The sequence below is a fragment of the Homarus americanus genome, unplaced genomic scaffold, assembly GCF_018991925.1.
Source record: "Homarus americanus isolate GMGI-L3 unplaced genomic scaffold, GMGI_Hamer_2.0 scaffold39745, whole genome shotgun sequence".
In the NCBI taxonomy this organism is placed as follows: domain Eukaryota; kingdom Metazoa; phylum Arthropoda; class Malacostraca; order Decapoda; family Nephropidae; genus Homarus; species Homarus americanus.
Window position 1 is genome coordinate 441,288 of NW_024714068.1, and position 72,089 is coordinate 513,376.

The 72,089-nt window shown below is 38.5% G+C and overlaps 1 protein-coding gene across 1 annotated transcript; it reads right to left on the bottom strand.

Moving 5' to 3' along the window:
* Positions 1-6,725: 6,725 nt before the first annotated feature.
* On the bottom strand, positions 6,726-55,026 carry LOC121875542 (protein sidekick-like). The gene is made up of 36 exons (XM_042380126.1): positions 54,928-55,026; positions 52,221-52,397; positions 51,748-51,967; positions 50,807-50,986; positions 49,560-49,768; positions 49,232-49,382; positions 48,816-48,943; positions 47,653-47,721; positions 45,790-45,909; positions 45,436-45,591; positions 44,463-44,692; positions 43,554-43,749; positions 43,018-43,203; positions 42,246-42,424; positions 38,867-39,125; positions 38,258-38,449; positions 37,842-38,038; positions 37,114-37,323; positions 36,207-36,461; positions 35,506-35,737; positions 30,919-31,047; positions 29,421-29,591; positions 28,935-29,115; positions 26,772-26,987; positions 26,122-26,347; positions 25,734-25,928; positions 24,699-24,863; positions 24,165-24,534; positions 23,853-23,971; positions 22,748-22,907; positions 21,994-22,017; positions 20,365-20,522; positions 15,114-15,276; positions 14,354-14,380; positions 13,376-13,665; positions 6,726-10,393 (listed from the first exon to the last, which is right to left on the bottom strand). Exons 2-36 carry the CDS (start codon positions 52,369-52,371, stop codon positions 10,148-10,150), a joined length of 6,360 nt encoding a protein of 2,119 aa, XP_042236060.1. The 5' UTR covers positions 52,372-52,397; positions 54,928-55,026; the 3' UTR covers positions 6,726-10,147.
* Positions 55,027-72,089: the final 17,063 nt, after the last annotated feature.

The following is a 72,089-nucleotide window of genomic DNA, read 5'->3' on the forward strand; positions in this document are numbered from 1 at the left end:
ATTATTCATAGGTCTCGGTTGTGTTTCTCACTTTTTATCTTTTTTTCATTCTTGTATTTCTTTATTATTATTATTATTACCTGTATTATTATTATTATTATTATTATTATTATTATTATTTTATTTTGGTGTATTTTTTTATTGAAATTTTTATTTACTATGAACACTGGGCTGCATTTGAAAAAAAATTCATGAGGTGCGGGGTTTCTTAGCTGATTCTTTATGTATTTTGCGTGCTGATTCCAAAAATGCCATTCATTTTGCCCAATCAGGTCAGATTTTTATGCTATGGGAATTAGGAAAAAATCGAAATTCTTAAATATGATGTCAAAATTTTTATGCAAAATATATCATAAGAAATGTAACCACAACACATAGGACCAAAATATGTTAACTTCATAGATGCCTTTACAGTTAGACATGTATAAATGGCTGTCGCAGAGAATTTCTTTGGTGGTTGGTGTCTGGGGCGTCCCGTTTCAGACACCAACAGTAGTCGGCGAGCATGTTGATATCCCAGCGACCCTGGTACCGCTCCTCCATTACACGGATATCTTGATGGAAGCGTTCTCCTTGTTCCTCACTCACATCACCACAGTTCTCTGGAAAGTAGTCCAAGTGGGAGCTGAGGAAGTGCATCTTGATGGACATGCGTGCACCAAGAACTTTGTAGCTCAGAAGTAGGTCCTCAACAACTCGTTCATGCTCTGGACTTCTGTAGTTGCCAAGAAAATTGGAGACAATAGACTTAAAGGCATGCCAGGCTTTCTTCTCATTTACATCCATGCTGCAATCAAACTTGGGATCTTTGAAAAGCTCTCTGATCTGAGGGCCATCAAAAATTCCTGCATTCAGCTTTGCCTCACTGACTTTTAGAAATTTTTCTTTCAGAAAATTGAAAGCCTGGCTTTTTTTGTCCAGTGCCTTTACAAAGTTTTTGAACAGACCGAGCTTGATGTGCAGTGGCGGAAGAAGAATGTTCTGCGGATTCACCAGAGCATGGGCAACAACATTGTGAGAACCTGGAGTAAGTCCACTTCTTGCAGGCCAGTTACATTGCATGTAGTGCTGCTTGTCTGCTCGACTATCCCACAGACAGAGGAAACATGCCATGTACCACCAGATGAAAAAGAAATTTAATTGTGAAAAAATATATGTAAAAAAACACGGACATATACTCTTTTCCTTTGCATCACGGCGGACATTTAAATGGCCGGCGAGCACGTGGGTGTATTTAAATGCATCGTAAGGGCATTAAAACTGACCGAAATCTTTTCTGTGAGGCTTGCCAATGTCTCGGATGATTTTTAATGAACGAATATGAGGACCCCATTTTGAGCGAAAAATGCCAATATTTTACCTGAATCTCTGCTTAAAATGCTATAGCACAAAATTCTGACCTGATTGAGCAAAATGGATAACATTTTTGAGATCAGCATGCAAAATACACCCAGAAAAGCTTAATAATACACAAACCTCAAAAACTATGCAGGGCAGTAATCTACTTTCCCGAAAAGTTGAAAATCTATCTACTTTTCGGGAAAGTAGATAACCAACTTTCCCGGAAAGTAGATATTTCCCATTTTTTATGATACAAATTTCCCGTTTTCTATGATAATCTACTTCGCAAAATTAGGTAATATTTCCCCCAAAATTCGAAAATCTACTTCCCCGAAAAGTCGATAATCTACTTTCCCGAAAAGTAGAAAATCTATCTACTTTCCGGGAAAGTAGATAACCAACTTTCCCGGAAAGTAGATATTTCCCGTTTTTTATGATACAAATTTCCCGTTTTCTATGATAATCTACTTCGCAAAATTAGGTAATATTTCCCCCAAAATTCGTAAATCTACTTCCCCGAAAAGTCGATAATCTACTTTCCCGAAAAGTAGAAAATCTATCTACTTTTCGGGAAAGTAGATAACCAACTTTCCCGGAAAGTAGATATTTCCCATTTTTTATGATACAAATTTCCCGTTTTCTATGATAATCTACTTCGCAAAATTAGGTAATATTTCCCCCAAAATTCGAAAATCTACTTCCCCGAAAAGTCGATAATCTACTTTCCCGAAAAGTAGAAAATCTATCTACTTTTCGGGAAAGTAGATAACCAACTTTCCCGGAAAGTAGATATTTCCCATTTTTTATGATACAAATTTCCCGTTTTCTATGATAATCTACTTCGCAAAATTAGGTAATATTTCCCCAAAATTCGAAAATCTACTTCCCCGAAAAGTCGATAATCTACTTTCCCGAAAAGTAGAAAATCTATCTACTTTTCGGGAAAGTAGATAACCAACTTTCCCGGAAAGTAGATATTTCCCTTTTTTATGATACAAATTTCCCGTTTTCTATGATAATCTGCTTCGCAAAATTAGGTAATATTTCCCCAGAATTCGAAAATCTACTTCCCGAAAAAGTCGATAATCTACTTTCGAAAAGTAGAAAATCTATCTACTTTCAGGGAAGTAGATAACCCTTTCGAGTAGATATTTCCACTTTTATGATAAAAATTTCCCGTTTTCTATGATAATCTACTTCGCAAAATTAGGTAATATTTCCCCCCCAAATTCGAAAATCTACTTCCCCGAAAAGTCGATAATCTACTTTCCCGAAAAGTAGAAAATCTATCTACTTTTCGGGAAAATAGATAACCAACTTTCCCGGAAAGTAGATATTTCCCATTTTTTATGATACAAATTTCCCGTTTTCTATGATAATCTACTTCGCAAAATTAGGTAATATTTCCCCCAAAATTCGAAAATCTACTTCCCCGAAAAGTCGATAATCTACTTTCCCGAAAAGTAGAAAATCTATCTACTTTTCGTGAAAGTAGATAACCAACTTTCCCGGAAAGTAGATATTTCCCATTTTTTATGATACAAATTTCCCGTTTTCTATGATAATCTACTTCGCAAAATTAGGTAATATTTCCCCCAAAATTCGAAAATCTACTTCCCCGAAAAGTCGATAATCTACTTTCCCGAAAAGTAGAAAATCTATCTACTTTTCGGGAAAGTAGATAACCAACTTTCCCGGAAAGTAGATATTTCCCATTTTTTATGATACAAATTTCCCGTTTTCTATGATAATCTACTTCGCAAATTTAATTAATATTTCCCCCAAAATTCGAAAATCTACTTCCCCGAAAAGTCGATAATCTACTTTCCCGAAAAGTAGAAAATCTATCTACTTTTCGGGAAAGTAGATAACCAACTTTCCCGGAAAGTAGATATTTCCCATTTTTTATGATACAAATTTCCCGTTTTCTATGATAATCTACTTCGCAAAATTAGGTAATATTTCCCCCAAAATTCGAAAATCTACTTCCCCGAAAAGTCGATAATCTACTTTCCCGAAAAGTAGAAAATCTATCTACTTTTCGGGAAAGTAGATAACCAACTTTCCCGGAAAGTAGATATTTCCCATTTTTTATGATACAAATTTCCCGTTTTCTATGATAATCTACTTCGCAAAATTAGGTAATATTTCCCCCAAAATTCGAAAATCTACTTCCCCGAAAAGTCGATAATCTACTTTCCCGAAAAGTAGAAAATCTATCTACTTTTCGGGAAAGTAGATAACCAACTTTCCCGGAAAGTAGATATTTCCCATTTTTTATGATACAAATTTCCCGTTTTTTATGATTATCTACTTCGCAAAATTAGGTAATATTTCCCCCCAAATTCGAAAATCTACTTCCCCGAAAAGTCGATAATCTACTTTCCCGAAAAGTAGAAAATCTATCTACTTTCCGGGAAAGTAGATAACCAACATTCCCGGAAAGTAGATATTTCCCATTTTTTATGATACAAATTTCCCGTTTTCTATGATAATCTACTTCGCAAAATTACGTAGGCCTAATATTTCCCCAAAATTCAATCTACTCTGAAAATCGATTATAATTATTATTATAATTAGTATTACTATTACAGTTTTCGCCCCCAGGCAGATGTGGGTCAGTGGCCTGTGTGGGCTAATCTGTTTAAAAAAAAAAAAAAGCCCACAAAAAACTTTCGGTTTTCGGATAAAGGTTAACAATATATATATATATATATATATATATATATATATATATATATATATATATATATATATATATATATATATATATATATATTATGAGCCTATATATATATATATATATATATATATATATATATATATATATATATCTATATATATATATATATATATATATATATATATATATATATATATATATATATATATATATATATATATATATATATATATATATATATAATTTTTGCTTTAACAATTTGATTAGTCAATCACAATTACAGTTGTATGATGTTATCTGGTAAATGAATGTTATTAGATGGAGCCTTTAGTTTGTAAATAAATGTACGTACACCATTTCCATCATTGTTATCTTGTTCAAGTCATGGTTGATAATGTAATAAGAAAAACTATTTCAATAAGTGACTTCATTTAGTCACCTTGCAGATGTATAATTTATTTAACTAGATGCACAAGGTAGCACTGATGGCCTGAAGTATATTATCTGTATGTCATGTTGATGCTGGACTGTTCTTCTTGGGGGTTGAACATCCAAATACAACATGCTATTTTTTTTTTATTATTTTCTCTATACCTTGTAATGAAACTAGTCACTCCCAAGATCACCCATTGTCTGTCACCAAGACTTTCTGGACAAATTCTGCATCTGAATCAGTTTATAACAGTACATCAAGCTTTTCAATTCTTTCATGTGGCATGTCATCATCTAAATGATATCTGGTAGCTGCAACCCACTGTCCCTAATTTTAATACTCCACCAGTTTCATTATACAGTATAGTGTTCTTAATCATCAAGTCAACTAACAATTTGAACGGGTGATACCTGGATGTATCATTTTATTTTACCTTTTATTAGCTCTTTGGACATCTTACAGTGATGAGGACTGTCAAATGAGGGTGGTGGTGGTGTTTTTTTTGCAGTACTAAATGTAAGTTCATTATTAAACTGCATTTTCTTTGCCAGAACATGGATTCATTCATAATGATGCAAACTTTTCATTTAAATTTTTTCATTGTTATTAATTCACTCCTATCTGTTGTCAATAGACCTTACACAACTAGATTCTCTCATAAACCTTGGTAAATTTCAGGAATATGAAAATAAGGGTGAGGAAGCCTATGCTCTCAAAACTACTAGTTTTGTACAAAGGAAAGCAAAAGAACTTTTTTTGTTTTCAGACTACAGTAGGCTCTCATATTTGGACACCTATTTAGACTAAAAACTTCGCAAAATTCAAATCGTCCAAATTTAAATACAACTTCCTGTGGAGAAAATTAATTTGAGTCTGGTACTTAAGATGTTTGGCTAAATTTTGCCTTTTTTACCCTACTTTTTTGGCGAAATACTACCTGTAATAAAGCAACATCCTAATAAACCAACAAAAATAACACAAAGTTTAAATAAAAACAACACAGAAAAAGTTTTTATGTTCTACAGCTTCAGCTAGAGTTGAACCTGAAGACTTGGCAACTTTGTCATCCGAGTAAAAACACACATAACAACATTCACTGTCCTTGTGTTTTCAACTTTACCACCACTGGTGGGTAATATTCTTGTTTTAAATTCAGAAACATTAATTAAAATATATATAAACAGTAAATAAGTGTTGCTCTAATATTCTTATGTAGAGTAATGACGATATGTTTTCACATGTGCGCACTTACATGCGCAAACTCACTCTTTTTTTTCTTTACCATTAATGGTTAACTACTTTTATTGTTCCATTTATTAACATTTTTTTAACGTTGCTTAAATCAACCATATTAATTTTTTTACATTAATTTTACTACAGCTACAACCAGGGTCTTATTTTCTTCAGTTTTATATGTAGAACCAATCAGTCACTGGTTTTGTAAACATTAACGAAAACAATGGCTCGTCTCCTCGCGTATTTTAATATTCTACGTATTACTAATGAATTGTATTGTTCATTTTGCACGCAAAACATTAATTCAATCAAAGACATTTAGTAATAAACAATAATAAATCTTTTGTACATAACAGAAATGACGCCGTTTACACGAATGTGCACGTCTGAACGTTGGCAGGCCGCTCAAACCCATCGAAATTCAAGTTTCCGTCGTCGAAATTTGAAATTGTGTAGTGGGTTTTTTTTCCAAATAAAAAAACGTTGAATTAAAAACTCGTGAAATTTGAGAACCTACTGTATAGTCACTCTTCAAAGGCCTTCCTTCCAACTACTAACACTTTCTTTTCTTGATTCCCTTCATGTTGCTGCCACTTGGTAGCACATTGAATTGCTTCTCTAACGTTTGTTTGTTAGTTTTCATTCTCTAACGTTTGTTTGTTAGTTTTCATTCTCTAACATTTGTTTGTTAGTTTTCATTCACTGATGTCTGTGAGAAAAGTTCAAGAAAGCCAAGGTAACAGATCTCGGGTCATCTTCTAAGTGACTGTCTTCACAAAATAAAGATTCCAGATGTCAAAGCAGGTTTTTTCCAGAGTTATTTTTTGTTAGAACATTTCATAAACCTGCAAGCTTATTATTAATTGGAGACAATTTACTGTTGTGAGATAAGTAGGTTACTCATGTGTAGGATGTCATTGAAATTTATACAAATACAATATATATTAATGTGAAGAGATATATAATATAGCTGCTATATTTTCCTTGCTTTTGTTTCTTTTCTCCACTCAAGATATTGAAGAAAAGTATTCAATAGGTCATACATTTATTAGAAAAATCTTATGAATATATTTACAAAATGCATTGTACTGAAAAAAAAATTACAGGACATTATTACAGTACTTAACTACTATAGATTACCAACAGTATAGAACTTTTTCCCCTACTCCCTTGTGCATCTCCTCCTGCTCACTTCTTTAAATCCCACCTGATTGGTTAAGGTAAGTACATTACAAAAAGTTCTTAAGTACATTATTTTTTTAAGTAAAAGAACAATTATTAGACCTTTCATGAAATTGAACATTTTAAGGTGATTCAACTGTCGAGGTTAATCTAAAAACAAAAATTATCAAGCCATATATTTTTGATAACATGAAATACTAACCCCATATAGTAAAGAGGGCATTAGTGTATCATCAGACCATATGCAAAAGTTATCTTTAATCCAGATACATTAAAGGGCATCTCAGTCACAAAACTTGACACTATATATAATTGGCTACTTGCAAATGGCTTTAAGTTAGTGGCTAGATTTTCACCATATGGAATGTGATTCCTTTTTAAGGTGGGTGAGCACCTTAGCAGTTCTCACTGCACTCACAAAGTACTCCCCTTAGGCACTTCTATATTTAATGCCTTCTAATGTACACAGATTTACTTGAAGCCTCTCTGAAGACTTGGCCAAGAATTTTCAACCCTCTACTGGAGAAGTTTTCCCCAAGAGTCTAAAATACTGTACACATCTTGCATGGATCTGTATTTATTTATGCAATCACCACTGAACACATACAATTTATGAGGCACACACCAAAGTCTAATTATACCAATTCGAAAATTCGTCCTTCACCGAGCATGACGTCATCTGGGCGGCAATCCGGGGTGGAAGCTCAGTTACCAGTTGGCTGTCATGGTGCGAAGGTATACTCGTATAACAGTGCCTGATAAATCCTCCATATTTGGATGCATATCATACAGACTACATGATAAAAGTTTGAGATTTCATCGAATTACAAAGGATGCAAAACAGAAAAAAGTGGATTTGATTGTGCATGCAGCAAATATATAGGGTGCAAAACAAGGAAGGGTAATACTTAAGAGCCATTGGCAGGTTTAATTTTAAATTCCCTAAAGTCTAACTTTCGGTCAGGAAACCAGATGTGGAGAGACAAATACATATTTGTTGCTTGGAACTGTTGTATAGCCTTGTCATCTGTAATATATCTAGTGGCCATATTGATACAATTAAAACCTCTACACGTATATACAGTACTTGTATTCACTGATTTACTGGGGAGAGAATGATAAAAATTATAATCCTGGAATTTTTTAGGCCCAATTTCCATTCCGGCTATTGGAGAGTTCCGAGGATTACGGCTAAAAGAGTTTACTGTATGTACATAATTTGCATAATATTAACCAACTTATTCCAAACCCACAATATGTTGACCCCTGTTACACATTTCATGTACAAAAATGAAAATGAACTTTTAATATTAATTATCCATAAAATCCAGCACTAATTCATATACAGTACACTTTAATATTCTAATCTGCATTTAATTTGCTTATTTTAAGTCTGGAATTTACACCTCTTTGTTTTACCAAGCTGATAATTATCCTGAGAAAAAGTTCTTACTGTACAGACAATCATTTTACTTTCCGTGTGGATAGCACAACTTTAGAAAACTTGTGCAGAAAGATACCATTGTATTGTAAGAATAATTGTGTGCATCAGCACTACAGTATAGCATCAAATGTTTAACACCACATACTGATTCCAGCACCAAATGTTCATGTGTATTATGTGCTGAGTATTGCTACATTAATAACTGCATACACAGCATAAGCAACAGCTAGAACCTTAAAAGATTTTGAGCATCAAAAAATCGTCAACTACGCTAAATAATTTGTTTTGTGTGAAGCGATCTAAATCTTAGAAATGTTAATTTTGTGAACTTTTGGCCCATTACAATTAAATTTATAACACATATATACATATATGCTAATACTGTATTGACAAAGACGGGAACAACAATTTTTACCTAGAAATCAATAATTGGTAATTATGCTATGCGGTAATATGAAAGTTGCACTTCCCAAAAATTTCATTTAAATCTAAGAAAAATTTAAAACTTTGAAAAGCTTTCTTACCCTTAAAAATACAAAGAATAACAATGACAATAATTTTTGCTTGTTCACGGAAGAACCCTAAATTTTAAGAAAAATTTCATGGTATCCAAATCCACATCAACTGCACATGACAACATCATTATACTGTAAGTATACATTCAGTACTTTCATCCCATTCACTCTGATATTAAAATAATGCCTGCTTAAAGTTATGATTGTTTGTTATAGTAATAAGAATTATATATGCAAAATGATTATGGTAATGAAATTATGATAAAAACATAAGACATCAAAATTGATTATCCTGTTAAATGCATGAGAATACTGTTAATTCACATGGTCAAGAGTCCTTATATTAATGAATGCTCCAAGCTTTGGCATAGAATAAACTGAACCACTTAATACCAACCTCTAAGAAAATTATCTGACATGAAAAGTAGTCAATAAAATAATTTAATAAATGAAATCGAAACTAAAATCTGCAACAATCCAATTGAACAAGATTTCTCCTCAAAATACATGTGGTTTCAAGTACAGTATAGGCAGAAGCAAGGAAAGTCTGATGATCACTTTTCTTTTTTTACAAGTACATACATGTACAAGCTATTTGTGGAATTAATGTCGTACATCACTCCGCAATATACTGTAGGTAGTATCAAAAGAATTTTATTCGATTACTGTATTTTTACCCAAGGGTGTCACAAAGAGGGGTAGATTTTTTTTTTTTTTTTACCCAAAAATCTTTGGGGTTAATTGCCAAAAATAAGGTCAATTTGTTAACAGAACCACATGTATTTTTTGTCTAATTTCTCAACTTTTTGCTTTTCATTCTTGTCTTGTTACATCCTTGCATTGGTTCAGTAATCAAAGTAATTCTATTTATGACTTTTAATTACAAAAACTATTTGATTTCATTCAATTACAGAATAATGCTCAGTAAAAAAACTGTCACTTCTAAAGTAAATATTCCTAAAACACATTTACCAGGTCAAATGTACCTCACAACTATTTCAGAAGGTTCGTCAGTCAATAATCACTGAAATTTCTAGAGATTATGAAGATGATTTCTAGAAGCTAAAAATATTTACACTACTGCTGTACATATCACAGACATTGAGGACCAGTGTCCATTTGACACAATCTTTTAAACTTGCTGCAGGTGCTTGATCATCATGGCAGTAACCAATTTGTTCCCTTGGTTTCACCTGAGCCACAGTTCTCACTAATTCAGATCTCCATGAGATCATCATCTCTATATCACATACAAAGTGGACTTAAAGTAGTATGTCTTTTCAAATTGTCTACATTTCTATATAATTTCTCGACTATACAAATGAAGAGAAGCCCGGTAAAGGTGCCCGTGATCCAGCCATGTTATTCATGATAATCTGTCCTCCATTAAGACTCATTACTGCACTACCTTCTGCTTCAGAATCTGTATAACTAGAGTAATTGCGAACTGGTTTTTGTCTTCGCCAAGACTGGCGCAGCGTGTCGTTAACATTGGCATAATGATTGACAAACGAATGAGGTTCAGAGTGATGACTCTCATTTTCACTTTCAGACTCCTGCTGTAAAAGAAAAGAATATAAGTATATGTTACATGAACATTTCACTTACAAATTTTTATTCAATAATTCTCCACATTTACTCATAACACTATATATGTGGGAATAACTGAGGCAAGTGTATATTTCAGTATAGTAAGTGAAACCTAATTTTGGATGTTTGAAACTCTGCTAAATAAATTTATAAGCTCACTTAATAACAAGTGAATAATGGAGCTTTTCATGGTGACTGAAATACTCTACAAATACTAAATATGAATTACTGTGCTTTAAATATGAAAATGGTATTTAATAGAGAAGATTGATATTAATATTTAATAAAAATTTATACCAAGTGGCAATTAAGATATTCACATACACATCAATAGCAAAATATGCAGGCTATCCTGATAAGCAGTGGCTGGCCGCCTGGACATACCCAGACTAGGTACCGAACAGTTAATTTTTAAAATCTGTAAGCCCAGCACTTGCCTGGCAGACAAGTTAATAATCTGAGAGTAAAATCCCCCCTCCCCACCATGAGTGTGTGTGTGTGTGTGTCTGTGTGAGGGAATAGTAATAATAATAGTAATAATTAATAATAATGTCAGATACAGTATTCGCGAGACATAGGTACACAACTCCATCTATTGACTAATACACAAACTAGCCAGTCAGTCGGCACAACCGCAGAGCAAGGCAGTAACCTGTGGGAAAAATTGGTGATGGTATGGTTTGGGTTGTTTACTTGTGCCTATTCAAAGTGTTGGGTTACTCGTTCACTGGGATTCGTTCGAGGTATTATGAACCCGGAAGATAGGTGATTTGCTCTGGGAGAGTGAGTGGGTTGGTCGCAGGACTTCCTTCCCTCAGCCAGAGCGCATTGGTAAGAGAAACCTTCACTTATATTATTGATTTGTCTATGTTATGTTATTTTGTGATTTACTTATGTTTTTATGGTTTATGGTACATTTCTACATTCATTGTTGAGGTGTTATGTTCAATATGTCAGGAGTTGTTAATACTGTAGGAATTTTAGCGAAAAATTATCAATATGTTGATATGTTGTTTAGGAGGAATCTACCCACGTCAAGGGCCAGGTGTGAGAGGGGTCATCATCAGTGTTCGACAGTCCTTGTCCTCTAATGGACAAAACTATATAACCTGACTTGTCCGGTCGTGGAAACTCGTGGAGGCCAGCAGACCAGAGTTTACCGGATCCCAGTTCAGGGGCGACTTCAGTCTAACCTCATCCCTTGAGTATGCTGTTAAGGGGAGCTGGAACTCCTCTGTACTCCAGGTGACCTCTCACTTCCTTACACCACTACTGACAACTCGTTGGCAAAGCTGTGTGTTGTATCTGATGTTCAGGTATCGGCAAATCATGATATTCCCTTAGTAAACTTACTTATTATATTACTTTGTGTGTGTATATTATTGTAAATAAATTTATATTTTTAATGGACAATTTTCCTTAAGCACCTCAGAATAGATTGGTGGAACAGTCTACCATCAAAGATCCTATTTGGCCTTTACAGTGTGTGTGTGTGTGTGTGTGTGTGTGTGTGTGTGCTTGGCCTGATGCCATATCATGATGTCACAACCAAACTGATCCCTCCTATTTCTATTGGTTTATTCTTACAATGACCTGACCTGAAAGTCGGTGTAAAAGTTCCCACCTATTGTTGTGTAAATAGAGTTGTGCTACAAATTGCAGTGAAAACATCAACATGGAAAAGAAGCAAAGAAAACTGACTGGGTGAATGTAAAAGGCATTTAGACAGCCACAACTGATCTGAGTTAATTGATGCAAGACATTTGAATGTTTAGAAATATGTACAGTAGAACATCGATTTAAAACAATTCAATTTAAGATTAGTGATTTAAAGCAACACCCACAATTAAGGACAAAGTTTTAATTTAAAGCGAATCTCCTATTTTGCGCATCATATTTTAAAATTCACGCCTAATGTTTCTCTGGGCACGCTACACTGTCCTAAGGGCAAAGCTGTACTGTACATGTACAGTACTCAAAATAATGTACTGTACTAAATGATTACTAAAATTTTTGTCAAGAATTCCAGCAATGTAAATTATATTCTCCCCAGTCACTTCTGTGACATTTTATAAACAAAAAACAAGAACTCAATCTAAGGGTCATAAATAAACAAATAAATACTTCACCAGACCTTCTGCCCCAACTGTCAAACGTGTCCCTGTCACCCTCCCACCTATCTTCCCAGCCAGGGTTGGGTGGTTATAGGCTTACAGTTTTTATCTTATATAATATCACAGACTAAAGTTAGGAATATAATTTGCATTGTTAGAATCCTTGCAAGACAGCAAATAATTTGAATATAAACGTCATATATTTAACACAAGAGATAAAATTTTAGCCCTTTGTAATAAAATTAATTAGAACATGTCAGTCTAGTGACATTTTATAAGAGAAGAAACTTAGAGTCACTCTTAAGGACAGATAAATAAATAAGCACGAGACCTTGGCATCAACTGTCAAACACATCACCTCCCCCCCCATCAGCTGATTGCTAGTAAACAGACCATTTTACGTCCCATAATTTTAGCTGTGTTGATTTATGAGTGTTTGTTTTAACATAATACTACAAAAAACAATGTTTTGTTTATTCTAGGAGATGGGCTAAGGTGCATCTGGGTAGACTGTCAGTCTTTTTAGTATTTTGTGTTTCTCTCAAGTACCAAACTAAATTATTCCATTGAAACAACACTTCGATTTTGTGGGAATTCAGTTTAAAGCGACCTCTCTTGGAACGTATCTCGTGTTATATCTACGTTTTACTGTACATAACTTTTCCCATCAAATTTCCTCCAAAATTTGTCAAGGCATGTAAGAAAAATATCCAGGCAAGTAAATTCCATAAGTCACTTACTTGGACAAGTAAATGTTCTACATAATCTACACAGCCTGAAAATATGCATCAGCCATCAGGTACTACAAAATCTTCAAATACATCCTTAACAACCAACCTCTGAGGCAGTCGATGATAAATCTGTTGGCTTTTCAGTCAATTCACTTGAATCATCAGGATTCTCATCATAACCCTTCACTGTGTCCTCGTCTGAGTAAGTGATGGATGCTGGAGCCGGTCGTGGCGGAGATTTTGCATTAACGACGGCAGTGGCACCAACAACTGACCTGCGGCCTAAGGTACTTCTTTTGCTTATTGTACCACGCCTTGACTGTCGCATCTCAAAAGTTGAGAATGCTGTCTCATCAGTGTTCAGTGACTCCTCCATGGTCTTGTTTGCTGCTTCTTCTATTATGCAAGGGATCAGTATCAGTTAAATCCATATGATCAATTCATAGATTAAAAATCACAATACTGAAATAAAATTATCTTCCAAGTTATTGAAGTCTACCATGTATTATCATCACATTCAAAGTATAATAACTTAAAATATATTTAATATCTCTGTCATGTTTTAACAGTACCACAATATAAATTATTATCATAATAATCAAGATAAATTATATTACATGGAATGCAATTATTCTGAACAATTTGTGTCATAACTTGACCATAGTTTTTCTAATTAAAATTTATACTTTCTTCAAGAAAATACATGTTCTGAAAGAAGTGACAGACAGCCAAGGCACAGATTAGCAAGCAAAGGCTGCAGATGTGAAGACCAAGGCTCAAGACCACAATACTGTATCAGGTTTACTTAGATTTAACAAGAAAATCTGCTCCTTTGACTTTTAAAGAATTTTTTGAGAGCCAGCCATATGGTGAATGTAAGAAATATTCAAAACGTTTGTGTGCTGTGTTTGTTTCAGTGATGTAACAAAAGATACTGAACTGAAGAGAGGACAAAGATGCCAGAAGAAATGTGCAATTGCACAAATGTGCGACATTCAGTTGCTCATGGATGCTGTGGTAACACTCGTGCAGCATGCGTGGCAGTCTGTGCTTTAACATGAAACTGTGGTAATTAAAAACTTACGTGCTGACAACAATTCCTCTACAATACCTGGGAATGAGACAGTGTGCTTTAATATTCATGCAAAACAAAATAAAATATGTGTTAACCTCAGCTGTGGTAATCAGTGTTGTGCCAAGTGAAAATAAAGTATACATGTATTATGTGTGCCTTAAGAAAATAATAACCAAATGAAGCTGCACTGTTGTAGATTTAATAATATTGTTATATTCTTCTACATGAAAATTGTTATTATAGAACTATGAAGTGTAAAATTTTAATATTTAAAAGAAAAACACATCTACATACATAAAAACACCATGCAGATTGTGAACAGCAATAAAAGAATCTCTAAATGTTGATTATCTACAAGCAAAACACACACTACAAAGCAACAGAGAAAGATGGCACAGTATTCTACACCAGAAGCAAATGCCCTTAACCAGACACAACACACAACTACACACTTAAACTACTGATATATGAACAAAATTTTAAAGGAGTCAGATAAGCCCAATAACTCCTCCTTTTAACACATCAATTCCCACTATAGTGATCCTCACCAGTAATCAAACAGTCTTATATTCATTCAAATTTAAAGTTATTAACAAACATGTTCTACTGCTCATAAAACACAAAATGAGAAAGAAAAACATCAACCAAAAATGAAATCCCAACCAATACAAGGTGTGCCTTCTTAAGCTACATGATGGTGACCACTATAAGAAGATTTGACTGAAATACAAAAAGCTGTGCAAAACTCTATTATAGATAATCAACTTACGTTTATATTTGTAGGTTTTGCTCTTAACACACAATGCAGCAATAACAATGATAATGAGGACAATAGATATGGCTGCCAGTGTCACCATGAACCAAGTCTGATGATAGAATGGTCGCTGCTGGAGATACCCATACTCTAGAAACCGCTTAGATGGAGTCACAATCTGAAAAACAACAATAAAATTGAAATAATCCTGCAGGATATTTTGCAAGCAGTTAGGTACCATAGGTCCTTGTTCTCTTAACTCTTTCATTACGGATGTAAATGCTTCCTGCAGTATACTATGGCTGGGACGGATACCCTAAATTGTAGTCAACCCCCAAGTTTTGGAAATTTGCTTTACAGAAATTCACTATTCTGGAAATGATTAATTTATTTGAGTAACAGAAAGCAAAACTCGCTATCACAGAAATTTGGGCAAAAAATTGGAATATACCTTACACTGACCCTCGCTTTATGCTATGGTTGCGTTCTGTGACAACACAGCATAATGGGAATCCACATACAGTATAATGAATACTTATTCTTATGGGGAAAATTAGGATATGTTCCACAACAGTAATGTTATAAAAGATATTGAAAAAACATGACAATACTCTAAGGCGAGTTAGAAATAAAGATAATATATTATAACACTGCAGTAAAATATAATATAAAACTATAAAATATAAAAGAAAACTATAAACTAAGACATATGATGAGCATGGGTGTTTGTGTGGAAAGTGAAAGTGTGTGGAGTGGCTGACCCAATACTCCAGCCACATCCCATGACGTAATATACAGCGCAGTAGACACACACAAACACTGTGCCACGTTTCACAACCATTTCTGGAGCATTAATGCTTTGAAATTCGAAGAAAAATCATTAAAATACTCTAATGTGGCTTAGAAATAAAGTTAATAGTATAATTTAATATAAAACTAGTGCGCCATATCTTCTACAGAACGCATAATAGGGAATCATTTCTGCATAAAATAAATTAAGCTGTATGGGTAAAAATAGGGTCGCTGCATAAACGCAAATTTGCATATACCCTGTAGTGAATGCACATAAAACGAGGGTCCAGTGTATACTCTCGATTCAATGGAATCTGATACAACGAACTCTCAATTAAGCGGAAGGATTTTTTCCAGAATTTTTCGCTGGATTTAGTGAACTAGTTCGCTAAATCGAGATAAATTCCATAAATATGCTCACACTCACGGGTACTCCTCAGATACATGATATGTACATAGAAAAATTAGAAACATTATTCATGGCTTACTTTAAACTAGGGGGTATGGTGTTTGTTTAAAATTTTGTCCAAACTTTTTTCCAATTGATAAACCACACTCTTTTGACTTTCTCCCCCACACCACTTACTTTCTAAGACTTCCGAGAGACTTTTGGCATGATGTCTAAGCACAGTAGTTAGTTGACAGAGGTAGACTGATAGGAAGCAGTGAACAACACATGCGGTAGCAGCAGAACACAGACCGAGTGGATGTAAACAAACCCCACACACCAAGCGGCGCGTTTGGCACGGAATTTAACAGTAAAAATATTCCTACCCCCTCCCTCCAAAAATCATAAACTCAATAATTTGAGGGTCTAATTAACAGTTTTCCATGCTGTAATGAAAGGGTTAGGGTCATTCTGTAGGTGTCTTAACTTCAAGTATCCTTGCACCCCCCCCCCCCACAAAAAAAAATCATCTAATGCTCAAATAACCAATCTATATTTCTCCAAAACTGACCCTCAGAAAATTTCATTAGATGATACACCAAAAATTATAAGACAACAATTGTAGTGAAGGTACTGAGGGTCAGTGAAATTAAAAAAATTTAGTGTTTACAACAGCTGCAAAATATGGATATCACAATCTGGCATCAAGTGTTTCTAGATCAAACACCAAATGTTGTAGTACAGTATATGGCAGTTATAATTCTTACTAAGATTACATATAACGGTAAATAAAAATAATAAAGCATAAAGTTCATTTCTCTCAAATATTAGTTTGCATTATGGGGCCAATGAAGGGCCATGCAGTACATGCTAACTACATTTTGATGATAATAATATATCCATTAGCTGGAATCCCTCCAAACTGGAACTCTCCAATAGCTGGAATTGAAATTTTCTTGGAAAATCGTTCCCAAAACCGGAATTTTCTGGAAAATCTGGCTTTTGGAATGCTTTTCCAAGGCACATTTTCTGGAAAATTCGGAGAAAATGTTCCCAGCACCTGAAAAATTCGAGGATGGGGGATTTTTTTCCCGGTTTTGAGAGGAAAATCAGGCACATTTTCTGGAAATTCAGAGAAAAATTTGGATACCTGGAAAATTTTAGAAAATTCCAGAATGGGGAATTTTTTTCCGGCTTTGAAAGATGAAATCATTAATCATTCTGGAAAAGCCCGAGAAAATTCCGGTACCTGGAAAATTCCGAGGATGGGGGATTTCTTTCCGGGTTCAAGAGATGATGTACCGGTAATGTGCAATTTCTGGAACTTCCAAGAAAATTCCGGGGATGAGGGATTTTATTCCAGCTTTGAGAGTCATCTCGTTACCCAGAAATTTCCCATTCCCAGAATTGCTCTGCACCAATTGTTCCAGCTAACGGAGATACCACTGTATACTGTACAGCAAGTCCCCGTTGAATGTTAATCCTTTGAACAAATCCCCAGTATAATGAAAGCAAGTTTTTACTACCCATTTGACGATTAACTAAAGAATGTTCTACCATTACGAAAGGTAAGTCACTTCCATCTTTCTCACCACCAGCTCCATGATCACCATCACCTATATAATCACCACCTAAATCATAATTTCACCTTCTTTCCTCCCTCCCTCCCACTCACTGCATCTAGCCAACACACTGCCTCTCACTCATTCTACTATGACTGTAATTCATGATAGTACAATATTGTATGTACAGTACTGTACATTTTTTATTTGTTAGTCTCACTCCATAATTCAAAATTTATGCAACATGATGTAGAAGGAATACAATATTCATTTATACTTACACTCAATTTTGTGGGAAAACATCAGCTGTTCAGTTGTGTCTGGCAGTGCTGCAGCCAGTGTTACCAAACAAACAGATTGACGCATCATCTCCTCACCACTTGCCACAATCTCCCTCTCCACCACAAGCTCCATGATCACCATCATCACCACCAATACTTCTATTATCACCACCTAAATCAGAATTTCAGTGATGCAGAGATGGATTTTCTTTCGCCAGAGCAGATCAGCACGACATCCTCTGCCTCCCACCTTCCTCCCACCCACTGCCTCTCTCACTCATTCTTCCATAACCGTCATTCACAATATAATATTGTACAACAAAAAATATTGTACTGCCAAACCAGTATATAAAAGCCAAATGAATGTTTAACACAGACGTACCAAATGAATGTTTAACACAGTCACCATTAGCATAAGACTCCCTGGTTCGCTATAGTAACAGAGACCAGCTGGAACATGACCTGCGCCATCTCCCTAGCAATGTTCCCCCAGATACACACTGCGCCCTCCTCCCCTCCCTCACTCACCGAGCCAGCTAACTTGTGTGCAAAGAAATGTTTATGCCCTTTATAGGTTTGCCCTTAGGACAATTATTTCTTTTACCTTTTTCACAATATTTTTGTAGGAGGGTGTGTGCATGTAACGGAGTAAAAATTAATAAAGTTGCTTTTATCTATCCAAAAATATTAGTTGAAAAACAACCATCACATGCCTCACAGCTTGGCACAGTAGCCTGGTGGCTAAAATGCCATGATTAATCATTATTCTATCAGTATACACTAATTATAACAGTAAATCCAGTGAAATAAAGCAGGGAGCGAGGAGAGTTACAACTGCAGATGACGCTCAACTCGCAGTCACTCACTCCCCTTGCCCGCTCCCATTGCCAGGTGTAGCCAGGCATACGTATGGGAGAAATACATATCTTGTAGTCTAATTTGAAAACGGTGACGGACTCTGTGATAACACTATTTGTACCTTTATGTTTTACATGTTTTATTGTTTTTATCTATACAGGTGCTCCTCTACTTGCGAACGAGTTACGTTCCTGTGGCTTGTTTTTAAGTCCAACTGTTTGTAAGTCCAACTTTACTCTTGTAGATACCAAACATATTGTAAAAAATGAAAAGATTATGGATATTTAGTACAGCTATACCCTTTAATAAAGCCTTAAAACCTGGCTCACTCTTCTCCTCTTAGATAATGTTTGTTCTATCTGGAATTTTCTTCAAAATAATCCAGTCTCATCCACATTAAACACCTGTTCTGGCAGGTAACCCCCCTCAGTGATGATGTTTGTATCTCTGAAAGTTTGTAAGTTAAACATTCTTAAGTAGAGGAGCACCTGTACAGTGATATCTCTGTTGGCCAGAACAATTAATGCAGAGCACTTTTAGGAATGAGAGATTTCCAGGTCACGAGACAACTCTCCCAAAGCCAGAAAAAAGTCCCTCATCCTGGAAATCTTCCAAGTAACGGAAAAATGTTCTCGTGAGTTCCAGAAATTGCCTATTACATCATCTCTTGGACCCGGAAAAATATCCCCCATCCCTGTAATTTTAAAGAATTTTTGGGGTACCAAAATTTTCTTCGAATTTCCGGAAAACGCGCGCAATTTTCATCTCTCAAGCCAGTAAAAAACTCCGCTATCCCCGTAATTTTCCGGAAAATGTTCCCCTCAGAAATTGTTCTCAAAGCCGGAATTTTCCAGAAAATTCCAGCTTTGGGAGCGTTTTCCCGAGAAAATTTCAATTCTGGCTATCCGAGAGTTCCGGGTTTGAGGGATTCCGACAAACAGAGATTTTACTGTATTTTGATATGTTGCAATTATTTTGTCACAGAGCTTAGTACAGGAACACAGCCCCCCTTATTACATTAAAATAAATGGGAAAAATGGATTCAATGAAAGTAATCCACCTAACGAAAGCGTTTTAGTGGAACCTAACCCATTCGTTCAACGGGGAATTACTGTACATGAAGCTCCGCAAAATCTAATTCCGACTTACTATCATTAACCCTTAGGCCCCGGGTGACATTCCAGAACGTGCGACCAGTGTTACACGGGTGACGTTCCAGAACATCTGCCTATTCCCGCCAATTTTTTTTTTATTTGTATTTTTTTGACAAGTTGATTTTTTCTCGATTTATCCCTGTGGGGGTTACTGCCAGCAGCACCCTAACCTGGGGCTTAAGGGTTAACTCTTGGGCCAAAATTTTTATAAAGTTATTGAAAAAAACATACCTTCTCAATAGCGATTGCTGGAAAGGATATTCCATACATGTTGTAAGCAATAAGGCGGAATTCATACTGTGTGGATGGCAGCAAGTTCTGGTAAGACACAGTGTACTCCTCAACCTCACCCGTCTCAGTCTTCATCAGTACTGACCACTTGTCTGAGTCTGAAGACATATATCAAAGTAAAAAACATGCTCCCTCACAATTGTTATCTAATTATAAAAAAAAGTGACTAATCAAGATAACTGTACATAATAACAGAAGACATCAAACACTAGCTAGACAAAAGACTGAGTGTGCTTATACAAGCTGCAAAGAATACTGTTACTCGCTTTAAAATATTTCAAGATTTTGAGAAATGAGATATTGTACTGTGTATTACTTATAATCAAAATGGCGAATTAACGTAGAAGTAATTACCTAAGTAAAACTCAATTCTAATATAAGACAATAATCATAGAATTGTTACACATTACATTACCATGCAATGTTTGAGGCAAAATATTTAATTGAGGTTATTACCTAAGAATTTCAAATGATATTCCAATAAAAAAAAATCATTAGTCATTCAAGTAATGTTAAGATGCAAAGCTTGTTATTAGTAGAAACAGCAGCAGGAATTAGAAGAAGTGGTTAGTTTGTTATCACCCGATAGGCTAAAAGAATCACTTGTAATACTTGGTTTCATGGCTGTTTTTTTTTCCATTTGTATTATGTAAAATATAAATCTTGTTTGTTAAAGCTATGTATATTCTTAAATTTCCTCACAGATATCTTTTCTAGTAAGAACATATTGTGGGCATTCTGGTGCGAGCCTTATTTCTCGCATTTTTGTTGGCCATAAGCAAGAACATCCACGGATATGTTCACACAAGAAGAATAAGTTCATGCTATAATTATGCCCACATTACTGTATTGGTCTTGGAATTAAGAGCATCACGTGAACTCTGAATTCCATAAAATTCACTAAATAACTTGAGTGCAGCAACTGATGAACTGCAGAAAATGAGGTTAACCCATTCACTGGGGATGCCTCTTTTAATATTTAATTTAGCCAATGCCAGACGATTTTATTCAGCTCAGGTGGAAGCCCGTTTACAAGGGGTTGTAGCACATGTGGAATAATATTTACTCTCACATGAGCTAGTGGGTCAAAGGGGTATGTACTGCATCTGTTTTCTTTTTATCTAATTACAGTATTTGTTAAATCTATGACAATTCCATTAAGTAATACTGTACAATGTGAGTTTTACCCCATGTCTCAATAATGGTTAAGGAAAACACTTTTAAGATATACAGTACTAATTTTGTGACCAATTTAGGAGTAACAGAGCATGTAAAAATATTCCTTATCTTAATCCTGCATTCAATTTAACAAAGTTAGTTTTGTGTACAGTACAATACTGTCATCATAGCAGTCAAGGCTAATGCAGGCATTATAAAAGAAATCATGACAGTACAATATAGAGAATACAAGCAAATACTGATGGCATGATTAACATAGGACTCACTGGATAAACTAACAACACTATGTACCAAAATATTTGATCTCTTACTTAGTTAAACAAAACAGTAGCAGGTAAAATGTTAAGCAAGAAACAAACATAGTTACATCATCGCACCCCCTATACTTACACATCTGCCATTCAAAGCTGGCGGCTGTCGGGCAGGCGAGGAGGGTAAATGTACAAAAGAAGAGAAGAAAAACTTAGAAAACCACCACCATAAACAGCCAAGATAACCTAGCTACAGTGGAGTGCTTGAACACTAATGCTTCAGGATATGTCTAAAAATATAGTCATCAAAAGGTAAGTCCATCTCTTTGTCATGAGAAACTAAGGGGTCCTGACTGACAAGTTAAGGTGCTCAAACTATGGAAGGAACCTTAGACACCATGATCAAAGGGATTAACTCTATTTCTGATCAATATTACTTTCTAAACACACCCTATATTTCATGCATATTGAATATTGTTACTGCAAGGATGTAAAGATAGGCAACAATACTTGAAATCAGGAATACCATAAATATGCTCAAAACTATATATAAAAAACTCAATTCATACACAGTGCTCACATAAAATTATTCTTGTATAGGTGCAATATTTCACTAAAACACAACTTTAACAGGAAAGTGATTTTTTAATAATTGTGACTATATAATGTATATAGGAAAAGTGCAATGCATTTTGGTTTTTGCCAGGCACAATTAATATAATTTCATGCTCCTGATAGATAAGCAAGGTCAAATTAATTTGCAATACTACATTGCATCAAGATTTAAATAATAATTTACACATAGGACTCAAGTGTTTAAAAATTTACACTTTTATTAATTTTGTGGGGTTACATCTACTAGTGTTAGCTACTATACAACAATAATCACTTACCAATTTTTCTTGCCTCAATGTAATAACCAAGAATGGAGCCTTTTCCCGAGTGACTATTACGCCAATGTAAAGTAACACTAGACACTGTCTTGGTTAGTGTTAGGTCTTTTGGCCGTGATGGAGATCCAGGCTGAGGACCCGTTGTAACATTTGCTTGTACCTGGTAGTAAGAGAATGTATTATACATATAATTTATAGACATGAACTATAATGAAATATAGAATAAAACATTTATTTTTCAAGACAGTTACAAGCTTACTACTTTCCCTGAACTTTCCAATAACTACACATCTTCATTAAAACTATTGATGAAGACCAAGAATATGTCCATTTACTCGGATTCAAGAGGTACAGTATATTTAATCCTTTTCTACATACACACAGTAAGATATTAAAAGGCAAACAAATGGGATAGTTGTCAACATTTTAAAACATTTATCTAAATTTGATCATTATTACTTGTAACCCCTAAATGGCAGATAAGATTCCCTAATCCGTAAAAACCGGAAAGTAAGGAACATGAAATTTTCGGTGATTTTGGCCGCTGTCCCAACAGCTAACATTAATTAATGTTTGCTGCCATTTAAGAGTTAAAAAGAGCCTCTTGTTAGATAAAACACAACCTTAGCACACACTTCTACACTCCTCCACTGTAAAATCCTGTTCTCTGTCTAAATCAAGCTCCTTAATCTTAGCCAGCACTCAATTCAGCAAACATATTTAACACCTCAGGTTCCTATGGAGAAGGCTCTCCCTGATAGGCTAGTACCCTGTCAGTTTGGTGCAGGGCTGCAAGAACTCAGATTTTTTTTTACTGGACCCTGGGATTGAATGCAAGCCAGAAGAAAGGTGAACTGACATCTAACCATTCCACTGCTGAGGTAGTCCCCAATATTTTTTTATCTAAATTATTGGGGGTTTTTATATTGATTGTTTATAAACATACAAACACTGACAAACATATAAATAAAATGAGAACAACATTCCCTTCAGTGTGTAGTAAGAAATCTATAAGATTTAATATTTCCTTAAATAGCATAACAAACATACAAAAATGGCTGTATGCTATGATCACACAAAGTTTTCTTAATATAAAGGAAGTTACCTCTGGACCATAATCAATGGTCTGTGCTCTAACACTAAACACATAGGCAACCTCTTCTTCTAGTGACGTCACCAGTAAGTAGGATGTTGTTACTTTTTGCTTCACTTGCTTACTGAAATCTGTAATTATATAAGACAGGTTAGCAAGAACCCTAACGTTATGTGGAAAATAGCATTTCTGATACAAATTATTGAAAAGTCTTTAATTTCATAATTCTGTATCAACAAGCATTACCAATAAATATACTAAAATATTTTACATAAATCAATGTTATTTGCAAGGAGTTAGTGTAACATATAACAAATGACTCACTTTCATCAGGCCTTGCAGTTTCATATGTCACAAGATATCCCACAATCTTCCCATTAGGTCTTGTTGGAGCATTCCAAACCACTTTTAGGCTATTCATTGTAATATCAGTAAAGCTTAGATTGGTAACAGGTCCAGGAAGATCTTCTAGTGTCCTGGAGTACACTGGGTCAGATTTGGGGCCGTCCCCAGCAGGATTGAAGCATAAGATGGTTATAATATATCGTGTATACATTTCCAAATACAGGAGTTCATAATTTGTAGTTGAAGCTCCAACTACTTCAACCTCATCAGAACCTTCTGGGTCTTTTTCACTTCTATAAAAGATCTTGTAGCCAAGAAGTTCTCCATTTTTGTCTTGTTCTTCAGGAGGCTGTTATAAAGAAAAATAAGTAACCCCTCTCACTTTTATTACAACCGCTCATTAAAAACTTATCCCAGGCTAATTCAATCACTTATTGTAAATGCATTAATTCAATCAACATAAAGAAAAGAATAAAATAACAAAACCAATATACAGTATTTCAAAAGACTTACCTCCCAAGAAATCTTTATCTCAGTAGATGACAAAGCTTCAGTCTTTACATTCTTGGGATTGCCAGTGGGCACAGCTTCTCCCACATACACAGTGATGGGGGCAGAAGAAGGTGACTCTCCCTGTGCATTAAATGCCACCACCAACACTTCATAATTTGTATCCATCTGTGGAAGTAAACATATAATACATATACTTCACTCCCAGTTAAATTACATGTCTTTCCATGATATTACAGTCTCCATATGTTACCTTTTCTAATAATATGATACAGGAATATAACAGGAATTTTTTAATAGTGGCTTAAAAATACCAGGTTTGATTGACAACAAACTCTAATATAGTGCAAACATCTGAAAGTACAGTACTGTACTGTATTACATATACAGTATAAGAATACTGTATATATAAAATAACCTTGTTTGGTACCAACATTTGAGCTTGGAAGAGATACTGGTAACATTTTTAAAAGGTGCAGATAATTGTGTCAGCAACTGATAAAAGACTTCACATATGTCATTTATGTCTGTATACACTCACTAACTTTTCCTAATTTTCACTCATTTTGTTATTCACTCACCAAGCATGACAACTATCCATTTTATGAAAGCAAAGGTGAAATATTGATATACAACAACGGTAAAAGTACTCACAAGAGAGAGATTAATTTCAAAGTTTAATCATGAGAAGGACAAATGGAGAACTGGAGAAATACAGATACTGTACTGCATGGTCACAGAGATGAAGGAGAGAGTTTTGAATTTATTTTAGATAAGAAATTTAAGATAAGCTCAATCAGGCAGTGACACATCAGAGGATTCAGAATGAAGCAAAAGGACAGAGCAAGGGAGAATGTGGGCTTACAAAATTGTGACAAGGACAGGTGTTTAGATTTGTTTAAGTAGAGAGCCTCAAGGAGCAGACACCTGGTGGACAGTTTAACTTAACATGCTAGATACACTATAGATACCTGCTGACAAATAAAACTCCTCTACTACATATAATGGGCATCGTGTAGTCTGTGAAGCAGTATTTACCTCAAGATCCTCCAGTACAACATCTCGGGCTAAAGTGTTCTTCAGTTCCTTTTGTTGCATGCTAAAAGCTGTGGGGATATCCGACATCTGCCGGTATTTTACCCTGTAGCCACCTGTCTTGTCATCTCCGCTCCAGGAGTTTGGGAAGAGGGGTGTCCATTCTACCCGTACACTCTTTGTTGTTATAGGGATAACCTGGCAAACAAAGTCAAATATGAATAAACTAACTACCAATTTAATTTATATACTGTATATATATAACATCATTGCTTAGCTAAACAAAAGGCAATGACTTTTTTTATAATATGTTACCTCATTTTCCATCTCTATCAACTCCTATTAAATGATACTTAAAAATGGCTTGTTATCAGCACTGTAATACACATACCTTAATATCAGTTGGAGGTTCAATGGGTGCAGCTGGCAGAGTCCTGACCTCCACACTACCATCACTCCAGCCACTTGCTCCTATGTCATTTGTGGCCCGAAGCCGAAACTTGTAAGCAGTAAAGGGTTTAAGATTTTCTGCAGTATAACTGTTACTTGAATAATCTATTCTTTCATCAATAGTCTGCCAACCACTATTTCCCTCAGTATACTGAACTGTGTAGTACCTGTAGAATACAAAATGATACAATTAAGTTCATGAATAAATTTTGGAGTACAGTATTGTACAGTGAAACCTCAATTTAAAGGACTATATGGACAGAAAGGTTTGCTATATCAAAGGTTTGTTACATATGAAACCTCCATCTAACGAACTACTGTATGTAGAGGTGAAAGTCCGTAATATCGAGGGCCCATTAGATGTGAAGCCTCTCATCTAACGGATTATATGGAGAGAAAAGCCCAGTAATGTCAACAAAGGATAAAATAACAAGAACTATGCTGGATATTTTTAGGAATTCATGATCTATTATGTAGGACATTACGTACAATTAATCTCTAATGGAATATTTTGATTTTTTTTACTGTATCAGAGAAAATAACAGAACTTTCAATAATCAAACAAATATTTAAAAATACTTATGATCTCACCTGATTGGGGCAAACCCATCTCTGCCAGGGTTCCAGGAGAAGGTAATAGTTCTTGAAGTGATTTGTGAATGGGAGATAGAGGGACGGGAAGGAGGTGCAGGCAGCTCCCTATTGTTTGTCGTGTACACAGGAGCTTTCAAGGCCTTGCCATAACCTAGCCGTGTGCGAGCACTCACCAAAAACATGTAATAGCTTTCAGGCTTTAACTCAACAGCCCTGCAAGGATAAATTGAATTATAAATAAAGAATAGATAATACATTTTGTCATTTATAGTTTGCTTCCATGTCTGTATATACAGTACAGTAGTACAGGTAAAATTAATGGCAAGAAAAAAAAAGGCAACCTGAACTAGAATGTAATCTCAACCATTGCGTGGTAAAATAATGGTACGGTATCAACAGTACGTATACCAAGATTTGGAACATAATCCCAGAGATCGGGAATTTGGCTAAAATGATAAGCCTAATACCTTAAAAATATTTCTACTGAAATACTATTTTACATGCTGGTTATGGATCTGGGTTCAGACTTATAAAATTCAAGTAATTAGTGTTAATAAATGAGCATTGAATTAATTTAATACATACAGAATAATTAAAACTTCATATAAGTTGTGCCTGTGTGTTTTAAATAGCCCTGATATGCATTTTCTCGGTAATATTGACTACCTTTATGCTTTCAACACGTTAATTTTTCATTTCCAGAGAAAAGGCATTCTGTTGCGAAAATGACATCCGACTTATGAGGTCAAAATGTGAATTTTGTTCAAAATTCACAACTTCTTCAAAGACCCTAAGCTTTTGTTTATATTGTGCTGTACTATTACAGTATTATTTAACATATTATGCGGGGGTTAGGCTCTCAAAATGGCCGCGAATCGCCAAATCCGCGAACAACATTTTTACTTGTGTACAAAGAAATGTATATTCTCTTTATGTGTTTCCCCTTAGGACAATTATTTCCTTTACCTGTAGTATTGTATATGTGTGTGTGTGTGTGTGTAGACACACACACACACAAAACACATACAAACAAATAATAAGGGGAAAATCCTCTCACAAATAATCAGAAACAAATTTATTAAAAATGTGACAATGTAATCTCAAGTCCGTGCTCTATTAATAAAGTACTGTAATAGAGAACGGACTTGAGAGTAGACTGTTAACTTTTTAATAAATTTGTTTCTGATTATTTGTGAAAGTATTTTCCCCTTATTATTTGTTTGTATGTGTTTTGTGTGTGCGTGTGTCTACACACACACATATTTACAATACAGGTAAAGGAAATTACCGTCTCTAGAACGAATGGCACCCTGTCCTGGCCACGAAAATGCCAGCAACTTTAAACCTACCCACAGACATTCTTGGGTACATCCAGGGTGTCATCCGCGATTAACCGAGAACCGCGAAGTAAAAATACACGAACTTGGGGGGCCCTTTGTATTAGTGGTGTAATATAAGTAAACAACATAACTGTTTACTGTGCTGTGGCTACGTAGTGCCTGATATGAATACAAGGTATAATTAGTATCCTGTAAATGTTCATTAATAACAATGTACAGCAACTTACTGTATGATACAGCTGTACAGAACTCCTCCAGGAATAAAGTCCAGAAGCCTATAAAGATTCTGACTAGCTTTGCCTTATTTTTCAACTCACTTGTTTTACTGTAAACTGTGCCACTATTGTAGCAACTATCTGATCCAACTACAACTTCCTACAGATTTAAATTTTAGCAAAAGTAAAGTGTAATGTTTATATATTATTTTTTCATTTATATTTGTGAACAGGTGAAACAATTGAAATCCATTTTTTACATGTACTTATCTATCCAAGTGTGCAGTAAAAATATTTTACAGTAATTAATAAGGTCACAGAACCAAACATAGCCACAATCCACCAACTGTTGCATCTTAAAAAGAGGGTTTACTGTATGCAGTATGGACATAGTACATGTATAACCTAATCCAATGAGAGACAAATTGCTAGGCATTAACATACCTAGGTATAAAGCTAGACGTCGCATTCTGGATTGAACAAAAAAGAAGTTATTGTCAGCATTATGTTTTTTACTACAAGCCAAGATCATATGAGAATCAAAGCAAACTCCTTCATTACTTGTATACTGTAGTACTAAATAAATAAAAGTTAAATCTATTTACTTGTAAGTGCGCGTAGTTGGCCCAAACTCCAGGGTGTTGTTGACGTCTGTGCTGTCAGCCAGGTGGTAAACAATGGAGTATGCAGTTATCTCCCCATTTGGTTCTTCAGGGACATCCCAGATGATCCGGGCATACGTGAACGACACATCAGGGAAGGAGATTTCAGATGGAGGTCCAGGAACTGATGGAAAAGTAATAAGAGGAATGAATACATTACAGTCACTAATATAATCAAGATATAATCTAAATATGACTACTGCATTACATAAGACTTTCATAGAAAACATGTACAACTGGAAACCAAAATCATGGATAAATTGATACATATATGCAGTTGTACACCAATGTCTATATTGTAGCCAAAGACACAAATCTTACAAAGATGAGGCAAAGTCAGTGCTGGCAAATAGAGCAACTGATTTAATATACTGTGCATGTAAAAGTGTCACTGTTTCAATACAATGATAATAAACTCTTGTTGATTACCATCTTCGTGAGTCTGCACCAAGAGAGGAGGAGTGGACAATGCCCCATCACCTAACCTGGTATAGGCTAACACTTGTACCGTGTACTGGTAATACTTCCGCAGCTGGGTTATGGTCGCAGCGAAGGTATTGTTGTTTGGGATCACCTTTTCTTGTGGCTTCATATTTTTACCTAAAACAAAACAAGAAGAAAATCAACCATTTCAAAAAGAACTCATATTTTACTTAAAATAGTACAGTACAGTCATACCTCTTATAGTGCTTCCTCTTGCAACAGTTTCCTTATAGAGATCTTTGTCCAGGAAGTATTCTTTATATAGTGAAAATAAAACAAAAAGTTATAAAAAAAATATTAAAAAGTTCTGTGCAGGCTGGCCAGTTTCCAATTCTTTGTCTTGGTTTGCTTACACCAGTGAGTTCATCACTTTTTATTTTTTACCTGATTTCATGTTTGTTTTTTGAAGACTTCAGATCTAAGTTAGCTGTAATAATGTCAAAGGATATTAATTAACACTAAATACTCAAAGTATGTCGAAAACTAGCTTTGTATGAAAGTTGAAGTAACTACAAATTGTGACCACTTGTGGTCGAATATCAGGTACAGAGTTAGGTGTGTGTGTAAAAAAAAAAAAAAAAAAAAAAAAAAAAAAAAAAAAAAAAAAAAAACTTTTTACGAGAAAGTGAAAAGAAGCATGTTTAAATAGCAAAGTCAGCATATGTTAGAAATGCTAATAATGTAAAAGTAATAAAGGCATAGGAATATGCCACAGACTGACATCCTCACTAATATCCTTAATTTCTCTCACAATCTGCCAAATTTTTCAACTTGAGTAAACATCATAAATACTGCATAATACACCACTTGTACCACTTAAACAAGTTTGTTTTCCTTTTCCCATTTTTTCAGAGAAGAGATGGCATATGAGGTCAGAACATAGATCTTATTCAAATTTCATACACAGCTACTCCTTAACTCACACAAGATGAACTTATACAGAAGTTGTAGGATGTTTTTGTCTTGTGTTACCAAACTACTGTATATCTTATATAAAAACAAAAAAAACAATATTGTGACAATTTATCTGGATTAAAAATATTGAACTTTTTCATATATACTGAACAATGTTCAGTACTGGATAAATTTTTCGAGATTTGTTTTATAATGAAAATCTCCCTACACTGCATTGGCTGCTCACCAATTAATTTGGAATAGAGAGGTCATATTGTATATCCTAGATTATCATCTTATTTACACTTGCAAACTCTTTCCTGGTATAAGTTCACAAAACTCAAAAGCCAACACAGTTTCTCCCTTCATTTGCCATCATTCAGTGTGTTGAGCTGCAAAAACAGATAACCTCTTTTGTTAATGACCTTTTAACCATTTCACTCTCTTAAATCATATCACCAAGTTATCATCAGCTTTGCACAATGTCTCATCTTCCTCCCACATGTTTACTTTTTATTTGTATTTCCATGTACAGGTAATTAAAACTCACCAACATAGACCACTTTGTATCCCTCTATGATACCATTCTGATGAATCTTGGGCACCTCCTTCCATCGCACCACAATTGTTGTTGAGGATGTTGCATTGGCACTAACACTGTCTGGTCCAGCACTTGGAACTGAAAATTGCAATTCTAATTTCAATACTAGAAACCAATAAAAAATTCCAATGAGCTTGTTTGGAATGATATAAGAAGATGTGGTGGTTTAACATGTTTACAGCGAAAATATGGCTTACTTTTGACTGTGTAAAATGAAGTCAATTATCATCCAAGGACAATTAGACAGTTATTATCTTATCTCAAATGCACTATGCAAGGCCCTACTGAGGTACAGGCATGACATGCTAACATGAGTTACTGGTAGAGGCACAGAGAAACAGAGAGTTGACAAAGGGAAAAGTAAAGGTATCTGGACAACTGCAAATCGGGGAAAAATATCAAAATTCACAGGAATATCATCTCCAGAGCTTCTACGGGTAGTGACAACACAACCTACCATGTCACTTGAAGTAAACTACTGTCAAGGATAAGCATTACACATCTCAAAGAAAACCAAGACCTTAGTCAGGTGAAAAAGCTGGAAAATTACTTAAACATTTCAAATTACTTCTGTATCAACCACATCACCTGAAGCAAGATATAAATACAGAACATATTAACAAAATCATCAGTAATGGAAGTGAGAAAGAAGCAAGAGAACAGAACAGCTACTGGTATATGAACAACCCAGTGGAATCATTACAAAAGTATATATTTCTTAAAAGTGATGCAAAGATAAACCTACAGACATCAATAAAGAAAGATGATTGAGAAGCATTATATTAAACACCTCAAAAAATAATATGACATGAATGACATTCCTATATTATAAAGGAAACTGTGTACAGATAAAACACCTATAACTCAGAATGATCATTACTCAGACTCCATTTTAAGTGAGTAAATTACACCAAATAGGGAAATTTTTAATAGCAAAGAGAAGGACAATTACACTAAAGATAAATAAGGTTAAATGGAGTGAAACAAGCTTGTAATTCTAAATTTAAACGTATGTGTGGGTTGTGATGCTGTGGCCATCATATATGAGAGTACAGTTTTGATCAATTTAAGTATTATCCTGCAAAAACTATAGGCAACATATTAATAAGTCTTTTGAGCACTAAATGTACCCTATCTATTTATCTGTCTGTCTATCTGTCTGTCTGTCTGTATCTATCTGTTTTTTATCCACCTTCTATCAGTCTGTCCATTTGTTTGTCCATATACTGTACTACATCTAATAATTACCAACTCATTTTTTTTTACTTCATTCAAACCTCCCAATAAATAACATGTACTGTTACCAGGGATATTGACACAGGGATATTGATGCTGTATTTGACAAAAGGTTTAGGAATGGTACTGTACATTATTTCTAAAAAGTTTAGCTAAATCAACTCCAACAATCAAGTAATATGAAATAAGCAAGAGGAGTTTATGAACTGGGTGAACAACAACACAATTTGGTCAATCTTGATAAATGTGTAAAAATCTAATTTGCATATATTTTCAGAACTCCATTGAGAATTGAAACTGAAATACTAACAGATTCTTCTATTTTATACTCTGTAAAAGTGGGGTAAATTCTGATTTTAGATAATAGAGACTGCACTACACAATCAGAAAAAATTTGATATCCGTATTTCAGTTAAAATGCACTCAAGAACATTGAAAATATACCGGATGGCTGTAGTGATGTTGTTTCTGAGCACTGCACAGTATTTGGTTGACACTTGATAAATAGGAGAAGTAGAGTAAACGCCCTCTCTCTCATTGTGAATGAAGGTACTACAAGTATCTTGTTTGGTGACATATAAAAGGTATGTTTAGAGGTTACCTTATACTGTATGTTCTTAATTTTTCCATTAATCTTATATTTCACTGCTATCCAGAACTGTTACTTTTTTCATCTGAAACTTGATGCTTTATTTTTACTTCTGTTTTTAATTTATTTTCATTATTTCCATTATAGGTTTATATTTCTTCACATACAGTATTTTTATTTCTCTGTGTAAGTAGGGAGGGTTTCACTGATGTGATAGTCAAGCCAGAAATAAAGAGGTTTACAGCTCTTTGGTCGTTCACAAGTGAAGGACAGTGATGGCTAACAGCTAAAATGTTTGCATACAATTCTTATGAACCACCCTCATCTAGTTGCCATATATTTAATTTTTGTTATGAATATCACAGTTTTCCTAAAGACCTATAATGTGTTGGCACCAAAATGCTTAGAATATCACACAAGCACACACTTAAAAGTTTCCCTGCCAGGTTTATATTTTGTCCTGATGTGTTTAAAAATCCTACCAATTAATTTATTTAATTTGAGAAGCAGTGCTATTTCAACATACTATGACCTTGAACACCATTCCTCAGCTGATAATAATAGTACAGTATCTCTACTACTATACGAGTATGCAACAATGTTTCTTCAAATCCCAAACTCTCCCGACCTTCCCCAGAAATTTGGAGAGGGCCATGTCTCAAAGGTATATTGTGAAAATTCCTGAATTACCTCATGATACCTGAAAATTATATACTTTACCAAATACTATTCATGTTCATAATTTTGTACAAGAACTAAAAATAAACAAATAAGTAAATAAAAAATGAGGACTAGGTAGTGAAAAATGTATGACAAATAAGATTCATGGAATGGACCACAACTAATGTCAAACAGTCAAACTCGAGAGAAATAGTTATATCAAGGACACACCATAAATACTAGCACAGTTAATAATAATGAGAAAAAATAAATAAACATTCAATTGAAATAAACAGCAAGTACAGTGAACACTATTCACTCTAATTATCACCAGATAATACTGAAAGACATGCAACTTGTAGTTCAGTATATATGACACTAAGTAAACAAAGATCAGTGCAAACCAAGGAGACACACACACGTCTAAGCTCACAATGCTAACCGAGTGCTGCTATTGGAGGAAAATTTACGTACCCCTTAGTAACTTTAGTTTCCTGATTAAAGCTGTTACACCGAGAAACATGAAAACAATTTTGAAATCCTGTTAATTCTGCCATACATGAGTATTTTCCAGTGATTCACTAGTCATTAGTTATTACAATTTAAATTGTTATTATTTATTTAAATTTAATTTGTATTTTGTCATATCTTCTCCTAAATTACAGTAGCAGTAACTGGTGCTCACATAATCCTCCACACATTTATCTGTCACTAACCACTGCCACACTCCCAAGTGTTAACACTCAACACAATTGCCTGTAAATGTTTCCTGAAAATTTTTGCAAGTGAAGCAGTCACCCCTTGCTTACACTGTAGATATAAGTAAAAAGAAAACTACTCCATCAAGTACACCTAAAAGATAACTTAAGATCAATAGATAAAAAATAAATCATTGAAGGTGCTATAACTAAAGATAATAATAACAAAATAAAAGTTTGTAATATGTTGAGCTGAAATACAGAAAACATTATGTTTTGTAATATTCAATTGACTGTTAAAGTAAATTACAACTACATGAGTGACGGACAAAATGTAGAGAAAATTGTGAAATCCTGTTTTACACGTCATTTGTTGAATGATATACGGGCTATAAAAAAGGTCATGGAATATAATACAGACTTCTGCCTTTTGTAAAATAAGACATTTTATCTGTCAAAAGCTCAGGTTCAACTCACTTAAACAAGAAATTAAAGGAGAGGTGAATTACAAGTCAACTGTGGACAAATGAGTAATAAATATGAGGAGCTCCAGACCATAACCTGCTAAGAGCCATATATCACTGGGTAAGTCAGAGAGCCAATTGGGAACATGTATTATGTGGGTGAGTCCTCTGAAAAGACTATTGTATGTCACACATTCCTACCTGAACATTTCCTCCATTTTCAATTTTGGCACTAAGCAGATTATGGTCCAGAGCTCCTCATATATATGATAGAGCAAATACAAGCACTATGGCTAAACAAATGTAAGGTTCAGAATTGTAATGCTTGCCTCTTTATATTTTCAAAATTGAAAAATCTGAAAATTTCTCATATTCTGTTTATGATCATAATAAACTTTATAAAAGTCCAAAAGTAAATGGATTTACAGCACTGGCTATGATGACTTGAAACCCAATATACTCATAGATGAGCTACAATAAACAAATGCACTTTGAAATACTGTACTGCACAGCCACGTGGAGATTATAAATGTGATTAAAGTTTTGATGTTAGTTCAATTGACTGAGTGGTGTGGGATCCAGGCAACAAAGAATGTCCAATACCTCATTAACCTAAGCATGTTAAAATCACTTATGTGTCTGTTCCTGTAGTATCTATGTAAAACACTTCTAACTTGAACTTTAGACATACAGTATATCATATGAATGTGTCTTAATTACACCAGCCGAGATGAAGGGAAAAGCATCAATTGAAAAAAGGCTAATTTATCATAGGTTACCAAGAATATCCTAACTGCTGTATAAAGTTACGAGAAGGAACAACATGTCACTAGTTCAACATTAAATAGTGCAAGTTATTATTACATATGTGAAAAATACAAAAGCTTACCTGACTCTCTAGTTCTCTCAATAGCAACAGGAGCCAAAGATGAAGGGCCAATATCATTTACAGCAACCATTGTCACTTCATAAAGTGTGTATTCTTGTAAGTCTACCAGCTGATGTGAGTTGGCAGTGTTGTCGTATACAAAGTCTTCAGAAAAGTCACATTCACATCCGATTGGTCGATAACGAATGCGGTAACCCTGAGGTGCACCATACCACTCAAACTGCTGCAGTGGCTGTAATGGAGGATATCATATACTGTACAGTACTTGTTAAATCACTTTTCATTATATTACAAAAATTTAATGCTGTAATAAGTGATAGTGCATTTAAAATTCATAAGAAAAACAGAATGTAGAGTAATGAAGAAAAGTCTTAACGCCTCTCTTGCTGCTCCCCAAACCCCATGATTCAGATTCATGAACTTGAGGCAGTTAATACTGACACATTAATCTGTCCACAGATGCTTTGGGTTTAGGATTCTGAATCTGCGGGTTTGTATTGAGGTTTTAGCATTTAATTGTTACCCAAGACAGCAGCTTTTAAGATTTGGGATAAATTTACTTTTTCTGGTAATGTGAGTGAGCCAAGGACAGTGATGGAAATGAAAAAGATTACAAAACTGTTCTTTAGAAATTTGTTAACCATAACTATAGTCCACTCCTTATATGCTATGTGACAAACAGTACATTAGACACGACTTACTATCCATCGAACTCGAAGCTGAGTGGAGGACATAGCTCTCACGGTCATATTTGATGGTGGATGAGCTGGCTCTGCCTGGAGGGTTTGGAAATCTGGTGATGACTCAGAGGGGGATGATGCTCCAACTACATTGTTTGCAATGAGTCGCAGACGATACTTAGTATATGGGATGAGGTTTTGAACTGTAATTGTGGAGGCATCTGGAGCAGAAACATCATATATTGTTTCCCATGTGCTGCTACGAGAAGACTGTGCCTGAAAATATAAAAACATATTGTGTGTTAAGAAAACAACTGTGTGAGTTCAGAAAAATAAGTGAAGGTTAGTGGTTGTGGTAATCAAGTGTTTGAACTTAAAAACACGAGTGAAAATATTCAAAAGTTAAAACCTTTGTTCTGGCATTTATGAACCTAGAAGAAACATATGAAAAAGTATATAGAATATGACTATGGAAGTAATGAAAATGTATGGGTTAATGGGAAATTACTGGATGTTGTCATGAATCTTCATAAAGGGGTGAAGCTATGTAAATAATTTTTCAGGAAAAGGAAAACTGGTTCTCAGAGTAATGTAAATAAATAATCATAATAATTGAAGCCCTACACAAAACTGAACTTATCGCCATAATCAAGGAAACCATTATTAACTCTACTTAGAGCCTAAAGCTTGTTTTTTTATTTATACTCTTTTAATAAACACAGTTGCTACCATTCATCCATTCTCATAATTAGTCCTTGCTCTAGCCTAGCATCAGCCATCAGCAGTAAGCCCTTCCCCAAAATCCCTCCATTTCATGTTCTCCAGTCATTAAAGAACACTTCCCAGATAAGTTTAACCATCATGCTCTCTTCATACAGCTCCTTCAATAAGTCACTATTCTCATGTCTGGCAGAATCCTTCATCTTACCTGCACAGTCCACGTGGATATAGAAGCATTTCCATCAAAGCCCGGGGTAAACTGAAGCACCACAGAAAAAGCCTGAATGTTTGAGACAGCCAGTCGGGTTGGTGGCTCTGGTAAAACTGGTTCAACGCCTGACTGAAGTGTTGCTACCACTGGTGTGCCTGGTCCTACAGAGGTCCAAGCATACACCTCAAATGTATAGAAGGTTGTTGCCTGTTGATGGAAAAATAATAATAATAATGATTGTTAGAAGTGAATAATTTTACAGAGAATGGCATGCTTTCATACTTTTCAAAGTGAAGAAATAACAAAGCACAATTACAAAATAAAATACAGATATAACAACTTCTGTTACACACAATTCTTTAAGGCAGATAAATCATACCCTATCAATGTTCACTAAATTTAAGCATGACAAACGATGACCTCTTGCATCATGATCACTTAGACATACTACAGCTACCCTTAAAGGACACTATATAGTGTTGAAAGCCAATACTGGACAATTTGAAGGTGATACAAACAATATGCACATTTGTTACTGCATTAGTTTTAATGACTGGATGCTTGTATTAACTTAAAAATTTAAGCACTAGTGATGTTAACACTCAGGGACATATACAGTTTAACATTAATTATAAATCCAAAATTCCTCTTTCACAAATGTTAATCCAAATACAAGACCAACTATTAGTAAATTCTAAACCTTGTCCAAAAGATGATAAACTTACAGACAGTTCAGTAACCAAGTATGTTGTAACATCAGCAGTCAAATTTTGAACAATCTTGGTGTGAGGAGAGTCCTTAACCATATAGGAGAGGGTGTAGCCCTTCAGGATCCCATTACTTTGGTCGGGTTCATCCCACAGCACCCGTACTGACCGATCACTTACATCCTCAAACTTCAGGTTCACTACTGTATCTGGGACTAGAAAGATACAAAATAAGGACATTAAGGTTAATTTTAATCACAAAAGAAAAACTAAAAAAATTCCCCCCCATCACCAATAAATACTGTATTAACCTAGGAGTATTCCATAACCCCTTTCAAAGTCTGTAAAGAATACTCATACACTAAATAATCTGAAAGATGAATTACATCTCTTCAATACAGTATTCATTAAAAGTACATTAAAGCTTAACTTACCATCTTCAAGTGTTTGAAGCTTTATTGGTTGGGAGCGCTTGCCATCACCAGGATGTGTGAAACAGAGGACTGTGAGATAATACTCTGTGTATTTGTCTAAGTCAGTCAGTTCTGCAGATTCATTAGCATCTGGATATGGATTTGGAGGAACTGTCAAAGTTTTATCTGGTTCAATGGCATCCTCTGGTTCATCTGTAAAGTAGTATAAAAGTGAATATTGATAAGATTTTACATATTTATCTTCAATTTGTTTTTTATTCTTGCTAAATGTATTCAAAGCATACCTTATAAAAGTATTTATTTCTATGCACTACTAAACTAGACGAAAATTGGAGAAGTTTATATTGGAGCTGTCCTGTTGTGAATGCTGGAGTTACCTTATTAGACAAACCCATGGATAGAATATATGGTAATCTTCAGGTCTCGGTATGAAAACCTAACACTTGTTCTCCAGGACTGCTTTACCACTCAACATTATCTTGAACTAATTACATGACATTTTTTATTTATTTATTATTATTATTATTATTTCAACCCTAATAAAAAGATATGAAGATGAGAACAAACACAATCCAGAAGAGTCTAATATATCTTGAAGGTTACACTCACTTCGCCATGCTTGTACTTTATAACCCTGATTAATTCCGTTAATCATCCAGGGATCAGGTGGCTTCCATGATACTTTGATGGTGGTTGAACTGACAGCAACAGCCTCGACTGCCTTGGGTGGGGCTGCTGGTATCCCCTCCTTGGTCTTGAGTCGTATACTGCGTGAGTAGACACCAACGCCCTTGATGTTATATGCAGCAACTTGGATCTCATAATCTTTCCATATTATCAAACCTCCAATAAGATAGTTGTGTTGGTTCTGGAATTGGAAAAAAATATAGTAGTATCAGGTACATATACTGTGTATTACTTTCCAGATGACATTAGACACATTTCAATGTTTTCTGTTACATCAAGACATGTACTAGTGGTAATACAGTACAGTGAACATTCTGGAAAAGATATCAACATGTTTTTTACCATCTATTTCATATTAATCCATCTTTCTAAATATTTGTCTACTCAGTCTTCTTAGATCTAATTCTGCACAACATGCTAACTAGTTGGTTATTTATGACTATGTTGCTAGTTTGGTACAGCCTCTCTCTTCTTTCTAGTGCTTAACATCTAAAACTAATCATCTAATATATACTGGACATGCCTCTACCTCACAACACTCAGAGTCATACCTTATACTTGTGGCCAACAACGAAGCGTTGCACAGTCTTTAAACTCTAGTTCAGAAATGAAGACAAAATATGAAATAATGAAAATAACAAAATCTTTTAAAAAAATCAGCACAGAGATGGCAGTCAAATTAGACAGATCAAATAATAAAGATACAGCACCATAATTATGGCAATGAATACAAAATAAAAAACAAATAAGCCCAAGAAGATGGAGTACTGTAAGGCAGGATATATAATGAGGTTTTTATCAGCTGGAGTATTAACTCATGGTGGAGGATAACCATTAATAACTGTTGGACCCATTATGCACAGTAAAAGATTTTCTTAGTCTATGAACAAAGATTAAATCATAGTATGGCCAAGAATCACTGTGGAGTCTACCCCTCATTATCTCATCCTAGAAAGGTGACTGATATAATGATTGTCTCCACCTTCATTTAACAGGCATACAACAATCTAAAAATTCAGTGTACAGTACAGTATTTAAGATCTCAATCATGCAGTGCAGTGCAGTGTAAGAAAGGAACAATAAACTCTGGATATGTCACACCGATGTACGTAATGCAAATGGTGTTTCAAAATTGGTACATCAATTTAGGTACTAACCGGACTGATTCTAAATGTGGCAATCCCCCAAAGAGGAGAATTCCCCAGGAGGATTGAGGTGCCAATGATACACATAAGTAGTTGCACAAAAAATACATCAGCACAAAACATGTACCTGGTAAGGAAACACAGAGGCGCACAATATTTGGCATGATTTATCAAATTTTGAATTATACAGTATTGCAAGTTTAAAACTGGGGTATATGCTGACCCCCAAGCCTCATTATAGGGCCATCAAAATATCCAGTGAAGCTACTATGTCATTTCTGAAGATACAGTGAGAACAAAATCTGATACACACTAGAGAAGAATTCAACCAATAAACAAGCCATGATTCTTGCTACCACTTGGTGTCTCTCCTCAGTCCGTATCTAACACCCAAACTTAATTCCTTAAGATAAAAAGCTTCTTCATTTACAAAAGTTAATCTGGCTAAATAATAATTCATAATTATTTTCCATAAAGTTTTCAGTAACAATGGTGTGTACAGAGTTCACCTTCTATCCATCTAATATAAATAATAAAATATCAATACATAAAAAAAAAAAAATAATAATCATGCATCAAAACTGAAATATAGTTTGAGAAGATCATGTGTGCCAGGGTACATTACACAAATTGAACATTGCCATACATAGAATTAAAAAAAAAAAAATTAAACATAGCTGCAAGAAATACTTTTCATAATCAAAACATTCCACCAACATACAAAGATTATCAAATAGTCATTGAGAAAACAGAAATCAAGCCATACGCAAAGTACAGGTGACCTAAATGTATAGTTCAACACTGCTATTTAAGGACCATGTTTCTTAACACTCAGGTTCATATGCTAGAAAGAATTCAAAGGAGAATTACAAGACTAATCCCGGGCATTAGGAACCTTGAGTACAGAGACAGGTTAAAGCATCTTAATTTGCACTCCCTCGAGAGAAGTAGAGTGAGGGGCGATATGATCGAGGTGTATAAATGGAAGTCAGGGTTAAACAAAGGTGACATTACAAAGGTACGTACTCAAACTATCCAACCAGGAGCGAACTCGAAACAATGGTCTTAAATTAGACAAATTTAGATTTAGGCGCAAAATAGGTAAGGATTGGTGCGGAAATAGAGTAGTGGACGAGTGGAACAAGTTACCAAACATCATCATTAACTCAAATATGCTGGATAGCTTCAAACATAGGTTGGATGGATATATGAGCGATAGAGGTTGGGTGTAAATGGGACTGCCCAGTATGGGCCAATAGGCCCGCTGTAGTTTCCTCCAGTCGTGTGGTGTGTTGTGTTGTGAGGTACCGGTAGTACTGTTCATTGTTCCTAGGGCTTTTTCCGAGCTTTTGAAATTTTGGGATGATGGGAGCAGATGTTGCAACTTGCACCAATATAGTTTACTGAAGTGCTGATAAACTGTTTATATATACTGTTGTTTATGCCCCCCCCTACCCCCCGCCCACAAAAAAAAAAGATATAATGTATCGAGTTAGTACAGTCACTCAATAAACTATCTCTACTTGGAGGGGGTTGATGAATTTCAGAATGAACAGTGACTCCTGTTGCCTAGATAGGGTTGTCCGTTGTGTCATTTTTTCAACACATTTTTGTAAAGATAGTTTTTTGAGTGACTGTACAGTACAGTACAGGTGTATGGTTTTGGTGATGTCATTTATGTACTGCATGAAGATAAAGTGTGTGTCCAATGCAATGCCAAAGTTTTTAGAGTGTTTATCTAGTGGTAGCTGTTGGTTAAATAGTGTACTGTATGGGTGAACTTTAAGACTCGAGTCTATCTGGGGATGAAGAATATTGTGGTAAATTCTGAAGGTGATACTGTCACAAAGTTGTGAGTGAGCCATTGATCTAGTTTGTGTATATATTCTTGAAGTATGTTGGTGGACTGAAGAGATTTTACATATTGGGAGGCTATTGCTAAGTTGGATAACCAGGAGATTCATAATGTGTTTGGAGGAGCTTTAGGGAAGCAAGTTGAAGAGAGTCAGAGAGAGTACAGAACCCAAAGGAACCTATTTGGAAAGATTCTGAAGCTGGATAGAGAATAGATGTGCTTGACATGAGGTCAAAGCTAAAATTTATATACATACAGTACTGTACATGTTATATTAAACTAAAGGTTAAAAATCACAAACCTCTTTGGTAATGTTGCGGTAGTACCACTGTGAATCCTTATATCCCCACAGTCTGTAGCGCACCATGTAGCCAAGAACCACCCCATTCCTCTCTTCCTCAGGCGGTGCTTCCCACTGGATCATAATTTCTGCTGAGGATCTGGGAGAGCCAACCAACCCTTGGGGGGGCCCAGATGGTGCTGTAGAAAAATAAACAGTATTAATTATAACACCAGAGAAGATAGAAAACAGAAATGTAAAATTCTTTCTCAAAACAGATCCTAATACAGTAAATCCCCTCAGGTTCATGCACTGAGAGCTTGCATTATTGGCTAGTTCATACTGCTAACCTTATGATACAACCGACTTTGTCCATGAAAAATAACTTTGGATTACTAGTACATTGTATACCCCTCATGACACCCTATTTTATGTCTTGTTAAATGAAGTTTTCTGGGGTTCATTTTGTCCCAGTACATTTTATAAATATATTTTCACTTCAAGAAATATTTAGTCAGTTGGATTGCCACAAACACATTACCTTGTTGGTATATTAACACTAAACCTAAATAGTGAGTAAAAACAAAATACCGATGGTATAAAAAACTACAAATATTAAATAAATTACATCAACTAGAATTAAGCTATCAGACCTCAATATTATATAATGATTTATTACCTTATTATTCTAACCAACAAAATTATCTTGCCCTTTATAGAAGTATATTTATTCATTCGTGTATTAATTTGGTGTACTGATACTATAGTGTTAAATAAATTCTACCCCACACACCTTCCTGGGGGAGGATAACTGTGTTGGATGGTTCAGATGGTGATCCCTCTCCAACATTATTTACAGCCGACACTCGAAACTGATAGCCTGTGGAGGGTCGGAGGTCCCCTACTATAGCCTCATTAGCTGCAGCACTCACATTAGTCAGCACCGTCACCCAGTTCAGACCTAAATCATCAACTACTCCTGCAAAATCAAGAATGATAATTACAAAACTGGAGGGAAGTTCCATCACTTCAGGTAGGTTTGTTCTTTCAGTCATAATGAGTATGTAAGAGCTTACTTTATTTGTTCAGGGTTGTTTACTTTTTACTTAAACAATTCCTTGAACTAGAGAAACTTTAGCAGTCCCAATCAGTTTATATGAATGCATTATAACATTTAACAGAATTTAACAACAAACTTTAGGAACTACTAAATCCAGAGACAAAATATTTTCACAGATAATTTCATGACTCTAAAAGTTCCAAACATTTGAGAATTATCATTAACTTCAATTTATCTATAAACCACCATCATATAAGAACTCAACAAACCTTCTGTGGGAACTTCTCTTTTCTGAATGATGAATTTTATTATCGGACTATTTCCGTCAAACGTTGGAGTCCAGGTGATTTGCACAGATTTTGGGAAGCGAGGAGTGCGGGCAGCCTGTACACCAGTTGGGGCGTAAGGCAGCTCTATCACCTCTAAGCGAGCAGATCGAGTTTCATTTCCACCAGACGATATGACCTAAAATATACCATAAAAGTTTGAGAGTAACGCTACATTATACAGTATTGCATATCTAAAGTTAAAAGCTTGAATTGATGGCATGACAGTGATGATCTGAGTGAGAGAGTTAGTGAAAGACATAATAAAAATTGTGGGTAAAATTGAGTGCCAGAAGTGAATGAAAATAGAAAGACAAAGCTAGAAATGGGAAACGAGAAATCATATAAATTTAAATATAGAAATTCTTAAGTAAACGTTAAAATACCATACACACTTGTTAAAATATTTAAGAACATTGGTTTGACTCCCAAAAGGAAAGATATTGCCTTCTTTTCATTTTTCATATCACAATAAGAATTCAAAAGGTTGAGACACACAACAGGAGCTAAACAACCCAAGTGAAAAGTTACCATAAGAGTTAGAGGAAAGGTGCAGTGGTAATAAATGAATGAACAGCAACTTTAATTAACTTTCTCAATAATAATCTTTTATATCTTCCATTTGTGTTCAGATTTTCCTTCTTTAGACTACCAATAAATTTCAGCTAATTAGTTAAAAACCCAAGTACAGTATGCTTAAATTTTAATGAGTCTCAAATTTCGTGGATAAGAAACAATAAAAAATCTATAAATAACACAGGTACCACCTTGTCTTAGTGATCAATCAAATATTTGAGAATTCTACCCCAAAGAGTTCTACAGTATTTACACATCAATATCAGATGATCTTACCACACAAGTGTATAATCCAACATCTGCTGCCCTAACTTCCTGTATCTCCAGTGTTCCATCTTGTCGCACACTGATGCGAGGACTTCCCTCAGGATCAATGGCAATATTTCCATTAAACCATTGGACTTGGACTGACACTGTAGGAGCATGGGACACCTTACACTGCAGTGATGCTACTCGACCTAGTATAACCCTCGTGTCCACTGGCGGCTGTGATATTTGTGTTTTGACTGGAGAAAAAATCGTATTATTAGCAATGGTTATAAAATCTTCCTAATATAAATTACATGTAGTGAGTCACTGTGAGTGTGGGTCAAATTAGCTGACAATATGAATTATAGGAACAGTATAAACTGTACTAGTATTTACATGTGGCTTGTAGAGTATCAACACAACAAAAAACTATGATAACACTTGCAACATATGAAGTGCAGGTCAAGGCAATGTAGGGTAAGAAGGGGTGGTGGAAGAGGTGAACAGGGTAGGAAGTCAGCAGTCAAGGGTGGTGGACAGGGTCTTTTGGGGCACCTTTTGATTCTAGTAGGTCAGGGTAACACATGATCACTGGCTGGCCTAAGTCCAGATTTTAAAAAGTTCTATTAGAAATTTCCCTTGTAAATGAAGATTTATGAATGCCCGTAACTGGTTTACTTCAGCTAAATCACAAAAATAACATCAATATTAGAATAGAACTTCCCTTTACCATGCATGTTCACTAAGCATCAGTTAATGGAATAAAAGTAACAGACAATATCTTTTAAGGTATCATTGAGATGCTACAGGGGCCACACTACTGTGAATGCTGGAAACAATAAAAGATAGAATGATTAACAACATTTACATACAATTGATACCACAATGTGTTAAACAATGGAGTAATAAACTTATAACTTTCCAGTATCTTATAAAACACTGTATTACAAATGACAATCAGTGAAAAATAATGTCATCTTAACACTTCCCAGCCACTCACCTAGGATGGAGAGCCAAGCATCACCTGACACAGTTCCCGCTTCATTGGAGCGAAGGCAGGTGTATTTCCCCTCATCCCGTGTGTTGACACCAGCTATCAGCAAATCTCCTGAACTGAGAATCTGATAGTGACCATTTTCCACCAGCTCTAAGTCATCTGCAACATAACACAATACAGTAATGAGATAACCTGTTTTACATCTGAACATTCTCGTCTCTAAACTGTATACAGGGTATTCAAGAGGTACATTACAAAGACTAAGTCCATATTGTAATTATATCTAAAAATATATAAATATAAAAAATTATCAATAAAAACCTTGTATTTTCATGAACTGAAGGTCACATGTCATACCATTATACAGCCAGGTAACATTGGGCTGAGGAGCTCCACCTGCACGGCATGAAATTGTAGCATCCTGGCCATCCAGCACAGTCATGTTCTCAGGCGTCATCACCATAAGGGGAGCAGAAGCTACCAGACACAATAAAGGGCATGTTAGAGTAATGTTGCACCTCCAATAATGAGAAAAGACACAGGCAAAATGACCAATTTCTTTTTATTGTAAGAATTAAACAGAATTTTTCTAACAGTAAGAAAATCAAAATGCGGTAGAAAATTTTTTATATACTGTACCATTACATTTAACACAACTTAACACATCAAAATAACATTGTTTTGCAAATTTAGTTTCCTTTAACCTTAAAAACAAATACCATTTGGATAATGAATCGGGAAAGCATGAAAAATAATCAAAGCTGACACTGAGCACACACTCACATTAACTTTTTAAGAATTTTCAAGATAGAATCTGATGAGACATACATGAGGAATTTCAAGCAGTAACACTCATTTCATCCTGGAATATCAACCAAACAAGCACACCAATCAACACACCAGTCTTTTAATATTTTTATTAGTGGATCCAGGAGAGGATGTGGGGGTGGACCACAAACTGTTTTTGTAAAGTCCCATATTTTTCCTTCAAAGAATGTTTATGATTTTACAAGTTCAGGTACTGTGCAAGTGACAGTTCTCTAAAAATTGATACAGCTCATAGGTTTCCCTTCCTCTGGGATTAGAAGACAAAGAAAGCACTATAGTGTACATGTAAATTTCCAACACATTTTTTACATCTCTTTTCCTAATTAAAGTCCTGTATCCAACATCAGGGTCACAATCATTTGAAATACAAAAATAAATATATTAACTAATTACCACCAAATCAAGTTATCATGACATAGGTTTAATTCTCATAAAATATATTAAAAACTTAAGTGCTTCAGTTAAGCACAAAGAAGTAAAATCTTCATCAAATTTATACAACATATCAATACTAATTTAGTAATACAGACAATTACAAGCTCACAAAGCTAATAATTACAAAAATATAAAAATAAACTATATACACACTGACACACACAAAAGCAGTAGGTACTGTAGTACATTAATTATATATAAAAAATATTAAAATGATACATGTGGTCCTTTAGCATGTACAGTACACCGAGCAAATTATTAACACAAATATATCTGTCTACACTTACACACAAAATATATTGACAAAAAGGTGGATACTCTGTATTGGTTTTTTATCTACCATATCAATCTATCTAAGTCACTATGGTGTCTCTTTCATCTAATAGGTGATGATTAAACAGATACTAACTAAAATGTAGTGAAGTTAGTAAACACTATGGCTCAGTTGTAACACTCTGGACTCCCACGACTGTACAAGAAACACAGGTTCAGTCCTAGGGCCAGTCAGGGTTGGTGGAGTGTTATTCTGCTGTGGTGTATGCTGAGTTGGTCATTAGCCATCTCAGTGTCTTGAGCTAACCTAACCCTTCTGGCTTGGGGGCTGTTACCTTACAAATTCAAGGGAGACGACAGAAAGGATGTTACCTATGATGATCAAGATGCCATGTTCTTTTTTAGCCAACATGCAGCATTATAATCATTACATCTCGAATGGCTCACAGTGCTATACCCTGTACTGTCTCATTACTGCAAACACACTATAAAAGACTTATTATTACTCCACTTGGTGTCCAAGCTCTTTAACACCATCCACTGATTATGCTTTACTGTTTCATCACCTCAGCCAAAACATGCATAGATAAAGAAATAATCTTATACCACAACCTGAAGCTAAAGTGCAGGAGTAAGCAAAGAATGATTATAACATGCACATGCACTTGTTAGTACAGATCTTACGATACTGAACAAAGGCCCTCGATTTCAAGGACCTGTGTACACGATTAGAAGAAGGATCGTCCCATCGCGCTGCCAGGACCCCACAGTTAATGTCATTCATGGAAGAATTACAGGATATCAAAGCATTAGGTTATGATATAAAATACTGAAAAAAAGCATTTATATGAATGGATCTGAAATTCTTGTCTTTATAATATTTATGATGTTTACAGGACTACTTAATACAAGGATAATCATCTCACAATAATGACAGAATTATCCAGCACTGTGACGATGAAACATGCAATTCTTATGTATGTGTTATGTGTAACTGTATATTCATCAGCTGGATGAATAGATTACTGTACTGCAACTGGAGGAAAATAAAGGTGGAATAATACAGACAAGGAATACGAGTATGTTTATCAGAGGAAATATACGTAGTATGAACTAAGGTGTATAATGTGAACAATATCTGCAAGAGGGAAAATTCTACATACAACACTGTGCTATGAATATCAGAAATGTGCACTCACTATAAAAATAGCCCTGTGATACTGAACTACTATATACCAGATTAAGAGGACTGTAAAGTGATACAGTATTACTGTACTTAACATAACAGATAATAATATTCTTTATCACCAATCTTCCCCAGAAAACTCAACTAACCACACTGAAGACTTATAACCACAACATTCTACCATAGGAATTACAGTAAACCTCTACAGTAAATTACTACAGTATGTCTACTTTAAAAAATAATAATAATGTTATACTTGTTGCCATGGAAAAGGATTACAGTATGCTAATGTTAACTACTACTTAAGAGTAGGATAATACCCTCGTAATATGAACTAATGTTACTTATAAGCACACCCAACCATGCATAAGACAGTAAGTAAATAGTTTAGATAAGTTATGGCATTGACATTTTTCAAAGCAATGTTATTTCAGTAAAACTCGCATACACACCCTTCTTATAATCAACTCATTAATATTAAATTAAGGTTCAATCATTACATTTGTTAACTTGATAATATCCACCATTTAAATACGCATTCTCTGAAAACTTAAGTTAAAAATTAGTACTGTGCTAATGCCCAATCCTTAACAAGAAGTGATGCAGGTGCAATACTCTACCATCAGACGGCCACATATAGGAGATACTGTACTGTACTCACTTTTTACTTTGAGCCAAGTATAGGCAGAAGTTTCTCCTGCAGCATTAGATGCCAGACACTGATACATTCCTGTGTCATTGACTTGAACTGCAGAAATGGCCAGGGATCCGTTGAGAAGGACTCGATACCTAACGGAAAATAAAAAATAAAAGCAATAAGAAATATTCCTTATTCAATAAATATAAGACTTTGTTGACACCAGTAAAATTGCATCTTGTACTTTACTACCTCTCACAAATTTTGATAGCACTGTCATCTTGTACAGGTACTTCCAAACTGTATAGTACAGAACTGAATGTGCTATATCATGTACAGTACTGTATTTGTAAAAATTGTACTGTACAGTAGTCCTATCTACTGTCCAGAGTGTATCATAATATTGAATGAATTTTCAACATCTGCCAAATATCACTCACCTGTTATCATCCAGAGTAATGACATTAACAGCATCCCTATACCAGGTAACATAGGGTATAGGTGTCCCAGCCACAGAACAAGGAATAGTCAATGTTTTGCCTAAATCTGCATAAGTATCTACAGGCAGTTGTTTTGTTAATTTTGGTCGATCTGTGAAGAAGAATAAAGTTAGAAGAAAGAGTAATAATATGATCCATTAATAAAGTACAGTATTGTGTTCTATAATAAATGGAGAGTTTTTCTATATTTGGTCTCAATACTGTATATATTTTACTGCATTTAGCTGAATATCTTAACAATTAAGAGAACAACATTGTTCAGGTTTACCATGTATGACAACTTGTGCCACAGCTTGTATAGGTTCATCTATACTTGTACGTAGGCGAACCTGGCACTTGTAAACACCAGCGTAGTGTAGGTCAGCTTGGAGGAGGCTAAGAGTGCGATTCCACAAGCCATTGAAAGAAAAAACGACTCCCGACTGTTCTATGGGCACATCATCCTTGAACCAGAGTGTCTCCAGCTGATACAATGGTCTGGCAAGAAATAAGTACAAGGATAATAAATAAAATATTCAACTAATGCATCAAGGATAAGAACACTTTTCTTATACAGTACAGTATATGGTATATATTATTTAGAGCCATTCCAAGTAAGAGAACATACTGTTGTACCCCGCTTAACGCGGTTTCACTTAACGCGATTTCTCATATACGCGGTGCCTCGCCAGAACCGAACTTTCACTTAACGCGGTTCATCTACTCGTATACGCGGGAAGCGGCGCGGGCACGATGCGCACAAGGTCGCCCAGTCATCAAAACATTACCGAGTTCTTCACCCGCCACCCACCACAGCCAGCCCAAGTCAGTGATAGTGGTAATTATAGTGAGGATATGGACTTATATGGACTTTGAGGGGTTTGACAAAGAGGCCCTGCAAGCCTCTGTGGTGGATAGTGATACAATTGATACAAGTGATACAGGTGAGGGCCAATAATCTGCCCTCTGCCTCGGAACCAACCCCCCATCCCCGTGTGCCCAGCCATCTTTTCTACTAATGTAAGTGTTAAAAAACCTAATATTATTGATATTTCTCTTAATTATTAATTGTGTGTGCATACCATCATAAACTTAAGATAATATTTTTACTACAACATAGTTGTGTGTCGTCAAAAAGTGGAGTTTGGGGGTCGGGCCAGTCTCTATTGGAATTAATCCCATATGTTCTGTTGTTCACTTAACGCGGTTTTCACTTAACGTGGTACCCTGTGGGTTCAATTGACCGCGTTAAGTGGGGTACAACTGTATTCTGAATTATTGAAATTTTCTACAATGTACCAATAATAAACTTCACTGGGTACTACAGTAGGGCAAATCCTAAGAAAATGTGTTTCAGTGTTTGACAACAATTCAGAATTAGCTCTGCAGGTATAGGTTACATTGTAAATTATGAAAACTGAGAAACATCTTAGTTATGATCCTTCTTGGAAACTACATCAATACATTACACTATAACCTTGCCCCCATTTTATATATACAATACTGTATAAATAAATCAAATGTGAAGTGACAAACCTTGCATTTGCAATACACTGCAAGTGTGCAATACTGGAGTCCTTGATGATGGTTGTGTTAATTGGAGGAACAATGATAGAAGGGGGAAGTTCCTCATTCCCTCTCTCATCTCCTTCCACTACCAGAGTAATCCCTCCACTGACCTCCTCCACCCCTAGCTGGGTATTGGTGATGCGAACACTGCAAACAAAAAGATAAATCATTATATTTTGGTAAAATACTAAGACATTAATACTGTACTATACTGCATTTCATATAAAAAAAATGGATTAACAGAGGCACTGAAAGATATATATTACGTATACTGAGAGAACCACATCAAAGATGGTAAAAAAAAAACATGTATGACCGAATTGTTAAGCAGACATTATTACAATACAGTATATGGCTGCAAAGCATGGATTCCAGATGCAAATGGAGGAAGCAAACTAGAAGCTTCAAATATAACGTGCTTGACAACATTAAGTGAGGTGAATATGATGCAGAAAACAAGATATACAGAAATTGGGAAATGAAGAAATAATTAAGCATCAGAAAGTGGGTTGCTAAGAGCATACTAAGGTGGTAAAAAAAGTTAATGGTAGATGGGAAGACCAAGAGAGAGAGAGAGAGAGAGGAAACCTCACTGGAGGCGAGGGGAATGACATCCAGAAAGCAGCGGAGTACAGTACATAAATGATAAGGAAGCACGACATCATGAGGTTTATGGGGGAAGGTAGGGTACAGTAGTTACAGTGAATAGATGAAGGCGAGTGAAAGAGGAGTCTGTTTTTTTATCTTGACTCCGGACACCCAAGCAGGAAAAGGCTTGCCAGAACAAAAGAAGAAAGTAGCAGTAAGAGTTATGTATGAAAATTAGTGTTTTATTTTCTGCATTTATTTCCTCTAGACTTTATATACCACAATAACTACTAATATCTAAACAGTCCAGTTGCTGTTACCTGTAGGTCTTCATGTCCGAGGGCTGAGTCGCTAAAATAATGAACTGGTTGGCGGGGTCTGTGGTGGCATATTTGATCCCATACAGAAGGGAGTTGTCATCAGCTAACCACGTGACTGAAGGTGGAGGATATGACTCAAGAGGAGGTATGGAGAGCATGGCTGCCTCACCGGCTTGTACTGTTATCACTGTGTCCTCTGTGTTGTTGTAGCCAGTCATGTCTGTTGAAATAAAGAGAATTAAAAGTTATATTAAAAGAGTCAGACAAAAGTTATTACATGTACAGTATATATTCAGTTTGACAATGATAAAACTATAAATTCCAAAAACAAGGAAAGTTTCTTCATTCAATTAAATTTCTAAAAAAATAACACAATAAGATACAGTACCCATTATTTTACTAGTTCCCAAACCATTCACATTCAAAGTTCATAAAAAATTTGAGGTGTATAGCTTAAAAGACAACATAGTTACAGGCAACAGAGAATGAGGTCTTGGCGGAAAATATAGCCCCGGCAGAGTTTCGCGCCACGCAGCGGTAGTCGCCGGCATCATCCCGTGTAACGGAGGAGATCTTGTAGAAGTGTTCACTGGAGAACTCTCCCAGGGGCTCACCATCCCTCATCCACCTGTACTCTGGCTGGGGGTAACCTGGGAATACAATATAATTTACCTGTTATAGAAGCAATCACAGTCAAACGGGGAAAGTTTCATCAAAGAAAATCTGTTTTATTGTACAGTACCTATATACAGTATAAACAATGAAAATGTCATAACAGCAACATTAACAAAAATACTGTACAACAAATGCTATTGTTCTTATGTAAGCAAAAACACACACACACCATAAACACACACCACACATCTCACTTGCATCATCCTAATGTGACGCAAAAAGGGGGGGGGGGACAACCCCTGTGGACATTTCTCCCACCTTGTAACACCACCAGATACTGCATATGTGACATTTCTCCAAATTTCATACTATTGTTTGGTTTTGACAAAGAGAAAATCTAAGTCCTACAATGATAAAAAAAATTAGAATAGAATGCTTGAATCGAGACTTATGACGTAAATGAAGCACTAATACTTTTCCTGCTCTAGGTTTTTTTTTTAAAGCTTGGGTTTAAATACTAAGAGTTTTCTACCTACATAAATTATGGACACGACTGAAACTGAGCTTAGATGTTTCCTTGCATGATTTATTACTTGGAAATTAGTTGACTTATAATACGAAATACAATGACCCCCTCCTTCACCCTCTCATGTGGAGATGCCTAAAAGAATGTCATCCTTCCACTCATAAAAATAATACATGCACATTCATCCATACAAACAGCCACGCATGATTTATATTCAGAGGAAGCAACACAACATGATGGTGGTAGTGCTGCTGCCCGGCTGACCAGAGCAGGTAATGGGAGGAAGTGCTTACCCCTCCCCTTCCCCCCACCACCACCCTCTCCTCCCTACCGCTCATCCCATCCCACAGTACCTTTGTTCTCCTGCCCTACCGACCTATCCTTCTCTCCTGCCTCCCCCATGCTTCTCTCATGTGACAAGCAGATAAAGTCATACACACAAAACATGAAAGCGCATGCATACCATAACATATCAACACCCACCCGCCCATTCACCCACATTCTATTACTCACACACCCACCCATTCATTTACCCCCCCCCTCCCCACATATACACAGCAGTAACCCACCCACCCTCATACACACACATACCATGGTGACGGCAGGATGGTAGGGGTGGCGCGAACACCCACAGCACCTTCCTGTAGCGCCCGGGGCCACGACACCATCCCCTGCTCCTCACTCCACCAAAATATACAGTACCACTACCACCCTCGACCTCACTACTTCGGACCTCTACTACTGTTACTTACACATCATAATATACGACGTAACGTTATTATCAAACTTATAATTTTTCGTTGTCAACTTGTTATTAAATACTTTTGTCTATACATCACCTCTGAGAGAACTAATTCAGACCGCTATTTTGGATCACTATTAGAGGCGGAGTCGAAATCTCCCCAACAAGATCCAGGTGACATTCTCCGTCCTGATAATAAAAGATTTTTTTTTATCTAATCGAACAAATAAGAAGGCATTTATGTTAGCATCTAGAGACAAATTCGATGCCACTCTTGAATAAAAAAAAAAAAAAAAAAAAAAAAAAAAAAAAAAAAAAAAAATAATAATAATAATAATAATAATAATAATAAAGCAAAGTTTGTACTGGCTTATAAAATAAAATGAGCCAGGCTGATTTTTTCACACGTCTCCCGTTTCGAAAGAACGTGGGTCGTGGTGTGTTCGTAACAGAGTTTTTGCCCAAGAGAGGCTACTGTAACACACCACCTGACATAATGGACATATCATACTACTTATCAAATATTGCAGCAGATGAAGCACTGGGGAAAATTCTAAAAAGGCAAGAGGAGGACGAGGAGGAGAATGAGATAAACAGGCTAGAGAGGAAAGAGGAGGTAGATAATAGGAGGAAAGAGAAACAAGGAGATAATAAGCTATAAAAGGAAAACGGAACAGGAGGAGATAAGAGGCTAAAGAGGAGGAAACAGCTGGCTAAAAGAGGAAAGAGGAGCAGGAGGAGAAAGAGGAGGAGGAAGGACAGAGGGCCGAGAACCATTTCACGGTTGGTCTCCATTCTCGGTACGGTTCACTGGGGAGGTGGTCCCTAGCTCGACCTCACGGCCTCCATACCTCACCTGTCCCTCCCCCACCTCTACTCCCTCCCTCACTTTTTCTCACCTCCCTACACTTCATCACCTCCCAACTCGTCTCCACCACTTCTCCCCTTCCTACTTTTCCTCACTTCTCCTTCCCTCCCAATTCCTCCCCATCATACTCTCCCCCCCCCCTCTCTTTCCCTCCCTCCGTCACCTCCCCGGAAGCCGCCTCCCCCCCGCACCACCCACAAGGGCTCTAATATGTTCCACTGTGACAAGCTACCGTTGACTGGCTGAATCTGTCTAGTGGACGGCTGAACGAATTGACGGACGAACTGATGGACGGATTAAAGGACAGACAGACAGCCAGAGAGCGGAACGGACAGCCCAATAAGAAGACAGAATAGGGAGAAATCTCTCTCTCTCTCTCTCTCTCTCTCTCTCTCTCTCTCTCTCATACCAAGACGCTAGAGGACTTACCTAGGGCCTGACATTGGAGGATCTTGGTGTGTCCTTCGCTCACCACACTCTCCGTCGCTACCTGCAGACCGATGAACCGTGGCGCCTGTACCCGACCTGCAACACAACACATTATTATTATCATTAGTTATTATTAGTAGTGTTATTATTAGTGTTATTATTAGTAGTGTTATTATTAGTGTTATTATTATTATTATTATTAGTGTTATTATTATTATTATTATTATTATTATTATTATTATTATTAACATTATTATTATAGAAATTAAGAAACTAAGAATTCGGACATATGAAATTTGGACACATTGAACTCGGACATTAGGACACTATATATCAAGAATTCAGACATAAGGTAATAAGACATTAGACATTGAGAACAACAATGGTTAAAGCACCATGAAGCCAGGTGAGTGGACACAGGTGAGGAGACGAGGGGGAGGAAGAGGAAAAAGAGGAAGTATAAAGATGAGGAGGAGGAAGAGGAGGCGGAAGAAGGAGTACAAGGGAAGGGAGAGAAGGGGGGGAGGGGACCAACACCCACCAACACCTGCGTTTTGATGAGCCAACCTGTGGCTTCCCCCCACCACACACACACACACACACACCTGTACCTCCACCCCCACCACACACACTGTACCTCCACCCCACCACACACACACACACACTATACCCTCCACCCCCACCACACACACACACCTGTACCTCCACCCCCACCACACACATATCTGTACCTCCAACCCCACCACACACACACCTGTGCCTCCACCCCCACCACACACATATCTGGCTCCAACACCACCTGTGCCTCCACCCCCACCACACCCCTCCACCCCCACCACACACCTGTTCCCTCCCCACACACCTGTACCTCCACCCCCCACACACACCTGTACCCTCCACCCCCACCACACACACCTGCCTCACCCCACCACACACCTGTACCTCCACCCCCACCACACACACCTGTTCCCTCCCCCCCACCACACACACACACTGTTCCCTCCCCCACCACACACACCTGTGCCTCCACCCCCCATACACACCTGTACCTTCACCCCCACCACACACACCTGTCCCTCCCCCCCTCCAATCCCACCAAAACCAGAATTAAGCCAAAAATACTGAATACACATGCAAGTCACATGTATTCCTATATGTATACTCTAATTATACAAAGTCTGAATAGTATAGAAATATACATATATACCTATAATTACAACCTATAATTACAATTCACCTAAAATTATATTACGTAACCTACCTGTAAGTCTATAACACGATAGGACCTAAATTACGATCCCATTACATAACCTGTGACCTAAATTACGATTCCATTAACGTAACCTGTGACCTAAATTACGTTCCCATTACAACACCTGTGACCTAAATTACGTTCCCATTACAACACCTGTGACCTAAATTACGATCCCATTACGTAACCTGTGACCTAAATTACGATCCCATTACATAACCTGTGACCTAAATTACGATCCCATTAGATAACCTGTGACCTAAATTACGATCCCCTTAGATAACCTGGAAATATATACAACAGACAGGCGCCTCAAATTATAATCAGAAGAAATACATTATTCTACACAGGTCCTCCTCGCTGGTGTCGTCGGTAGGGGCAACACCACACGCATTAAGTCACTCCGCCAGCTGACTGATTGGTAAACAAGGCCTTACACAACATGGAGGTGGGTGGGGGGGGGGGGTGGATGGAGGGGTGGATAGGTGGGTGGTCGTGGGAGGTGGTCGTATGACTTTTCCACATATTGCTGTCTACTATACAATGACAATCCTCCACTACTAACACCATCACAATCCTCCACTACCACCACAATCCTCCACTCTAATACTACCACAATCCTCCACTCTACTACTACCACAATCCTCCACTACCATCACAATCCTCCACTACTACTACCACAATCCTCCCCTACTGCCACCACAATCCTCCACTATTACTACCACAATATCCCACTTTACTACCACAATCCTCCACTACCACGATCCTCCACTTTATATACACTAGTGGACCTCTTCTCCACACACACTACCTATCACTGTCATGCCTATTATGCCCCGACACCCCTGAGGCAGACGTGAGGGGAGAGGGGGAGAGAGGGAGAGGGAGGAGAGGTAGAAGGAGAGAGGAACTGGAGGAAGAATTAGGAAAAGAAGTTAGTGGAAAGGGAAAGGAAACAGTGGCAAGGAGTAGAAAACAGCAGGAGGAACAGGAAGAAGAGGAGGAAAGAGAAGATGGATAAAAAGGAGGAAGAGGAGAATGGAGCAGGGAGATCGAGGAGAGAGTAGGAGGAGGGAAGAGGGAAGGGGCAAGGAGGAGTGTCGTAAGCAACAGTTGTGATGAACCACCAGACAGCAGGTATAATGCTTTTCCTTATCATACAGTACATCAGCTCTTGTGAAATTCTCTCTTCCATTATAAGCGTCCCTTAACGATATCACAAACAGAGATGATTCAGGAATATGAAGATCAAAATACTCATAAACCAATGTAATAATAGTAGTAGTAATAACAATAATAATAACTGATAATGTTTATAACGATGATAATCTACCACACACACACACACACACACACACACATTTACACCCAGACATTACAATTTAGGTAATCTTAGGCCTAGATTAGTCAGGGAGAAATTATCTTCTTACATGGTTACTAATATCTGGTTAGGCCTACGTTAGACTATTATTATTATTATTATTATTATTATTATTATCATCATTATTACATTGCTTAATGCGTATTTTGAGCATCTTCATATCTTCACACATTTTCCAGTGTTCCCGTATAATTTTTTTTTTTCGCGCGTTTTCCATCTCATCATTTTCAAAGACTTCCATTATCCATCCTCACTTCTTCCTTAATATAATCATCCTTACTTTCCTCCCCTTAACACGAGCCCAATTCCCCCTCCCCTTGATGTCAACAACTAGCATATATGGACAACCCCTGCTGCTGGTGACTTTCAGGAGGGTGAGGATAATTTATATGCACCAGCAACAGTATTGATGAAGTAAGACGACTGCCACTGTATCGCCACGTCTACCCACCAACCATTACCACCATACCAGTGAAACTACATATAAAAGCACAGTGTCTAGATACTATATGAGTATACGATATATATATATATATATATATATATATATATATATATATATATATATATATATATATATATATATAATGAATGAGAGACAAAAGAGACTGAGATAGAGAAAAGACTCTACCGCCAATGAATTAAATCCTTTTAAGAGAATCCCTGGAGCTCTCACAAGGGCACTTGCGGCCTCTGACCCAGAGAGGTGCTAGCAGCCCTTAACACTTCCGCCACACGGCCCAGAACCCCGCCTCACCACCACCCAGGCTTACGGCCCTCCTCCACAGCGCCATCAATAGTTTTTAAAGAAGATGGTGTGGGAATGGCGGAAATTCGACTTGGTAATTTAGGAGGAGACAAATGGTCATTAGCGAGAGGAAGAGAGTTTTAACCGGATTAATTTCTGGATTTTGTTGAAATAGGCGAGAAAAAAGTTATTGGCTGTATTATAATGAATTGGTGGAATTGGGTAGGTGGTGTTAGGGCGTATTCCTCCTCCCTCCCTCCCTTTATAACTCCATCCCCCCCCCCCTTCCCTCCTATCCACCCCTGCCACTCCTCCACTCCCACACTCAGAATGTCCACCCAGGAGGCTCTAACTCACACCGGGGACACACACTACTACTACTACTACTACTTTTTTAACATGGCCTCCAGCCTCCCCTAATAGCCACATCTTCCCAGCCATTTTTTTTGCCTTAAAATTAACTATCCTAGTCCCAAAGCAGCTCCCCTGGCTGTGTTGAGTTAGTTGAGCCGCAGATCTATGTGGTAGTCAGTGACTGTTGCCTCATAGTCGATAGACGTGATCGTTATCAGCTTTGGGGGCTGACGATCTCGTTCCCCTGAGGCAAAGCAATGCAGACCTAAGGAGAGAGGAGGACAGTCGACACCTCAACCAGGCTGCAACGTGGCTTCTGGGCTGCTGCTTCTACTCAGATAACAGCTCGGCCAGTCTTGCATAGAAACATCTTGCACTTGGTCCCATCTTGCCAGAGATTGTGAACACCAGAGAAGTGAAGCTGCCGTGATCCACATTCTGAATCCTATTTGAATACGCCCTATTCTTGTCGTTCTCGTTCCTCTTGTGTGCAGCCTCAAAAGACAAGTTACGGTGACATGCGGCCATGGAGTCGAATATCCTGACAACAAAGAAAGCTCGCTGTCCCCGCGTCCAGAATCCTCTACTACTACTACTACTAATTTGCTGTCACTCGAAATCGAGTATGACGATCATCCAGCTATGATACAATGATATGAGTTATTAAGGATGTCACCTTCGTTGGTATGCTCTGAAGTGACTCGAGAGGGCGATACGGGACCGGCAGGGCCGTCCACATATGTTGCACGTGTGGAGGGCTACATCTAGTGTGGGAGGGGCGGCGACAGCGTCTTTCCGGCGCTGACGGTTGTCTGCCTCGGTATGCAGTCGGACTAACACAAAAATATTGACACCTCGTGTGGTGCGCCTCCAAGCGTTACGGTATGGACACATACACACACACACACACACACACTAATAACCAAAGTCGCCTTCACGTGATATTTCTCATTAATGTGAAGTTTTGTGTGGCTGAAAATTGTAGGCGATAATTTTCAAAAGACTTCACATGGCTGAGGGTTATACAACGATAATTCTCAATAACATTATACATGATAAATCTCATTAAATCCTGCGGCTGACGATCACAGGCGATTATTCTCAGATTACTTCCTTAATCCCATGATATAATTACCACTAAAATATTCCAGACTCAGGTATGGTACTCAGGTAACACGTTCGCCTCCCCACCACCATCAGTCAGTCACTCCTTAAATGGCTCTTCCTCAATACAGAGTCACCGAGAAAGAATATCTGGATTTTAAATGGTTGTATATAAAGAAGCTGGACATTTCTTTTCCCCATATCATACTGTACCACCCTTCTCGTCGTCAGTGTGGTAGAGTGGTGTGAGGTGTGGTAGGCGGTGTGGTAGTGCTGTGAGGTGTGGTAAGCGGTGTGGTAGTGCTGTGAGGTGTGGTAAGCGGTGTGGTAGTGTTGTGAGGTGTGGTAGGTGCTGGGTGGTAAGAGTCGTCGCTGACCGAGGATATTGGGTCGACGTCACGGTGGCAAAATACAGGAGGAATGAGGCACTTTGTCCGACGTGCAATAACTAACACACACCACCTCCCCCACACCCCCACAACCTCCCCCACTCCCACACGTCTAGCCGAGTGTCGCCCACATGACCACAATACTTGAGTTACCCCAGAGAAAGAATATGAGACGCGGGAGCAGATGTTGGCGCCTGGTTCGTAAGTCTTTTGTTGAGGCGTTGATGAAGGTAACGAACGCCCAGTGGAGAGGGAGGGTCACCTGATGATTAGCCCACTCACAGTAATTAACCTGATGATTAAAACGCCCTAACGCTACCTGAGAAAGTTGGGTTGGGTAACGAAGCTCTTGTCCACACCCACAACACCCCCACAGCCTTGTCTCGCCCACACTTCCATCAGTTTCTGCACGCCCCTATCGCCACCATAGCCGCGTCACGCCCACACTTTCCTACATTCTCGTCACGCCCACAACGCCATCACACCCGCGTCAGAAACAGCGGAGTAGCGAGAAACGAGACGATGATAAATGAGGCAGACAGAGCAATAATTCATCAGTTTTGTTATTATGTAAATTGATCCATTAGGAGGAGCCGTCACCACACGCCCTCCCTCTCTCCCCACGCCCGTCATCACACGCCCTTCCTCCCCACGCCCCCCGTTTCCATTTATCTTGATCAACACCCGAGCCCCTCCCCCTATACACACACAAGCCCGTCGTCAATACTCCTCGCTCGGACGCCTACTCCAAGCACCGACAAAGACGGTAGCACTTGAAGCAGCCATTAGCTGGTCTAGGAGCCAGCCAACAAGCTGGTTACCTCCGCCTCATGTCACCCTATCCTCCCGCCCTCCCCGCATTGCCTTCCTCCTCCCGCTGACACACGACACCAAGCACAGCCGGGAGAGTGAGAGAGGGGGAGGAGGGGGAGGAGAACGATAGTGATAAGAGAGATAAAGGGGAAGAGAAAATGAGAAGTAACACCGCGGGAAACTTTCCTGCAATTATTATTTTGAAAGAGAAGAGACTCAGAAGGCGTCGTTTACTTAACAATAACAAAACAACGACAGGAATAAGTGACAAAAAAGGCAGAGGTCAACAAAAACATAATCGCGTATAAACAGTGAGGGCAAAAGAAGCCGTAGAGCGAGTGTGTAAAAGATCGTTGAGGATTAAGGTGGTGCGCGGTCACCAGGGGGCGCAACTAAGTCTGGTAAGCTCTCGGGGACTTAACAGTTAAAGCCTCGATTTGCGAGGTTTCCTCTACACAGCCGTCAACAAAATCCCAGTCCAGCCGTCAACCATGCCAGGAATCCTCCACCCCCAGAGTACATGAACCCCACCTACACCCCCACCATCAGAGTACATGAGCTCCACCACCAGAGTACATGATCCTCACTCACTATCATCACCAGAGTACATGAAGGCTACCACCAGAGTAGATGTGTCCCAGCACCACCAGAGGAGTACATGAACCCCACTACCAAAGTACATGACCCCCACCACTAGAGTACATAGCCTCACCCCCACCACTAGAGTATATAACCCCACCCCCACTACCAGAGTACATAACCCCCACCCCCAGAGTACATGAACGGTTGGTCACCTAACCTAACCAACTCACACAAAACAGCGAGAGTCTTTACCAGGCAGAGTACTGTACAGGTTAGGTTAGGTTAGGTTAGGTTAGGTTAGTGCCTTTCATGAGAGATACAGCACTCAATTATTCTTACCCAATATTACGGGTCGTTCACTTTGTCCCAGTATCACACTCGCTATATAAACTGTACAAGACGGTAGACGGTACAAGACGGTAGAAAATACACGGTACAAGACGGTAAACGGTAAAAGACGGTTCACGGTACAAGACGGTAGACGGTACATGGCGGTAGACGGTACAAGACGGTAGACGGTACAAGACGGTAGACGGTACAAGACGGTAGACGGTGCAAGACGGTAGAAGATACACGGTACAAGACGGTAGACGGTACAAGACGTAAGAAGATTCACGGTACAAGACGGTAAACGGTACAAGACGGTACAAGAAAACGTCCATCCAGAAGGCTCGACATAAAGTACACTCAAGAGAAGCTTCGTAACGTTGGAGTGTACTAGATGCCGAGGCCCTCAAGCGGGGGTTGTAGTGGTTGTGTCAGGGAGGGAAGCAACAACAGTGTGATTGATCAGGTTGTTATTCGAGAAGGTTGATCACAGAAGGGAGGGAGGGAGAGAGGGAGGAAGGGAGGTGGTGTGCTCTCTAGGTTGACGCCATACAAGCGCCAAGTAAACAATGCACGATGAAATACCAGTTAATATAACCCTTGATAACACCTCAATATATTTATCATACTCCAACGTGAGAGAGAGAGAGAGAGAGAGAGAGAGAGAGAGAGAGAGAGACGAGGAGGGGCCTCACCTCAGGTCACCAGCCATACAAAAACCATACCGGTGACAATGTTATTCCGTCTAACTGGATCACAAGGTTATGTTCACGCCCTGACGACAACACGCTAACAAGAGACGACTCGCTGATCGCCATAGTACGGAAGCCATTGTGGGTAAAGAAAGGAACATCTGTGTGTGTGTGTGTGTGTGTGTGTGTGTGTGTGTCAGGTGATGAGACAATTGATCACCAGAACCCCACGTTGTGAAGCAGACAGACAGACACACACACACACACACACACACCAACAACAGCTAGAGTGAGTATAATAACACTAAAACGACAACATCACCATCCACAAAAATATCTCCCATCAACAGAGCAATGGACTGTAATAACTGGTGCTTCTCCTTATAATCCCCCCCACCACACCACCACCCACCACCACACACCCACCACCACAACATACACTACCCGACACATAAACAACACAGCTTTCTACGATGACAAAATAACGGAGATAAATAACAAAATCACGTTATTGAATGTAAAACAGAAACAGATAAGCAATACAAAATAATGAAGAATAGTGATACGTGACACAAAACAAGACGAATAAGATTATACCAACATGACAGGTGTAGTGAGGCAGGTGTGGTGAGAGGCAGGTGTGGTGAGACAGGTGTGGTGAGACATGGATGGTGAGAGACAACTGTGGTGAGAGGTGTGGTGAGACAGATGTAGTGAGAGACAGATGAGGTGAGAGACAGTTGTGATGAGACAGGTGCGATAAGAGACAAGTGAGGTGAGACAGATGTGGTGAAAAACAGGTAAAGAGCTCCCGTCTACCTGTCTCCATCCACGGCTAATTAGCTCCTGGGATTTTTGGCAGGTTATTGGCCCCCGTCAGGTGCTTGCTTCCTACCTCCCCCTCACCTAGTCCCCAACCTCTCCCTACCCCCCTCCCTCTCCCCAACCCCTCCCTCTCCCCAACCCCCTCCCCACTCAACCCACATTCCCCTTAACCACAAGCACCGCAAAAATATCTCCACTGGTCTTCAAGTTCCGACTAACACAATACCGAAGGAAAATTTTTTTTTACTAATTTCCTAGAGCCAAAATATATCAGAAAAGAAAAATGATCTATCTATCTATCTAAGGGGAAGACACAAACGGGAAACAGGTATTATAACAGGAACTCATAAACGGAAGAGGAATTGCATTATTTTATATATGACACACACACACACACACACACACACACACAGTCAATACCCAAGACGTAAATATTTCAGAGGGAACAAGACTCCCGGTGTTTGATAAGACGTGTGTGTTGCGGTGTGTGTGTCATTCGTCTTGGTAATGGTGTTATATATTCTCGAGGTTGTCCAGGGAGTGAACCAACAGACTCCCAGGGGCGCGACACTGGTGATCCCCAGAACGATGTCTTCTTCTGAAGGATCACGGGGGTCGCCTGGTGCTCCTTGTGTATCAGGGCCGAAGCTGACTCCCGGGAATATTTTACAACGCAGAGTAAACAAGTCGGTGCCTCTCCTTCCGTGTTCTCGGGAGGGTCAGGCCGGCCAGGGGAGACATAGTGCACCAAGTCTCCCATAAGACGGACGGACATTCGTCTTGGGCTTCCTGGATTGTCAGGAATGTCAGACGTTACCGAATGCTCGCCCTGACGTTGTTTTAAGGTGTAGTTTTTTCTACGAACCCAAGCATCACAATACTCCCATCTCTGTGGCGATAAAATATCAATTCCTGGCGTCTCGTGACTCAAGTGTAAAGTTCCGGGTGTAACAACACGCCACGTGCAGTTTACCTGACCTTAACTCTCTTCCATAATGGGGTTTGGTGTCACGTGGTAAGGTGCGCCACGTGTTGGGGGTATCAAGTGGTGGCGGGATGGCAAGATGCGCCTAATCATCACCAATATGGGTCAGTACCAACAGTGCAACTTTATCATCACCAGCTTGTAATAAAACTCATCTGGCTCACAAACAAGGGGGAGCCATATCTATCACATCTCAACCTGTGACGCCAGACTCACGTGACACCCTGGGACGACTCGTTAATTCCATGGTGAGACAAGTGTAGCTCGTGTGTAGCGCACTGTCAGGGCACAACCCCCATGTTGTACATCACCAAACAAATAGGGAGGTAATTTGTGGGGTGAGACTTATTGAGGGGTGCCACATGTAAGGAGTGCCACGTGTGAGGGGTGACTTATAGGAGTGACACTTGGTAAGTGGTGCCACATGTAAGTGGTGCCACATGTAAGGGGTGCCACATGTAAGGGGTGCCACATGTTGGGGGTGTCACATGTGAGAGTTCCCACATGTAAGTGATGTCACAAGTGGTGATACATGTAAGGGGTGCCACATGTTATGGGTGCCACATGTGAGAGGTGCCACATGTAAGTGGTCACAATTGGTGCCACATATAAGGGGTGCCACATGTAAAGGGAGGGGGGGGGCACATTTAAGGGGTGCCAAGTATCGTCAATGGATGAACAGGGAAACAGGTGGAACACAAACACACTCCCTGGCACAACAGCTGTATCAAGGCCTCGCCACCACACGGTCACAAAAAACCAAGATGAGCAACGTCAACCAGACAGAACATTGTCAGCCAGGAGGAGCACACACAACAGCACCATCAATCAAGGGTGGACAGCTGACGGTGGGTCCCTCGCCTCCCCCCTGAGCCTCACGCCCCCGGGTCATAACAACCACCAAGGACTGCATCATTGACTCACACCACACAACACATAACATACTAAACCCCATTACTTACACCACACCACTACACATCGTCTACACTACACACCATCCGCACCACACCATCTTCACCACATGCCATCTTCACCACATCACTATACGCTCGAGACAAAGTGTGATGGACATGTTCCTCCACCCAAACATAACCTGTTGTTGCCACCTTATTGTTGTCACTCACAAAAACACGTGACACCACTACCACCACCACCATATCCCTGCTTACTACAACTGATTGAACGACCCCAAGCGCCGCATCACCGTGACCTACCCCCTCTCCATTTCCCACTCACCCCTCCATTTCCCACCCACTCCTACCCATTTTACAGCCCACGATCCCATCTCTTTCTCCATTCTCATTCCAGCCTGTACGAGTAAGGAATATTTGCTTTCCCATCTCATTGTCACACTCCTCCCCAGCAGACAGGCCGCCCACACACACACACACACTCCTCCCCAGCAGACAGGCCGCCCACACACACACCTCCCCTAGCAGACAGGCCGCCCACACACGCACTCCTCCCCAGCAGACAGGCCGCCACACACACTCCTCCCCAGCACAGGCCGCCCACACACACACACTCCTCCCCTAGCAGACAGGCCGCCCACACACACCCTCCCCCAGCAGACAGGCCGCCCACACACTCTCAGCAGACAGGCCGATCTCACACACACACTCCTCCCCTAGCAGACAGGCCGCCCACACACACACGACCTCAACATTCCAGCAGAAGTAGCCAACCCTCCACCAGCTGCTCACACACAACCTCTCCTGTGTTCGCCGACGGTCATCACTATACACTTCCTCACATCAGCCACGACTCAGATTTTAAGATGTTAGGTTGTCAATTATAACTTGCATAAGGATGAGAAGGAGGAGTCCCCGCCTTCTACGCCAGTTACGGAAACCAGAAGAGCGAGAGTTGTGGCGGGGAGGAAATGAGTGTCGACCGAACGTGCTGGAGCCATCAGGTGCCACGCCACAGGGGTCAAGACCGAGCCCTCTGGTGCTGCAGGGCCCAGAGGTCACCTACAGGTCACACACACACACACACACACACGCTGAGGTTAAGGGTCACATGATGCTCAACTTGACAACACCATCATTACAAGTTTTATTTACAGCCAGAAGGCGACCTCAACACCCCATCATTACCTGATCTGTCAACCCCGCTCTATGTGGTGGACAGCTCCTCATAAAACAACACAACTGAACTACCCGGTGTGTCGACCTGCACTGCCTCCGGGACTATCGATAACTGCCTGTAAATACCGTACACGCCTCACTAACACCGTTGGGGCAGTGATCATCCTCGACCTTCAGCTGCGACAGAAACACAAACCGGTTCAGTGTCAAACCTGTGATGAAAATGACAAGTGGCGACAGCAGCAGCATCACCAACACCTCCACCTTCAGCACTACTAGAAGCACCACGAGCACTAATATCAGCAAGAGGAGGAAGTGGGAGAGGAGGTGGTGGGGGAGAGGTGGTGGTGGGGGAGAGGTGGTGGTGGGGGGAGGGGGTGAGAGGTGGTGGTGGGGAGAGGTGGTGGTGGGGAGAGGTGGTGGTGGGGAGAGGGGGGAGAGGGGGTGGGGAGAGGGATGAGGTGGTGGGGAGAGGTGGTGGGGAGAGGTGGTGGTGGGGGAGAGGTGGTGGTGGGGAGAGGTGGTGGGGAGAGGGGAGAGGTGGTGGTGGTGGTGGGGGAGAGGTGGTGGTGGGGAGAGGTGGTGGGGGAGAGGTGGTGGTGGGGGAGAGGTGGTGGTGGTGGGGGAGGTGGTGGTGGGGGAGAGGAGGAGGTGGGGGAGGGGAGAGGGTGGTGGGGAGGGAGGGGGGGAGGGAGAGGAGGTGGTGGGGGGGAGAGAGGAGGTGGGGGGAGAGAGGAGGTGGGGGAGAGAGAGGAGGTGGGGGAGAGAGGAGGTGGGGGGGAAGAGACAGCAGAAGCAGGTGTGAAACTAGTAACACCCCTCCCCCCCCCAGTACCGAGTGGAAAAGTGAGTGCCTGACCTATGGTGTGTACTCAGTAACTATACCTACTACCGTCATCACGTCTTCAGCACTGTCTCCCCTCGCCACACCTACACCTCTCATTACCATCACCATCTATCACCACCACATTCAACATTCACTACCATCACTACCATCACCCACCACAACTACCCCCTACTGCAACCACCACCCACCATCACTACCACCACCCACCATCACTACCCCCTACTACCACCACCCACCATCACTACCTACCCACCATCACTACCCCTACTACCACCACCCACCATCACTCTTACCACCACTAACCACAACCACCCAAATTACTTATACTCATCAACAAGAGCCAACCAATGACACACACACACACTACAGAAAAATACAAACACATTAAACTCCCCCCACCTTTTCCACACGTGACGTCACCCCCCCCACCTTTTCCACACGTGACGTCACCCCTCCCCCACCTTTCCACACGACGTCACCCTCCCCACCTTTCCACACGTGACGTCACCCACACACGTGACGTCACCCCACCTTTTCACACGTGACGTCACCCCAGATACGAACACTAAATATTGACCCTGAGGAAAGCGTCATATCAAACCTCGTCACCATGGCAACGGGGACACCAGCAGGTAAACAAACGCAACAGGATGAGGTGAACACACACACACACACACACACACTGATTTCCTTTGAAGATATCGTCCCCACGCTAGAATGCAAATGTCTCAACTACACACGCTAGAATGCATCTGAATAGTTGAACTACAGTTTAAACACACGAGAATGCATTGAAGACGTTACAAAAAAAAAGGCTAGAATGCATCTATACTAACAAAAGAAAAACACCAAAAATTCATTTAAACTGTAAAATCACGCTAGAATGAATCCAATCAATAAATCATGCTCGAATGCACTTGTCTTCCAAATTACAGCTAGACCATCTGTTACACTAAATGACGCTAGAACGCATCTGAACTGTTACACCAAATCACGCTAGAACGCACACGCTCGACACACTAACTACCGTATCAAGAGAATGAAGGGTTTAGGAACTTTAAGAGAACATAAGTCGATATATCACCAACTACCACGATAACATTGATTGGGAATTTCCATATCAAACAGCGTCCCAAACTGCTACGGGCCAAAGTGACGTAATAAACATGAAGGATCCGGAAACACAAATGGTCGTAAGGTAAATTTTTCCTCGTAAGATATAAAAATACATTTAACTGGTTGGCTTGTGATAAAAAAAACGCAAATATAGAGACAAAATTAACACTGAGACTCTACCTTAACTAGATACGTTCACTTTAGCACCAATTAGGAGACAAAATAAAGGAAGGATTTTCTTTCTTTTTTTCAGACAGGAGGAAAATTCATCGTAGGAGCCGTCGTGAATGCATATGGAGGTGTTGCGTGTGTTGCTTATCAGAGTGAGATCTTTCTACATATACTATCAAGGAAATTAAGTCACAAGGGAAGAGTTCTGTTGGTGGCAGTCTTGGTGGTAGGGTGTGGAGGGAGGCAGGGTGTGGGGGTGTGGATGGTGGCGGGGTGTGGAGGGAGGCGGGGTGTGGGGGGTGTGGATGGTGGCAGGGGTGTGGATGGTGGCAGGTGTGGGGGTGATGGTGGCAGGGTGGAGGGAGGCAGGAGGGAGGCAGGGGTGGGGTGTGGATGGCAGGTGTGGAGGGAGGCAGGTGTGGGGGTGTGGATGGTGGCAGGGTGGAGGGAGGCAGGTGTGGGGGTGTGGATGGTGGCAGGTGGAGGGAGGCAGGGGTGTGGGGGTGGATGGTGGCAGGTGTAGAGGGAGGAAGGGTGGGGGTGGATGGCAGGGGTGTGGAGGAGGAGGCAGGGTGTGGAGGGAGGGAGGCAGGGTGTGTGGGGTGTGGATGGTGGCAGGGTGTGGAGGGAGGCAGGGTGGGGTGTGGATGGTAGTGTGTGGTGTTGATGGCCATGAAGTGTAATGATGTGGAGGTGGTGGTGTTGTGTTTGTGTGTGGTTTAACAGTGTGAAAATGTGGATGGTGATGTGGTGGTGTGTGTGTGTGTATGGTGTTGTCCTAGTTCGCAGTGTGATGTTGTCTAACAGTGTGATAGTGTAATGGTGTGGCTAATAGTGCGATGGTGTGGCTAGTAGTGGTGACAGTGGGTAGCATACACGTCAGACACCATAAATGACAACAGGTAAACGAAAATGATACAATTTACACAAGCAATATATCACATATTTACCTGCCCCCACCACCCCACCAACCCCCACCACCCCCCCACCCTGCATCATTATACTGCCTCCAACACCCTCCCCACCATTTCAACCCACCCTCTCCCAACCTCTCCCCCACCAACCACCTCTCCCCACCACCCCCCTCCCCACCACCTCCCTCCCCACCACCATCCCTCCTCCCACACCTCCCTCCCCCACCCTCAGTCTCAACGTCAATCGCTGGTGACATTTCGAACACGATGACGCACTTGAGGGGGGGGGGAAGGGGGACATGGAATAACAAAACACGGTGACATATAAGTAATAATGAGAGAGAGAGAGAGAGAGAGAGAGACTAGAAATTGCATAGAGACAAAAAAAGAGATAAATAAGAGAATTAAAAGAAGAAAAGAGAACAGAAGGAGAAGGAGGAGAGTAAATAAGTCAACAAAACAACAAAGAGAACATTATCCGCCAATCTCCCTCTCGCCCTCTGTTAACTACTACTGACCTAATTAATGCACTAACAAGCATCATGGTGGTAGAGTAATTAAGTGTTGTGTATTCCTCTCTCTCTCTCCAACAGTCTATTTATCCACACACACACACACACACACACACACACACACCCCCCACTAAACTGTCATTCAGCCTATAAAAACTAACAGCTTGCACAGACCATACCATTCAACTAAGCCCTAAAATTCAGGAAAAATAACATCATAATTCACAACAAAATAACGAAAATTTATTAAAGAAAAAAAAAGTTTCCATTCGACTTGGTTTGATTTATTGTTGCGTAATACGTGTTTTTTTTTTACTGGTTATCTTCGTATCAAAACAAATGTAGATAAAAACTTCAATAAACGTAAGATATTCAAATTCCTCAAAATCAAAGTTAACCTCAAAATCTTCGACGGTGAAGTCAATTTCTTCCCAGCAAAATATAACAGCCAACATCAGTAACAAAAATATTCACAGCATAACGGTCATTAACAATAACGGCATAACGGTCACAGCATAACGGTCACTAACAATAACGCATAACGGTTACTAACAATAACGGCATAACGGTTACAGCATAACGGTCACTAACAATAACGGCATAACGTATATAAGACAACGGTCACTAACAATAACGGCATAACGGTTACAGCATAACGGTCACTAACAATAACGGCATAACGGTCACAGCATAACGGTCACTAACAACAAAATATTCACAACATAACGTGAACCAAGATAGTTAGAACGCTCCTTAATTTCCCTCCTTGTAAATCGATGCGGTTAGGTGAGGAGGAGGAGGAGGAGGTAAAGGAGAGGAGGGGAAGAAGATGAAGAGGGAGAAGAGGAGGAGGACAAGAGGGGAGGAAGAGGAAAAAACGAGGAGAGGGAAGAAGAAGAATAGGAAAAGGAGGAGGAATAGAAATAGGAGGAGGAATAAAAGGAGGAATGGGAAGAGGAGTAAAGGAAGAGGTAGAAGTAAGACTCCCTCCCCTGCCTAACTGACGAGGTGAAGAGACAAGAGACAGTTCACCACCATCATCTGAGTCATCCCGTGTTCCCGTTTACCTGACCGCTACCACCACTACTACCGCAACAACCACCACTACTACCACCACCACCACAACCACTACTACCACCACCAACTATCAGAGATGTTTCCTACTCCTTCCCACCGCAACCAATTACACCACTCAACCACCACATGTTACCCAATTACCAACTCTCCCTCCCACACACACACACACGAATTCCACGGTCACACCTGTAATTTGCAGCATCAGTGGAGGCAACCCACATGTGTCCTTCCTTCCGCCCTGACTGACACACACACAGACAGGAAGTTAATCATGGCACACCACGTCCGGTCGACCTAAACACACACACATGCACTATATAGGTGTGTGTGTGTGTGTGTGTGTGTGTGTGTGTGTGTGTGTGTGTGTGTGTGTGTGTGTGTGTGTGTGTGTGTGTGTGTGTCCTGACAATAAAACATCACAATATAAAGTAAGATTAAGCAAGAAGAAAAAAAAATCCGAATAAAAAAATTAAAAATGGTTTAATGAGAGAGAGAGAGAGAGAGAGAGAGAGGTGTATGTATGTGTGACCAGCAATAGAACAATAACCATGAGTCAGTCAGGTGTGGAAAGTTTGGTCATAACTGCTGGTGTGTGTGTGTGTGTGTGTGGGTATGTGTGTATGTGTGTGTGTGTGTGTGTGTGTGTGTGTGTGTGTGTGTGTGTATTCTATCCTACTACAACACTTACAGGTCACTTGCTGTTTCCATCTCACCACACCTGTGTCTCTCAAACCAAAGTACACCATCACTATCCCCTACTCACTACCACTATCCAACTCACCACTACTATCCGCACTCACTATCACCCCAGTCACCACACTACAGACACTCACATTACACTATAACACCATACATTCCATATACCTATACATTAACTAAACCCTTTGCCAATTTTCACTAACAATACCATTTTCTGTATTACACAAGATGAGTTACAAACATATTCAAGATTTACTAAACAAAACAAAAATGATCTAATACAT

Excerpts from the sequence above, each read along its gene's own strand:
- LOC121875542 (XM_042380126.1), bottom strand. The coding sequence starts at position 52,371 with ATGAGGGATGGTGAGCCCCTGGGAGAGTTCTCCAGTGAACACTTCTAC. Across the intron at positions 51,968-52,220 it reads GACCTCATTCTCTGTTGCCT|ACATGACTGGCTACAACAAC; the intron begins GTAACTATGTTG and ends TTATTTCAACAG. Across the intron at positions 22,018-22,747 it reads CATTGAGGCAAGAAAAATTG|CCGCCAGCTTTGAATGGCAG; the intron begins GTAAGTGATTAT and ends CCTGCCCGACAG.